This window comes from Lactuca virosa, chromosome 3 (genome assembly GCF_052849685.1).
Source record: "Lactuca virosa cultivar CGN04683 chromosome 3, Lactuca_virosa_CGN04683_v6, whole genome shotgun sequence".
Classification (NCBI taxonomy): Eukaryota; Viridiplantae; Streptophyta; class Magnoliopsida; order Asterales; family Asteraceae; genus Lactuca; species Lactuca virosa.
Window position 1 is genome coordinate 274,391,281 of NC_136428.1, and position 72,089 is coordinate 274,463,369.

A 72,089-nucleotide genomic window follows, 5' to 3' on the forward strand; every position below is an offset into this window, starting at 1 on the left:
TCCAAAATGTGTGTTTTTGTAGGTTACTCATCTTCCCAAAGTGCATATCATCTCTTAGACCCACTACCAAACCGCATCTACACTTCCCGAAATGTTCAATTCATTGAACACATATTCCCATATGAATCCATAATTCACTCTACAACACCCACTCCTCCTGATCCCAAAACTTGGACACCTTTACTTATCATGAACATCTCACCCACACAAACAAAAACACCCTCCCAAGCACCCAGTCAAGCAACAACCTTTCCATCTATACAAAACTAATGATGCCACAACTTCTTCCTCTATCCCTAATATCGAACATGTTGCTCCACCACCTCCTCCTACTCGTAAAACACGAACACATAGAAAACCAAACCCCAAATATCACAATCCTGGCTACATCCTATACCACACCACTACTCATCCTAAAACCGAGTTTGACGCTCTCATGAAAAACAAAACCTGGAGTCTTGTTCCACCAAATTCTGCACCAAATGTTCTTGGGTGTAAATGGGCATTTCGTAGAAAACATAACCCTGATGGCACCATTGAAAAGCACAAAGCTCGACTTGTTGCTAAAGGCTTTCATCAACCACCCGATCTTGACTATGTTGAAACCTTTAGCCCTGTAATAAAACCTGCTACAAACAAAGTTCTTCTATCACTTGCCACATCCAACAATTGGCATCTTCATCAATTGGACATAAATAATGCTCTCCTTCAAGCCACTCTTACATAATCGGTCTACATGATCCAACCTCCCGGTTTTGCCGACCCATCTCTTCCCAAATCATATTTGCAAACTAAACAAAGCGATCTATGTTCTTCGCCAAGCATCCCGAGCTTGGTATACTGAACTAAAGTCTTATCTTCTTTCAATATTCTTCAAACCCTCTATCTCAGACACATCTCTCTATCACCACATCTTCATCCTCACCTATTTGTCTACTCGTGTACGTCGATGATATAATCATCACAGGTCCCAACACAAACATCATAAACACATTCATCTCCTCTCTAGCCACTCGATTCTCTCTGAAAGACCTTGGTAACCTATCTTACTTCCTCAGATTCGATGTCATTCCAAACAAAAATGGTCTTTTCCTACCTCAAACTAAATACATTCAAGATCTTTTTATTGGATAAGGTGTTTAAGTCCATAACTATTTCTGGTATGTACTTGACCCGACCCGGCATGGTCCATTTGGGTTGCATGGCATCATGCATTTGCATAGACTAAAGAGAAATAACACTTGTGGTTTATTAATATATTATAAGTTCTAATATATAATAGTATTATTTAAATTGTTATTGATCAAGAATGAATCTAGGATTAATTAAGTGATCAAAAAGAGACTAATTAAATATATGGGTTGATTATGTAAATCATCCATAACTTGTATAGTGGGCTAAAAGTCTCCATGGATAATCAAGTTGGGTTAAACCCATTGGATTAGGTGTCTAAGCCCATAATGTTGCTGCTGGATTCCCTTATTAGTAGTATTATATAAATCATCCATAACTGAGACTGTACAGGTGATCTTGTTTGCTAGCAGAAGTACCTGAAACCAAAACTGAAAACTGTAAGCACGAAGCTTAGTGAGCTCCCCCAAACTAGCACATACCATACAAGAAACACATAATAGCATATACTGGGCCTTGCCCATTGCATCGAGCCCCGCCCGACATCGGACGAATCCAGCATCGGGCCCCACTCGGCATCAAACCGAAGTCCGGTATGCATATATCATAACAACAAACACATAACACATAAACATATCACATATAACATATAAAGCTTCCTCGAGCTTGCCCCGACATCGGACCAAAGTCCGGAACACCTAGCACATGACATATAAACTGAATCTTCATCGGGTTTGCCCCGACATCGGACCGAATTCCGGAACGTACAAACAAGTACATGCAAGAATCACGAAGACATCAAGCATACAACATTCCTCGGGCTTACCCTGGCATCATATCGATGTCCGGAACGTATAAGCTGCATCGAGCTATCCCCGACATCGGACCTAAGTCCGGCATACGCTAACATACATCAACGGGCTGGCATTTGTGCCTTCGACCCGTTCTTACTGGAGGAAAACTGACCTCTCAAACTGGATGCTGAACTCGTGCGTGAGGAATCTCTGCTGGCTGCTCCCACGACTCCCCGTCTAACTCTATACAATAATACTTACTCAGAAAACTGAAAATCCATCTAAGGGTAAAATGACCATTTTACCCCTGGTCAAAGTCAATGCTCTAGTCAAAGTCAACATTCTGAGTTGACCAACTCGCCGAGTCAACCTTTCAACTCGTCAAACTCTTTTAACTCAGAAATCCTGAAATCGCGACTCAACTCGCCGATTCGTCCTCCGACTCGTCGAGTCCTATCAAGCTGCTCATAGTCGTGACTTGGCGAATCAACTTGTGGAGTCCCTCTACAGACTCGTCGAGTTCTACCACAAACGGGAACGGGACAACATCACCCGAATCGTCGAGTTCCTTTCTGGACTCGATGAGTCCCTCTGTCTATTTGGTCATCCTAATAGTTTAAGCCCTTGTTCTCTAGATCCAAAGTCCGTACTTCGCTTGTTCACTGGAAATGACCTTTCAAAGGGTAAAGTTTCCAACTTTACCCGTTGATAGCCCTTCTTGAAGGGTTTAGCTAAAACCCTAATTCCTTTAGGACATAGATCTTATAAAAAAAAGCCTTAGTGTACCAAACAAAAGAATGAAAACCTAGATCTAGGGCCTAGATATCAGTTAACCACATAAAGTCTCGAGCTTGCTTCCATGCATGGACTTTTAGGGCTAAAAAGGCCATATAAGTGCTTAAAAGCTTGCATGGGGCTTCCATGGTCATAAAGTTTTCACCTTTATGCCATGGAACCCCTCCTAGATCCCAGATCTGAAATATATGTCACTTGGGACGTCCAAATCCCAAAGGCCAAGGTTCTTGAACCAAAACCCTCATAAAAAGGAAGTAAATAGATCTAAGAAAAGAATGATCAAGTTAGGGACTTGATTACTAGAAAATGTAGCAATTGGAGTGTAGCTTCTAGATCCACTCCTTCCCAATTGAGCCCTCTATCTTCTTCTTCTTTCACAAGCTTCAAAAATGCCCAAAGATCACTCAAAATGGATCATGCACTCAAGGAAAGCTCTAGGGTTTCGTGGATTAGGTTTTAGGATAAGGAGGTTGTAAATGAGGCCAAGGGGTGGGGATTAAGATGCTTAAATAAGGTGCAAAACCCCGAAATTAGGGTTTCACCCTGGCCGAGCTACTCATCGATTCGAGGATCTCGACTCGCCGAGTAGATAGCTCAAATCTCGCGCATACTCTTCCCTCTACTCGACGAGTTAGGGCCAACAACTCGTCGAGTCCTTCATTCAAAATAAATAAATAAATGAGTTCAATGCGTACCAGGAACCAGGCGTTACAGTAACTAAGATTGGAAAATTTTGAAAACATTTAGTTACTTTATAATTATCATTATAGTTATTAACGAGGAATTAGTTGTCCTATCCTACCCGTTTGGTTAACGACCCTCCACTGGTCAAGAGTACGGTGGGTAAGAGTGGATACCTAATGGCGGTAATTTATAGGCCGCTTCCTTAAACACCCCTTATAGACCAACTTCGTGAATGACGCCTAATAACGGTAAGACTGACTCATCTTATACATATATATATAAGTATTAAGCTTTTAATATTATAATAGTATAAGGGTTGTATTTCATACTTTTAAAACACTAGGGTTTAGAATTTAATATTTCCAATTTAAAAATTTTTAATCAAATTTTAAATTCCAAAACTTGAAGGCAAGTTATGAAACTTTTCAAAACAATCCAGATCAAATTTAAATAATTAAAATAATCATATAATTTTATCTTTATCAAAAATTTTACCAAATCCAATTTTATTTGGTAAGATAATTCAAATCAAATTTTACAAATAACTAAATTATCACATAATCTTGTAATTATCTTAAAATTTGAAAATTATCCTTCAATTGGATAAGGATATTCATTACCATATATAAAAATCGAATTTTATCAGTAAAAATAGTTTATGGTAATTATTCAAATCTAATTTAGGCTTAAATTCCAAAAATTGTGCAGTCAGACGAGTCAACTCGTCGAGTTAGGTTATAGACTCGTCGAGTTGCCTCAACTCGTCGAGTCAGGTTACAGACTCGTCGAGTTGCCTCAAATCGTCGAGTCCTATTATGGACTCATCGAGTTCATTTGTCAGATCCCATATTTCGACTTCTTTTAGCTTTGAACAATTAACCATGACATCAAATATAACAGAAAAACACCCTAATCTCTGATACCACTGATGGGTTTTGAGCACTACGACATTCTATGGTGTACATGCAACCTTAATGCTTTGGATCTAGGTTTTTCTCAAGTTATACATGCAATATTAATCATCCAAAGCAGGAACCCTAACTACCATACAATATTTCAAAATTTATAACTAATACAAGGTTAGATGAATACATTTTCTTGTAGCTTGCTTAATCTTGATCTTCAAGAGCTTAGTGCCTCAAATGTTGCACCTTAAATGGATCACAAACACCAAGTAGGAATGGAGGATTATGTGAGAGAGGTTAGAGGCTCCTAAAATCAGCTAGGGTATTCTTTGAATGCATATGGGCCGATTTCTAGTGCTTTAGGGGTCCTTTTATAGTTGACCTCCTTAGGGTTATCTACTTGGAAACCCTAATTACCTTGCTTAGGCCTTAAGCAACTTATGGATCCTTCCTTAAGGCCCTCATATGGACGAAATCTATGTGGGCTATACATAGAAATCATGCACCCCTTGTACAAGGAGCCACAAGCCCAACTTGCAACTATTAGATAATTGCAATATCAGTCCCCTTAATTTAATTAGTCTCTTTTAAATACCAAATTAATTCCAAATTAATTTCTGATCAACACTAATTAAATTAATATGATTTCTCAATTAACATATTATTCTAATAATACATTAATAAATCACGATTAACCTCATTCTCCATAATGCATCCTATCAAATTGCTATGGTGAAGGCAACCCAAAAGGACCATGCTACTATCGGGTCAAGTACATACCAATTATAGTTATGAGCTTAGACACCTAATTCAACAGAAACGCACATTTGAGTAAAATTTATAAAGAAAAATTTGTAGAGGACACACATTTATGATAAATGCCCTCCGTGCTTGTAATTGTTATTTTGTTGGACACTAATTTTATGGCACACACAAATGCGCGTCGTCTATCCTTCAAGTGTTTGAAAGTGGACATAACTTTTAGCACACGCAAAAAATGTGTATCATAAATCAGTGTGCCTCATTATTCGTATGTTATTAAGTGTTGTTCTCCAGTAGTAAATGCGATGGAGACAAGATGAGAATTGGGTACTTTATGAAGCATATTAAAGGAAGAATAACACACTACATCATCATGAGTCGTGCAAAACATCGATTCCAACCATCATACGCAAAGTGCTTGCACATAAATCGAATATAATCTAATCGGTAAACAGATTAAAAAAGGTGGACCCCACATACCACAGTACGTAGTGCAACCTTACAAAACTAATACACAAAAGATAGTTCCATTGTTAAAAATGAATTACTTTTTGTATAAAACTTAGAGAAACTCAAATGAAGTATGTCCTCATACTACTCGTTTATACTCATAAGGTAGTTAAAAACTAACATGATCGATATGAAACATTGTAACAACTCGATATTTTAAATCAATGTAATATTATAAATCAATCATTGTAGCTTATTTTAATGAAAACAACGTCAAAAATATATTACTCAATAATCTTTATTGGGATAAATAATGTAGTAGATATTGCAACAAGGTTTTCAGAAATATAAAGAACGCTAAAATCTGAGTTATAACGAAGAAGTTATGACGAATCAAAGATCCGCGTTATAAACCGGTAAAACACTGTTAAGTGTGAAAAGTGAAATTTCAATAAAATGCTTTTTAGCCTTAACAATCTAAATTAAAGTCGTAGAATACATTAAACCATGGATTTCCATAAAAAGAACATTAAAATCTGACTTCGTATGAGGAAGTTAGGATTTTTCTAACATTCGACTTAGCAGTATACAGACCAAAAGTCTGTTTGAAGATCGAGCGATTTTTATACAACACTACCTAAATGAGAATCAAAGATCTCATTAGCAGTAACATAACGATAAAAATACAGACGAAATCGGAGGTCAGATGAAGAAGTTATGAATTTTTTAACGGGCTTTTCCTGTCCCGGCCTGTTAAAAATAAAACATTAAAAATAAAGTCAAAATTAGCCGACGGAGTCTAAACGAAAGTTGTAGAGCACGGTCTCACCTACGCGTGGATATAATGAACGTAAAAAACAGAGATTGTATGCGAAAGTTACGATTTTTTGAAGCTTGAATATTTAATCTCGGTGGAGTATGCCCAGCGTATGTAAATAAATTACGCCCAACGTAATTCGCATGTACACGATCCGGGATCAGCCACGAAGCCTACTCCAACGCATTCACGACACGTGTATGTAGCTCCGACGCGTCCGAGACAATCCAGTCTTACGCCCCGCATACGAGGTTACGCCCAGCGAAGAGGCTCGCGAGGCACTACGCCCCGCGTAGCTTGCGAGTACGCCCAGCGTACGAGGAGGCCTCAGTCTCCTATAAATTGGAACTGAAGCCTTCGGGTTTTGGTGCTAAATTCCAACATCTCTCCAATACTTTCTCACTTTTAAGCCCCTCGAGATTACCCCGACGCCCCGACAACGTATCCAAACTCCGACGCAAGCCCGAAGCCCCGAAATTCTCGAAAAGCTAACCTCTCTCCAATCGAAGTGCTGCCCACGTAAAGCCTAGTCTTTCATCAAATCATCACTTTTACCAAGTGAGTTCATACCCCCCGTATTTTCATAATTTTTACAGTTTTACGGGGGGGGGGGGGGGATACAAGTCTAACACAAAGATTTTGTGTTATAATCATATGGTTTCAAAGAATATTTCAAAATGTTAAAATGTTTTACAAACTTATATTTTTCCCCAAAAATCATATATATATATATATATATATATATATATATATATATATATATATATATATATATATATAAGATTTAAAGAGCTTAGGACTGATAACTCGCTTTATTTCGTTTTCCTTGTTTGGATGTGGATTTAGGGTATCGGTTATTTGTCCGAATGTCGTTTAAATTTTAGTTATATATAATTGTATATGTATATAAATATAAAGGTTATTTTATTCAGTTTCAATACTCTTTGTAACTTGCTGAGCAAGGGGTTGCATTCATGGATAGTTAGTATCAATTCAAAACATACATATAAAGTATAATAAGTATCATTTATGATACAAGAACAATAATGCACGAGTCAAGTATACATGAATACATTGTTTTACAATAACCAAGGATGAATGCCGTTTAAATTTTAGTTATATATAATTATATATGTATATAAATATAAAGGTTATTTTATTCAGTTTCAATACTCTTTGTAACTTGCTGAGCAAGGGGTTGCATTCATGGACAGTTGGTATCAATTCAGAACATACATATAAATTATAATAGGTATCATTTATTATACAAGAACAATAATGCACGAGTCAAGTATACATGAATACATTGTTTTACAATAACCAGGGATGAATTCAAAACTACACAAATATGAACAAATTTCAATACATTTCAAGTATACTAAACAAGGAAAACAACATAAATCATTTATTTCAAAATGATTGGGTTTTCATTACTATTATACACGTAACGTCTATATGCTTTTTATGAGTCAATGTATTCAGGTTGTTTAATTCAGTTAAAAAACATAGTTAAAGTCCTGATATTATAACCAGAATCTCCAGTCGGGGATCGAAACAAGTTGTGTAGTGATCTATATGGGATTGACAACCCCACACTCGGGCTACTAGCTACAGTCGGGTATACACGCCTATGAGTGACAATTGTTATCAATAGTTTTAAACGCCTTCAATGCGTTTGTGTTGGGCCATCATCGTCTTAGTATGGTTATAATAACTCATCAAAAAGATATTAAACAATACGGTTCATGTATAATAACTAAACTTGGGTACTTTTTTTAAGATACCAGTTTTACAAGGATACATATTCACAGTAGTACATTACAGTTTACAATAACAGCTGGTGGAGCCAGGCACACTCAGTTTTACAGATTTTACAAAGGAATACAAATAGAAAATATTAGTTTACAAACATAATGGTTTTATGGGATTAAAATTACTTTTCATATATAGCAGAAAATATAGGATTTTCTGGAATGGTTTTACATATTCAAAGAACAGAAAACAAGCTTTCAAACATAAATACTTATGCACTCACTCAACTTTATGTTGATACTCGCTTTTCAAATTACTTGTATTCTCAGGGAATCAGTAGACAGGTACTCCCCGAGCTTTTGAGAAGACGGAGCTGTTTTGAGTCATGTCTTCTATCTTTTGTATTAACTATTTTGGTGTCAATATATAGTGATTGAACACATGTAAATATTTATACTTTTTAAATACAATGTTTGTTAGTACTTTGATTACTATGATGCATGTGTTGTGATAATACAAATGAAGTCATTCACCCCTGGTCGTTTCCGCCGTCTGGTTTGGGGGTGTGACAGATTGTTATCATAGCATTGTTTATAGTGAACTCAGTATATCAATTCAATAAAATATATACAAACTATAAGTACATTGGGGTTAAGAGCTCTGACTACAAGTATACTTTTAAAATTGAAGTATGTTTACAAGAAAGTATACTAACACTTATACATACAAGAACAGTGTCACGGTGATAACAACTAAAAAGTATTTGGATGTTGGACACTACAGTTAAACCTCGGCAGTTATGTAATCATATCTGGGATTAATATAGCATGATCAACTATATTGGTTTGAGATACGACCAACATGTGGTTGGGAGTGATAGTAGTGTTGTAGCAAGTCTAAAACTTACCAACAACTTATACAGAAGAACTCTAGAACAAACATAAAGTTAAAATACTATATGAGTATTTTAGGAACTATATACTACGAACCTATTATCTGTTAACTTTAAGTTTCCCTCGTATAAACTTTTATTTGCTTATTACCTGTACTAATTATATTAGATATTTCTTATTCTCGCTTAGATATGAATTGGCTGGATTTCATATCCCCGGAGACCCGTACTTTCCGAACCAAGGTAATGGAGGATGGATAGAAGAGGATCCGGAAGAAATCATAGAATAGGAAGAAGAGGAGGAAGAAGAAGAGGAACGGATGGAAGAGGATGAAGATGAAGATTCAGAGGGTACCGACACAGAACCCGCACTGTACAATCCCCAACAAACCATCCCACCTCCCATAGTAAGGCAAGGATATCAAGGGCCAACGCCCGTTTGCGCAGATCACATATATCACTGGATTCGATAGCAGGGCCAGCGCCCACCTTATTGAATGTGCCGAGACTTTTACAACCTCAGTGATGGAGGTTCAGCCGACAGGGCTCTCCCTGTCATTGTACATCATATAGCTTGCCAATCCGATCAGGCGAGGGTTTCAATAAATCGAATCCTAGAAGTCAATGCGGCGGCACAAATCAATGTTGCAGATATTCGTCGTTTAGACGGAGTTCATGATGACACCCAAGCCCACACCGAAGCACTGCAAATCCAATTAAATGCATCCCTAACTGAAATAAGAGAGTTACGGGAGAATCAATCTACCGTGGAAAGGCGACATATGGGAGCCGAACACCAGGGAGCGGAGTCTAGTACTCGACGCAGTGCACATCGCAAGTAGTGTCGCACTACTTCCAATTTTGTTATAAAATTAGGATTTTGGCTAAATGTATTATGTTTAATAACTTTGTGTATGTTAGACCTTTATGAAGGTCCAATTTTCCAATCAACGGCATGTATCCAATATATATATATATATATATATATATATATATATATATATATATATATATATATATATATATATATATATATATATGGAAGTATTTGAATTACGTTTTAAGTCATCGTGTATTAACCGAAATTCATAAGTATATTGTATGATAACTTGAATACAAGATCCATATTGAACCAAGTATTTTAGTTTTGAGATATCAAAATTCATATTCATTCTTGATATCTTACAATTGTTTCATCTTTTAATTCATATAGTAAAAGATGCCTCCTCGGAGAAACCCAAGGCGTAACAATATTAATGAAGCGCCAACACCACCTCCGCCACCACCACCTCAATTTGACGCTGCCATGTTTCACGCGGCAGTCACCGCAGTTGTCGTAGCTGCTATGTCCCATATAAACACCACTATTGCAAGTGGGTCAGGGAGTAGAGCACACCCCTCCAATCAGGATGAGAGTCACGGGCACCATCGGGAGTGTACCTACAAAGACTTTACTAACGCCAAACCTAGGACCTTCAACGGGACTGGAGGAGTTATGGTGCTAAAGCAATGGATTGAAAAGACAGAGGCAGTTTTCGAAATCTGCTATTTCCCGAAAAGTAGCAAGGTTAAATTTGATGCTTGTACCTTTGTTGATAGAGCCCTATCATGGTGGAACGGCCATGTTAAGGCCCTGAAACTAGTGGTAGCTAACTCGATAAGTTGGGAGAACTTGAAGACAATGTTGATGTGGGAATACTGTCCACGAGGTGAAATTCAAAAGCTCGAGCAAGAGCTCTGGGGTCTTACGATGGTTGGTTCAGACATAACAACCTACACTAATAGGTTCAACGACTTAGCGATCCTATGTCCGGAAATGGTTGCTCTGGAGAGCAAAAATATTGAAAGGTATATATGCGGGCTGTCACCTTAGATTCAAAGTAGTGTTATTGCCTCTAGGCCTGTTACCTTTGACAGTGCCAAAGAGCTAGCACAGTCCCTCATTGACCATGGAGCCGGTCAAAAATCTGTGGTTGCTGCTTCAGAACAACCCAAGGAAAATAACAACAATAACAACAACAACAACAAGAAGAAAAAATGGAATAAGAGGAAGGGCCAATCTTCTCAGGAGCCCTCGAAAAAGCAACAGATAGTGGCAGTCCATGCTGCTACTGTACCTGCTGCTGTTCCTGTTAACCCTGCACCAACTAAAACTTGTGCTGGTAATCTTCCTAAATGGAACAAGTGTAATTTCCACCACAACGGAAATTGCTGAGAAATGTAGTGTCAGAACTGCAACAAGAAAGGGCATACTGCTCGATTTTGCAACAAGAAAGGTCAAGCATGTTATGGATGTGGGGAAGTTGGACATTTCAAGAGAAATTGTCCAAAAGCTGGAAATGCCGGTGGAGTCGGAAGGATACTGGAAATTGGTCACGAAGATGCCGTGGCAGACCCTACGGTGGTCACGGGTACGTTTCTTCTCAACAATACTTATGCATGCATCTTAATTGATTGTGGTGTTGAGAGAAGCTTCGTGAGCCATAAATTCGAGCACCTACTAAAACAAAACGCCCAACCACTAAATGCAACCTTCACAATAGAAATGGCCAATGGGAAAACTGAACACACTAACAACATATACATAGGATGTACCCTTACCCTGAATAACTTTTCTTTCCCGATAGACCTTATACCGGTCTCTATCAAAAGTTTCGATATCATTATCAGTATGGACCGGTTATGTTCTAACCATGCTTACATCCTATGTTACGAGCGAGGTCCTTATCATCTATGCCAAATAACGAGGTCCTTATCATCTATGGCGAAAAACCCGGAACAAACCTTCAGATCATTTCTTGTATCAAGGCCCAAAATATCTTCGTAAACAGTATTGTGCTTTCTTAGCTCATGTGGTAGACAAAAAGAAAGAAGTAGAAGACATCGCGAGCATTCTCGAGGTCTGCAATTTTCCCGATATATTTCCCGACGATCTCCCTGGAATGCTACCCGAACGTCAAGTCGAATTTAGAATCGACTTAATCCCTGGGGCTACCCCTGTGGCAAAATCCCCATATCGTCTTAGCCCATTCCATATATATATATATATATATATATATATATATATATATATATATATATATATATATATATATATATATATATATATATATATATATATATATATATATATATAAGAGTCCATATTTAATTAGCCTCTTTTGATCACTAAATTAATTCTTTATCAATATTAATTAAATAATATTATTTCATATTAATATATTAGAAATTATAATATATAAATATAAATCATAAATAACCTCTTCTCACAAAAAGTCTACCCAAATGTTCTGATGCCATGCAACCCAAATGGACCATGCCAAATTGGGTCAAGTACATACCAATTATAGTTATGGACTTTGACACTAATCCAATAGTCTCCCACTTGTATAAGTCTAAAACTATTATTGCGTATGACTTCAAAACCTGACTAGCAATCGTAGCTCTTAAAAGCCGATGTCGAACTCTGAACAAATCAATGACGTGTCCATTAGATAAGGGATCATGTATTCCTCCATTCTAGATATCATATGGACTGAGACATGGATTATAATCATTCTCTCTGTCCATTTGTTGTTTCCTGATTTCCGATTTATGACGACCGACTAATTGAACAAATCAAATCAGTCGAGGCTTGGCCAAGCACTTAGGGTTGTCATCATTAAATCATCGAGGGGCCCATACATATCGCTTTTATCCCTTCAAGGTTAAAAGGAATGTATAACGTTCGACTCATATTCTTGTTCTACTACTTGTTGAATCATACACAAAGGCACGTTTTATAACATCGAGTTACCAATGCATTTTCATACAATCAATGTATAACCAACTCATAGTCAACAATTCATATCTCTAGGTTTGAATAATATAAGATATTATAGTCTCATGATTAACTCGTGATAAAATCCATGAAGTGATTCAAATGAGCGTGGGTTGAATCCAATACTCGAATCCCTATTCTAGGAGTACTCATGAACACTGTAGCCTCTTTGTCCCAGACACACTATAGACCCATTCATGACAGTCTTGCCTCATTACCTACTTCCAAAGTATGATTGACTGTGGATGGTTTGAATAATGTGATATACCATAACATAATTATTCTGGAAGCCAAAACATGCAAAGTGAAACACATGAATAATCCAAATCTTATATGGCCCCAAGCACCTTTGAGAATAAATAAAACACATTTTATTTAAACACCATATTGATTACTCATTATTCATTGTACAAGGTTTCGAATAATCAACTCTATACTTGAATCAAAACAATAGTCATGCCATGTTCCAAGCATGCACGCTATGTTTTTTTCAAATAATAGTTATGCCATACTCCAAGTATACACACTATGTTTGTCTATGATCCTTACTTTGTGAAATAGATCACTTGAACATAATTCCAATGATTCTCATTTCACAATCCCAAAACCTTATCCTAAATGTAAGAATTCCAAATTCCTACCATTTACCGGAATCTGTTAGATTCTAAACTTATTGTTGGATTAATGTCTAAGTCCATAACTATAATTGGTAAGACTTGACCCGACCCGGCATGGTCCATTTGGGTTGCATGGCATCATGCATTTGGATAGACTATAATGAGAGAAATAACACTTAAGGTTGGTTAATATATTATAAGTTCTAATATATTAATAAGGTTATTTAATTAGTATTGATCAAGAATTAATTTGGAATTAATTATGTGATCCAAGATTCCTTATGTTGGACTAAGTCCATGGGGTGACCCATGGATACTCCATGGAGGTTAAAATCCATGGAGCATAAGGAATGGGTAAAGTTATGAGTTACATGGTGTAACCCTAATAGCCACCATATAAAAGAATCCTATGGCTCAAGAAATCGTGCACTAATGTGTGAGTGTGAGGGCTAGACGATTTTAAGGAGTGTTCAAGTTTCTCTCAAGTTATTCCAAGTGTATTTGGTGTTGTGTGAACCATTTGAGGTGTCACACTTGGGGCACTAGGAACTCAAGCTTCATGAAGACATTCTACATCAAAGAGGTATGTATTCTATCTTGTTATATTTATTATTTTGTATGCTAGATTAGGATAATACCTTGGATGTTCATAATTGTATGTATAATAGAGAAAACATAGATCCAAGGTATTTAGGGTTGCATGTACACTTAGGAGTGTTAGAATGCTCATAACCCAACAGTGGTATCAGAGCCTAGGCTTGTTTTCTTGTTATACTTGCAAAAGTAGCTGAAAAATCGAGTTGGATGCATATATTCAATTGCTTTGGCTGGAATTGGACTAGGAACATTACCCTAAGATGTTTTTGGACTTATAAACTTGTTTTTGATGTGGTAATGTTCATGCTAATCCAATTTCTAAGATAATTATCATAATTTCAAGATTTGTATTAGTTTGTATGTTCATGCTAATTTCTTGAAGATTGATGATTTGAATTATCTTGTTCTTATGAGGTTCTTAGATTAATAGAAAAGTTGTGTGAAATAGTTGTTTTCAATCCATTTTAATCTAAGAGTTAATTCCAAAGTGTGTTTTTGTAACTTGTCCTCAAGTTATATGAAAAGTCACATTTAAGAATCATAAAACTCATAAAAGTTGGCAAAGGTTACAAAATGAAGAGTCTAGTTCTAATTAAATGGTTTTATGACTCCATAACTTGTCCTCAAGTTATGGAGGTTCAAGAGTCTCTTCATTAAATTAAAAAAAAAGTGTAACCTTAATTAGTTCCATAAGTTACAATAAAAAAAAAGTTATTTTTTTTTATTAATTAGTTTAAAGTCTTCCATAACTTGTCCTCAAGATATGGAACCTGGAGAGTTCTTTTTTTTTTTTTTTTTTTTTTAATTAAAACTACTTTAAACTCATAAGTTATGGAATTAATTAGTTTTGAATAGTTTCAAAACTTGCCCTCAAGTTTTGGAATTTGAAAACTTTTCACTTATGAATACTTTAATTCCAAGTTAGCCCTTAGAATTTTAAAAGTTAAAATTCAACCCTTATACTTTATAATATTATAAGTTAATAATATTTATATATATGTATAAGAGTAAAGTCAGTCTTACCGTTAGTAGGCCTCATTCACAAAGCCGGTCTATAAGGGGGGTATAAGGTTACTGCCTATAAAATGGCAGTTTAATGGGTGTCTACTCTTACCCACCGCTTCCTTGACTGGTGGAGGGTCGTTAGCCGAACGGGTAGGACAAGGACTATAATTCTCCTTTCATTAAAAGTATTAATGATAAATACTAAGTAACTAAACTCTTATTAATACCCAATCTTAGTTACTTAGGAAAATGTGAATTTGCTGCTAACCCATGAAATTACACTTTGCACTTTGCTTAAGTCGTTAGTGGAGCGTGTGTGGTTAACCGGCACACTAACCTGGACTTAACAAGGTAGGCAAAGGGTAACTTAATATTTATCATAGTATCGGTGGAGCGTGTGTGGTTAACCGGCACACTGATTAAGGGGTAAATATTAAGGGTACCAAGTATATTTGCATGGTTATTCACACCTTGTTTTGTGATCCTCGGCATCCCAGTCACATAACATGAAGGGCACACTCGAGATTGAAACATGCCTTTGAACAGTTCAATGAATCTCAAAGATCTAGGATTTTCAAATCCAATTAAAACCTAATAAATTATTTCGTTTTTCATGGTCGAAATTGGTGAATCGTCATTCACCTACCTTCAAATATTTTATAGCTTGGATTACGGCATCCCTCTTCTAAGTTATAAAATAGTTTGTTGGGTCCTAGCCTTAATATTTCATATTGGGTGTCATATTAAGGACTTTAAATCAACTATCTTGAATATCTCCCAAAAAGATGTCTGGTCTAGACATTTATGATCTTCCCAAATCTCTTGAAACAAGCTTTCCTAAATGAAGATGATGTCCCATGGATATCATACTTCTTTCACCTCCTCCAATTATTCTCCCTAAACCACAAGTTCCTAAAAAGTTTAAGGTCACTCAAGCCCTATTGGCAAGGCAAGGTCTAGGTGTGATCACATCTTGGAGATGTAGTCACATATTGACAAGCCGGGAGAGTTGGGTGTCAAAGTCTTGAGAAAGTTGGTAGCTCAACTACTTTCTAAGTCACATAGTGAGTTCTTTTGGGAATCCTATGAAACAGACTAAGACAAGACCCTTAATGATCTTATCTATTTGCTAAGATCAACTTCCTAAAACGCTATGGACATTGACAATGATGACATTGGATATCCAGTAAAGCTCTCTCTTCCGAATGGAAAGGGATCGGCCATAGTCAACTCAGTTGACCCAATGGTAAAGAGAGAGGCGAAGTCTGAGATAGTCCCATTATCAAGGGTCCATAGGTAACTATTGCCAAAGGAAGGGGCATTGGTTACGAAGGTGCCAAATTTACCTAAGGATGTTAAAGTCAATAAGTTTGGCTCTACTTCAGGTAAAGTCCATTGTCTAACTCTATTAAGTATATGCTGATTCTGATTGCGAAGGTGGATTTCGATCGCATCAGAATTTTGAGCAGTTGCTTAAGAAGTTATGATATATTGCTAAGGAATAGATAACAACAATTTTCCATGTGGATTGTAAGAATAAGTTTTTCCGCAAAGTTTTAAAATAAAAGAAAATTGTTTAATTTTATTTATTTGAAGTATCCTTACAATGGCATTTGTGGAAAATTGTTGCTTATATGATTCCACTGACAGCAATATTGGAAAATGGATTTGATTCTTTCATTTGTGGTAGTGTCTAAATTTACCAAATCAGGAAAGTTCCTCATCACCCAAGTTTCAATTGGACCGAAACTTGGAATCATGCAAGTTGAATAGTATGATGAATGAGAACTTTCAAGCATTGGAAAATCAAGACTAATTACTTGTTCACATGGATGTGTGAGTCAAGTGAAAGACTAAAGGGATCGAGTACACATTCTTGTGCACTGGTCATGTCCACCACAAAGCTCGTTAAGACTATTTGATTTACTAAAGTTTAGTAAATATGGTTATACTTACAAGTTTAAGTATAATTCTGAAACATTGGAAAAGTCTCAATGTATGGCAGAACGAATGGGAAGAATCAAATTAGGCAGAAAGATAAAAGTTTCTCAAATCTGAAAAGATGGGAGAGTACTTTAGTATCATGTTTGTGATCATCTTAATGATTTAGAAATCATATCACAATTAGTCCTCTAAAGGTCATCTTAGTGCATTCTTATGACTAAGAAGAGGAGTCATGAACTGTTGAAATGGTTAGATCAGGAAGATGAGTCATACTTCGTTTCAAAACAGTTCTTAGAGTCATACTCCAAGATTGTAACTTGAGTGACATATCTTAAAGAAAGGTTTAAAACACTTGTCAAATGTAATAGTAAAAGTGTCCTACTCTTGTACATTTGAAATTGGTAAGTTGTGATGTTTTGGATAAAACAAAGACCAACTAAGGCCAATTGTGTGAAGTGTTTGTCTTGATAAAGAATCCGCACTATCTCTTGAATATTTGGCAAGATAGTCTTATATGTCAAGAGGATAGTGGGAGTCTTAAAGATCCTAAAAAGAATTTCAAGAACTAATCAAGAATAAAACCTGAGGTTCTTCACTAGCACACAACTTGAGGTTTATAACCTATCGTGTTGACATATTCTATGCCCATTCCAGTTAAAGTTGGCTTTGCATAGGAGTTCTGAAAGTTCTCAATTGGTTGCATAACAACTTGGAAGCAATGGCAGGCCCTGTACTGCCAGGTGGCAAGAAGTTAAGATTGCATAAGTTCAGTCCATATGAGTTTGGATTTGTCATTATCCTTGTCTTGTGACTATGGTTTTGACGATTCACATGGATAAGAACACATACACCATAAAATCTAAGGGTCATAAGGTTTCTCTCTGATTCATGAAAATGATGGTGAGGAAACACTTCCACCAAGTAGATTTGAAGCAGATGGCAAAAGGTCTAAACAATTGAGACTATGATTACGGCATCCCTTTTCATAGTTCTGAAATTGTTTAGACACACATGCATGCTATCTAAGGAAAGGTGTATGATTTTGATAAAGTTTTATCAAAGCATCTCGTATCAGAAATCTGAACTTTGGTAAGAAAGTCAATAAAGTATTGATTTCTAGAAGTCCAGCTGATTTCTGAGTACATGTCAAAGCTAGTGGGAGCATAAGTGTTATGCTAATAATCATCATGTTAGTGGGAGCATGATAATTATTGTTAGTGTTGCAAGTTAGCAATGTTAATTATAGAAAACAAAAGTTTCAATTCGTGAGGCTGCATGGATTGAAAAAGTTGTTTTGCTATAATTAAGGGAGAGGATATACTTCATTTCAGTTCTAAAGGCTTAGATTGAGACCTTAATCATCTTTAGTCAAGAATATATATATGAATTTCATGTTGGATTGGTTCAACTTAAGAAAATTCTATATATTGCGTTCTCAAAATTCGATTATGATTACGGCATCCCTCTTCATAGTCAAATTTTGAAAACATGGCAAATAAAAATATTGTAGCAAAAGACTGGTCTAGAATCATGTCTTTATGTGAGACATCATGAATCGTGTACCATTTGCTTTGGGTACAGGATCGATTGCATGTGCTATAATATTTGTCATTTCTAAATTTTTCCAAATGCCCAGAGGCATTAAGAAGGGAAAAGGTCTAGAATTGGATATGACTAAAATGATTAAGCAATTGTCGAGGACAATCTGAGGTTTACCAAAGATTGGTTGCTCAGGGACAGTTGGAAGTATAGTGCTAATTTTAGAAGGACCATATTGACATATTCTGAAAAGAGGCATCTCTTATTCAGAAGTGATAGTCAAAATGAGAATATGGAGTTGTCTCCATAGGTGGAAGTTATCTGTGTAAGATTAGAAAACTTAATGCAAGAAGCATGTCCAAAGCAATGTACTTTGAATATGAGACTTAGTTTCCATGGAGTTGATCTCCATTGGAATACCTTATAATGACTGTTGACAAGTCTTTGTGACTTTGTACATATTCATTACAGGAGGGTCAGTGCATATAAGTTTAAAATCTAAACAGATTTCGATAAATGATAGGAATTTGAAATTCTCACATTTTTCGATACGGATTTGGGAGTGTGAAATTAGAATCATTGAAATTATGTTCAATTGGTTTATTTCACAAAGTAAGGATCATAGACAAACATAAAGTGCATACTTGGTGTATGTCAAAGCTATTGTTTAAGAAAAACATAGTGTACATGCTTGGAGCATGGGACAACTAGTGTTTTTAATTCAAGTATAAAGTTGATAAAACCGAAACAATGAATAATGAGTAATCAGTATGGTGATAAATAAAAGTGTTTATTTATATTCATACGGTTTGATACCATATTTGATTAATTTATTCTTGTGTTTCACTTTGCATGTTTTGACTTCCAGAATAACTAAGTCGCTCTTCCTGAATGATTAAGTTATTCAAACCATCCACAGTCGGTCATATGTTGGAAGTAGATATGAATCAAGACTGTCATGGGTTGCTTTGTAGAGGTCCAAGTTGGTGGACAAAGTGGTGCTACAACACTCATGAGTGCTCATAAGTTCTGAGTATTAGATTCAACCCGCGCTCATTTGAATCACTTCATGGATTTTATCACGAGTGATCATGAGACGATAATATCTTATATTCTTCAAACCTAGATATATGAGTTGTTACTATGAGTTGGTTATACATTGATTGCACGAAAAACGCATTGGTAACTCAATGTTATAAAACGTGCCTTTGTGTATGATTCAACAAGTAGTAGAACAAGCCCTATGAGTCGAAGTTTATCCATTCCTTTTACCTTCGGGATAAAAGCGATATCTGTGGGCCCCTCGATGATTTAAAGATGATACATGTGAGTGCTTGGCCAAGCCAGGACTGATTTGATTTGTTCAATCAGTCAGTCATCATGAATCGGAAATCGGGAAACAACAAATGGACAGAGAGAATGATTGATAATCCATGTCTCAGTCCATATGATATCTATAATGGAGGAATATATGATCCCTTATCTAATGGACAAGTCATTGACAAAGGTCAGAGTTCATCGACAAGGTCAGAGTTCGACAGAAGCTTTTGAGAGCTACGATTGCTGATCGGTTCCTGAAGTCATACGCAATAATAGTTTTAGACTTATCCAAGTGGGAGACTGTTGGATTAATGTCTAAGTCCATAACTATAATTGGTAAGACTTGACCCGACCCGGCATGGTCCATTTGGGTTGCATGGCATCATGCATTTGGATAGACTATAATGAGAGAAATAACACTTAAGGTTGGTTAATATATTATAAGTTCTAATATATTAATAAGGTTATTTAATTAGTATTGATCAAGAATTAATTTGGAATTAATTAAGTGATCAAAAGGAGACTAATTAAATATATGGGTTGATTGTGTAAATCATTCATTCTTATATATGTGGGCTTGTGATCCAAGATTCCTTATGTTGGACTAAGTCCATGGGGTGACCCATGGATACTCCATGGAGGTTAAAATCCATGGAGCATAAGGAATGGGTAAAGTTATGAGTTACATGGTGTAACCCTAATAGCCACCATATAAAAGAATCCCATGGCTCAAGAAATCGTGCACTAATGTGTGAGTGTGAGGGCTAGACGATTTTAAGGAGTGTTCAAGTTTCTCTCAAGTTATTCCAAGTGTATTTGGTGTTGTGTGAACCATTTGAGGTGTCACACTTGGGGCACTAGGCACTCAAGCTTCATGAAGACATTCTACATCAAAGAGGTATGTATTCTATCTTGTTATATTTATTATTTTGTATGCTAGATTAGGATAATACCTTGGATGTTCATAATTGTATGTATAATAGAGAAAACATAGATCCAAGGTATTTAGGGTTGCATGTACACTTAGGAGTGTTAGAATGCTCATAACCCAACACTTATATGCATCGATCCTCTTGTAATGACTATGCACAAAAGTCATAAAGACTCGGCAATAGACATTACAAAGTATTCCAATGGAGACCAATTCCATGGATATGAAGTCTCAAATTCAAAGTACATTGCTTTGATCATCCTTATTGCATTAAGTTTTCTAATCTTACACTGATTTAAAGAATAACTTCCACCTATGGAAACATTTCCATATTCCCATTTTGACTATCACTTCTGAACAAGAGTTGCCTCCTTTCAGAATATGTCAATATGGTCCTTACAAAATTTAACACTATACTTCCAACTGTCCCTGAGTAACCAATATTTGGTAAACCTTAGATTGTCCTCGACAATTTCTTAGTCATTTTAGTCATATCCAATTCTACACTTTTCCCCTCTTAATGCCCTGAGCATTTGGAAAATTTAGAAAGGAAGAATATTATAGCACATGCAATCAATCCTCTATCCGAAGCATATGGGACACGATTTATGATGTCTCACATAAAGACATGATACGAGACCAGTCTTTTGCTATAATATTTCTATTTTTATTTGCCATGCTCTCATAATTCAGATTATGAAAAGGGATGCCGTAATCATAATCGAATTTTAGAACGCAAATAATGTTCCCATATATAGAATTTCCTTATGTTGAACCATTCCAACATAACATTCATATATATACTTGACTAAACTTGATTAAAATCTCACTATCTAAGATGTTAGATTTGAAATGAAGTATAATTTCCTCTCCCTTAATTATAGCAAAACAACTTTTCAATCCCTGCAGCTTCACGAATTGAAACTTTTGTTTTCTATAATTAACATTGCTAACTTGCAGTACTAAACATAATAATCATGCTCCCACTAACATGATAATTATCAGCATAACACTTATGTTCCCACTAGGTTTGACATGTATCCAGAAATCAGCTGTACTTCTAGAAATCAATACTTTATTGACCTTCTTACCAAAGTTCATATTTCTTATACGAGATGCTTTGAAAATACTTTATCAAAATCATACACCTTTCCTTAGATAGCTCACATGTGTGTCTAAACAATTTTAGAACTATGAAAAGGGATGCCGTAATCATAGTCTCAATTGTTTAGACCTTTTCCATTTCTCACAACTCCATGTTAGTGTGCCGGTTAAACACAGATGCTCCACTAACGACTTTGAGAATGCAAATATCACAATTGCTATCTATTTAAAATCTACTTAGTGAAAGCATTTCCTCAGCATCATATTCATGAATCGAAGAGAAACCTTACGACACTTAGATTTTATGGTGTATGAGTTCCTATCCATGTGAATTTGTCAAAAACATAATCACAAGACAAGGTTAGTGACAAATCCAAACTCATATGGACTGAACTTGTGCAATCTTAAATGCTTGCCACCTGGCAGCATAAGGGCCTGCCTTACTTCCAAGTTGTTATACAACCAATTGAGAACTCTCAGAACTCCTATGCAAACTCAACTTTAACTGGAATGGGCACAGAAATAAGAATATGTCAACATGATGGGTTATAAACCTTAAGTCGTGTGCTAGTGATAAACTACAAGTTTTATTCTTGATTAGTTCTTGAAACTCTTTCAGGATCTTTTAGACTCCCACTGTCCTCTTGACATATAACACTCTCTTGCCAATAACCACTCCTTGACAAATAAATATTCAAGGGATATTGCAGACTCTGATAAAGACAAACACAATTGGCCTTAGTTGGTCTCTGTTTTATCCAAAACATCACAACTTACCAATTTCAAATGTACAAGAGTAGAACACATTTTACTCTTACATTTGACAAGTGTTATAAACCTTCTTTAAGATATATCACTCAAGTTACAATCTTGGAGTATGACTCTAAGAATTGTTTTGGAACGAAGTATGACTCATCTTCTTGATTTAACCACTTCAACAATTCATGACTCCTCTTCTTAGCCATAAGAATGCACTAAGATGTCCTTAGAGGATCAATTGTGGTATGGTATCTTAATCATTAAAATGATCATAAAACCTAATACTAAAGTACTCTCCCATCTTTTCAGATTTGAGAAACTTTTATCTTTCTGCCTAATTTGATTCTTCTCATTTGTTCTGCCATACATTGAAACTTTTCTAATGTTTCAGAATTACACTTAAGCTTGTAAGTATAACCATATTTACTAAACTTTAGTAAATCATGACGAATAGTGTTATCAATCTTCTGTGGTGGACTTTGACCAGCGCACACTCAAGTGTACCCGATCCTTTAATCCTTCACTTGACTCACATATACATGTGATCAAGGAATTAGTCTTAATTTCCCAAAGATGAAAATTCTCATTCATCATACAATATAACTTGCATGATTCCAAGTTTCTATCCAACTGAAACTTGGGTGATGAGAATCTTTCCTTATTTGGTAAATTATGACACTAGCACAAACGAAAGAATCAAATCCATTTCTCCAATATTGTTGTTAATGGAATCATATAAACAACAATTTTCACACATTCCATTGTCAGGATACTTAAAATAAATAAAATCAAAAAAAAAAATTCTTTTATTTTAATATTGCGGAAAACTTATCCTTACAATGCAAATACATATGAAAATTATGTTATTATGCATTCCTAAGCAATCTGTCATAACTCTTAAGCAACAACTCAAAATTCTGATCACCGAACCATGCAATCGAAATCCATCTTCGCGATTAGAATCAACATATACTTCCTTTAAGCTTCCTCTCTTTTCTTTGATTCTTAAAACATCAACATGTGACCTTGTCACATCATGTAATAAGACTCTCCAAATTGGAACTTAATAGAGTTAGATAGTGGACTTTACCTAAAGTAGAGTCAAACTTTTTGACTTTACCATCCTTATGATCTTTCAGGTAAATTTGGCAGCTTCGCAACCAATCCCCCTTCCTTTAGCAATAGAAACATATGGACTCTTTGGGAATGGTACACAGGACTATCTCAGACTTAGCCTTTATCTTTACCATTTGGTCAACCGGGTTGACTATGGTCGATCCCTTTCCATTGGGAAGAGAGACCCTTTCTTGATTTCCAGTGTCACCATTGTCAATGTGCATGGAAGTTTGGGAAGTTGATCTTTCAACCAAATTTGCTTTACCAGTGCTTCAAATCATTGCTGATTCAGCAGTACCTAGCAAATAGGCAAGATCATTAAGGGTCATGTCATCGTCTGTCACATTGTAGTCCTAAAGGAACTCACTATATGACTTAGAAAGTGATTGAAGAACCTAGTCAACAATCAATTTCCTCAAAGCTTTGACACCCAACTCTCCTGGCTTGTCAATATGTGACTTTATCTCCAATATGTGAGCACACATAGACTTTGCTTGCAAATTGGACTTGAGTGACCATGAACTTTTCAAGAACTTATGGGTTAGGGAGAATAATTGGAGGAGGTGAAAGAAGAGAAGTATAATTTCCATGAACCAACCATGAGATATCATCTTCATTAGGAAAGCTTGTTCCAAGGGATTTGGGAAGATCATAGTTGTTTGAAACAGACATTTACTATGGGAGATATTCAAGTTAGTTGATTTAAATCCTTAATAGAACACCCAATATGAAATATTAAGGCCAGGACCCAACACAATATTTTATAACTTGGAAGAGGAATGCTGTAATCCAAGCTAGAAAATATTTGAAGGTAGGCGAATGACGATTCACCAATTTCTACCATGAAAAACAAAATAATTTATTACGTTTTAATTGGATTTGAAACTCCTAGATCTTTTGAGATTCATTGAACTTTTCAATGGCATGTTTCAATCTCGATTGTGCCCTCTCAAATTTTGTGACTGCGATGCCGAGGATCACAAAACAAGGTGTGAATAACCATGCAAATTTACTTGGTAACCTTAATATTATCACCTAGTCAATGTGCTGGTTAACCACACGCGCTCCACCGATCTATGATAAACATTAAGTCACCCTTTGTCATCCTTACTAGTCCAACTTAGTATGCCGGTTAACTACACACGCTCCACCAACGACTTGGTAAGGTACAAAGTGTGAATTTCATGGGTTAGCACCAAATTCACATTTTCCTAAGTAACTAAGATTGGGGAGTTATAAGTGTTTAGTTACATAGTATTTATCATTAATACTTTTAATGAAGGGAGAATTATAGTCCTTGTGCTACCCGTTCGGCTAACGACCCTCCACCAGTCAAGGAACGGTGGGTGAGAGTGGATACCCATTAAACTGCCATTTTATAGGCAGTAACCTTATACCCCCCTTATAGACCGGCTTCGTGAATGAGGCCTACTAACGGTAAGACTGACTTTGTTGTTATACATATATATATATATATATATATATATATATATATATATATATATAACTATTAACTATTAATTAAACTATTCATGAGGGAAACTTTACAAATTCCAAAACTTGAGGGAAAGTTTTTAACTATTCAAAAACTTTTGGATTTTCATAACTTATGAGTTTTAATTAAGGTTTTAAAAACTTTTAATGAAGAGACTCTTGAACATCCATACCTTGAGGACAAGTTATGGAGTCCATAAAACTATTTATGAGGAAAAACTCTTCAATTATGTAACCTATGGCTTTTTAATGGATCTTTAAAAGAAATGACTTTTGGTAATCCATAACTTGAGGACAAATTATGGACTCCATTAAAAAACACATTTAGATCAAGAATTAACTAACAACAATTTGCAAATAATTCCTAATATCTACTAAAACTCAGAAGTGTATGAACAATCATATAAACAATTTCAAGAATCATATAAACACAAATAAAACTTGAAATTTTAATAATAACTTTGAAATTGGTTCACCATAATCATTACCACATCAAAAAACAGGTTTTATAAGTCCAAAAAAGTTTAAGGTAATGATTCTAGACCAATTCCAGCCTCAAAACTCAAAGATATGTTGTCAGGGGGTCCAACTCGTCGAGTGCATGAACCAACTCGACGAGTTGGATGAATTTAGGCATGGAATCGTCGAGTCCCTTAATGGACTCGGCGAGTCAGCTGTCCAGACAGCATACAAACTTCGATTTTCAGCAATTTGCATCAATTATAAATGAAAACAAGTCTAGGCTCTGATACCACTGTTGGGTTTTAAGCATTCTAACACTCCTAAGGTGTACATGCAACCCTAAATACCTTGGATCTATGTTTTCTCTATTATACATGCAAATATCAGTTTTCCAATGTATTATCCTAACTAGCATATTATGAAGTACAAGCAATATAAAGTCTAGTAGAATGACATACCTCTTTGTTGTAGCTTGATTCCATGGAGCTTAAGAGCCTAGTGCCCCAAGTGTGACACCTGCAATGGTTCACACAACATCACCAATATTTTGGAATAACTTGAGAGAAAAGGTTCTTATGCTCAAATTAGCTAGCCCTCTTGTGTACACACACTTGTGCCCATTTTGTGAACCAATGACGCCTTTATATATTATGGAGGATTAGGGTTACATCCATGTAAACCCTAATACCCATGACCCTATCATTTACATAGGAACCATGGGTTAAAAGCTCCATGGACTATCCATGGACTTCCATACACTCTTAGCCCATCCTAAATAAGCCTTAGCCCATTCCATATATTTATAAGAGTCCATGTTTAATTAGCCTCTTTTTATCACTAAATTAATTCCAAATTAATTTTTGATCAATACTAATTAAATAATATGATTTCATATTAATATATTAGAACTTATAATATATAAATATAAATCATAAATAACCTCTTCTCACAAAAAGTCTACCCAAATGTTCTGATGCCATGCAACCCAAATGGACCATGCCAAATCGGGTCAAGTACATACCAATTATAGTTATGGACTTAGACACTAATCCAACAGATTTCTTGGGTCACGTGGTCAGTTCGGAAGGAATACACGTGGACCCTTCCAAAATAAAGGCAATTGAGAACTGGTCGGCACCCAAAAAACCTACAGAAATCTGACATATCTTAGGTCTTGTTGGCTACTATCACAGATTTATCCAGAATTTCTCCCGAGTTGCTAAACCACTTACCACCCTGACACAAAAGGGTGTAACTTTTAGCTGGGGAGAGAGACAAGAACCAGCGTTCCAAGCACTAAAGCAAGCCTTATGCAGTGCACCCATCTTGTCTCTACCATATGGGACAAATGACTTTGTAGTGTGCTGTGATGCTTCCAACCAAGGGCTTGGATGTGTTCTTATGCAACGAGGAAAGGTTATATCCTACGCCTCGAGACAACTAAAGACACATGTGGTCAACTACACAACGCACGACCTTGAACTGGGAGTAGTGATATTCGCTCTGAAGATCTGGAGACATTACTTATATGACAAGAAGTGCACTGTATTCATAGACCATAAGAGTCTTCAGCATATATTCGACTAAAAGGAGCTGAACATGAGACAACGACGATGGGTGGAGCTACTGAATGATTACGAATGTGAGATTCGTTATCACCCTGGTAACGCTAATGTAGTTGCCGATGCCCTTAGCAGAAAAGAATACTCAAGACACCGAGTAAAGTCGTTCACCGTGACGATCCATTCGCATCTGTCCACGCAAATCAAAGAGGCTCAACTCGAGGCCTTGAAACCCGAAAAAGTGACAGGTGAAACCTTGAGAGGAATGGATAAGAACTTCGAAATCAGAGGTGATGGAGTCTATTGTTTCATGAACCGGATCTAGAAACCAAAGTCCGATGGTTACAGAGACGTAGTTATGAATGAAGCACACAAAACCCGATACTCCATTCATCCGGGTTCAGACAAGATGTATCCGGACCTTAAGAAACTATACTGGTGGCCTAACATGAAGGCCGAGATAGCTACCTTTGTGGGCAAGTGTCTTACTTGTGCCAAAGTCAAGGTAGAGTACCAGAAACCTTCAGGTCTGCTTCAACAGTCGGAAATCCCTGAATAGAAGTGGGAGCCGATTACTATGGATTTCATAACTAAGTTACCCAAGACATCGGGTAGTTATGATACTATTTGGGTAATCGTAGACAGATTGACCAAATCCGCACACTTATTGCCAATAAAGGAAACAGACAAGATGGAGAAGCTAAGAAGGATCTACATCAGAGAAATAGTTAGACCGCATGGTGTGCTGATATCTATTATCTCTGACCGAGATAGTAGATTCACCTCTCGTTTCTGGCAGTCTCTACAGAACTCTTTGGGAACTAGGCTAGACATGAGTACAGGCTACCACCCACAAACTAACGGACAAAGTGAGAGGACGATTCAAGCTCTAGAAGATATGTTACGAGCATGCGTGGTTGACTTTGGGAAGGGATGGGATACTCATTTACCCCTTGTCGAGTTCTCATACAACAAAAGTTATCACACTAGCATAAAGGCTGCTCCGTTTGAAGCCCTCTATGGCCGCAAGTGCAGATCACCTCTGTGCTGGGCTGAGGTGGGTGATACGCATCTAGCTAGAGGCCAAGTTTCAGACAGTACTCTCACTGGTCCGGAAATCATTCGTGAAACCACGGAGAAAATGGTATAAATCCGAGAGCGACTTAAAGCTTCCAGAGATAGACACAAAAGCTACGCCGACAAAAGAAGAAAACCATTGGATTTCCAGGTTGGTGACCGCGTCTTACTGAAGGTCTCCCCCTGGAAGGGTATGATACGCTTTGGAAAGCATGGAAAAATGAATCCAAGGTACATAGGACCATTCGAGATTCTTTCCAGAATCGGTCATGTAGCTTACAAACTTCGACTACCTCAAGAACTAAGTAACATACATCCTAACTTCCACGTCTCTAACTTCAAAAAGTGTCTATCCGATGAGACTCTTGTGATCCCACTCGAGAAAATATAGTTAAACGAGAGCCTCAACTTTGCGGAAGAACCCGTAGAAATTCTAGATATGGAAGTTAAGAGAACCAAACAAAGTTGTATCCCGATAGTAAAGGTTCGCTGGAATGGAAAACGGGGACCTTAATTCACTTAGGATCGAGAGGATCAAATGCAACAAAAGTATCCACATCTGTTTCCCTAGTCTTTCTGTAATACTTTAGTCCTAATTTCGGGACGAAATTCTCTTTAACGGGGGGATAATGTAACAACTCGATATTCCAAATCAATGTAATATTCTAAATCAAGCATTGTAGCTTATTTTAATGAAAACAACGTCAAAAATACATTACTCAATAATCTTAATTGGGATAAATAATGTAGTAGATATTGCAACAAGGTTTTCAGAAATATAAAGAACGCTAAAATCCGAGTTATAACGAAGAAGTTATGTCCAATCAAAGATCTGCGTTATAAACCGGTAAAACACTGTTAAGTGTGAAAAGTGAAATTTCAATAAAATGCTTTTTAGCCTTAACAATCTAAATGAAAGTCGTAACAATCTAAATTTCAATAAAATGCTTTTTAGCCTTAACAATCTAAACCGATAATACGTTAAGCCGTGAATTTCCATAAAAAGAACATTCAAATCTGACTTCGTTTGAGGAAGTTAGGATTTTTCTAACATTCGACTTAGCAGTATACAGACCAAAAGTCTGTTTGAAGGTAGAGCGATTTTTAGACAACAAAACCTAAACGAGAATCGAAGATCTCGTTAATAGTAACATAACGATAAAAAGACAGACAAAATCGGACGTCGGATGAAGAAGTTATGAATTTTTAACGGGTTTTTCCTGTCCCGGCCTGTTAAAAATACAACATTAAAAATAAAATCAAAATTAGCCGACGGAGTCTAAACGAAAGTTGTAGAGCACGGCCTCACCTACGCGTGGATATAAAGAACATCAAAAATGGAGATCGTATGTGAAAGTTACGATTTTATGAAGTTTGAATATTTAATCTCGGTGGAGTACGCCCAGCGTACGTAAATAAATTACGCCCAACGTACGTAAATAAAGCCCAGCGTAATTCGCACGTACTCGATCCGGGATCAGCCATGAAGCCTACTCCAATGCATGCACGACACGTGTACATAGCTCCGACGCGTCCAAGACAATCCACTCGTACGCCCCACGTACGAGGTTACGCCCAACGAAGAGGCTCGCGAGGCACTAGAACCCGCGTAACTTGCGAGTACGCCCAACATACGAGGAGGCCTCAACCTCCTATAAATAGGAACCGAAGCCTTCGAGTTTTGATGCTAAATTCCAACCTCTCTCCTATACTTTCTCACTTTAAAGCCCCTCAAGATTACCCCGACGCCCCGGTAACATATCCAAACTCCGACTCAAGCCCGAAGCCCCAAAATTCTCGAAAAGCTAACCTCTCTCCAATCGAAGTATTGTCCGCATAAAGCCTAGTCTTTCATCAAATCATCACTTTTACCAAGTGAGTTCATACCCCGTATTTTCATAATTTTTACAGCTGGGGAATACAAGTGTAACACAAAGATTTTGTGTTATAATCACATGGTTTCAAAGAATATTTCAAAATGTTAAAATGTTTTACAAACTTATATTTTTCCCCAAAAATCATCTTTATATATATATATATATATATATATATATATATATATATATATATATATATATATATATATATATATATATATATATATATATATATTTGGATTAGTGTCTAAGTCCATAACTATATTTGGTATGTAGTTGACCCGACTTGGCATGGTCCATTTGGGTTGCATGGCATCGGGACAATTGGATAGACAAGATGAGAAAAAATAAGGATACTAGTGATTTATATTAATATATTATAAGTTCTAATATATTAATATATAATCATATTATTTAATTAGTATTGATCAAGGATTAATTTATAATTAATTAAGTGATCAAAAGGAACTAATTAAATATGGACTCTTAGATATATATATATATATATATATATATATATATATATATATATATATATATATATATTTATATGTAGTGGGCTAAGCTCATTTAGGTTGGGCTAAGCTTTCATGGATAGTCCATGACGCTTTAACCCATGGATCCTATGGAAATGAAAGGTCATGGGTATTAGGGTTTAACCCTAATCCTCCACACTATATAAAGAGTCCAATGGTGCATAAAATGGTGGCTAAGAAAAAATGACTAGTTCATAGTTGTGAGGGCATAATCGATTTTATGAGATGTAAACCAAGTATCCTTTATTCCTTAGTTATTCCAAATGTTCATGGTGTTGTGTGAACCATTAGAGGTGTCACACTTGGGGCACTCGGCTCTTAAGCATCAAGGAATCAAGCTACATAAAAAGGTATGTCTTCTGACTTGTTTTATTACCCAAGTATCAAAGATTGTATGCTAGATAGGGTAATACCTTGGAATAATCTTATTTGCATGTATAATAGAGAAAACATAGATCCAAGGTATTTAGGGTTGCATGTACACTTAGGAGTGTTAGAATGCTCAAAACCCAACAGTGGTATCAGAGCCAAGGCTTGTTTTCAATTATACTTGATGCAAAGTTCTAATAAATGCTGAAAAAGTCGATTTTCGGGCTGTCTGGGCACTGGACTCGCCGTGTCCACTGATGAACTCGCTGAGTCCATGAGGAAAATCATCCTACTCGTCGAGTAGGTTCATACACTCGACGAGTAGGAGCCCCTGACAGAATATTTTCGACTTTTAAGGCTGGAATTGGACTAGAATCATTACCCTAAGCTGTTTTTGAACCTATAAACCTATTTTTGATGTGGTAATGTCATTCTAATCCAATTTCAAAGATAATTGTCAATAGATTCATGTTTTGTATTAGTTTAATGGTTAGTCTAATTACATGAAAAAGTTTGATTGAATTATCGTGTTCTTATGAGTTGCTTAGATTAATAGAAAAGTTATGTGAAATTGTTGTTTTCAATCCATTTTAATCTAAGAGTTGATTCTAAAATGTGTTTTTTGTAACTTGTCCTCAAGTTACATGAAAAGTCACATTTAAGAATCATAAAACTCATAAATATTTCCATAGGTTATGAATAAAGAAAAGTCACATTCTTTAATGGTTTAAAGTCTTCCATAACTTGTCCTCAAGTTATGGAACTTGAAGAGTTTGTTGAATTAAAACTACTTTAAACACATAAGTTATGGAATTGAAAAGTTTTTGAATAGTTCAAAACTTGCCCTCAAGTTTTGGAATTTGAAAAGTTTTCTTTCATGAATACTTTATATCCAAATTAAGCCCTTAGGATTTTAAAAGTTAAAATTCAACCCTTATACTTTATAATATTATAAGTTAATATATATATATATATATATATATATATATATATATATATATATATGTATATATATATATATATATATATATATATATATATATATATATATATATATATATATATATATATATATATATATATATATATATATATATGTATAAGAGCAAGTCAGTCTTACCGTTAGTAGGCCTCATTCATGAAGCCGGTCTATAAGGGGGGTATAAGGTTATTGCCTATAAAATGGCAGTTTAATGGGTGTCGACTCTCACCCACCGCTTCCTTGACTGGTGGAGGGTCGTTAGCCGAATGGGTGTCCACATCCCCCAAGATCACCCACCTCTTCTCTTGGTTTATGGTACCCTGCCAAATCAGGGTTCTTTGTCCAAGCATTCTCAGATGCTGATCTTGGGGCATGTGGACTAGACCGAAAGAGTACCACTGGAGGATGCCAATTTCTGGACGGCAAACTTGTTAGCTGGAAATCCAAGAAACAAACTTGTGTGTCTCTCTCCACTGCCGAAGCAGAATATATAGCCGCTGCATCATGCACATCTCAGGTCATTTGGATACAAAGTCAACTTCGAGACTACGGCCTGAACATGAAGAAAATCCCACTATATTGTGACTCAGAAAGTGCAATTAGGATTTGTCATAACCAGTGCAACACTTAAAGACGAAACACATAGCACTGAGGTATCACTTTATCAAGGATCATGTGGAAGATGGTAACGTTGAAATTCATTTCGTAAGGACCACTGATCAATTGGCTGACATCTTCACCAAGGCCTTGGCAGAAGCAAGTTTTAATAAAATCCTGCAAGGCTTAGGAATGATGGAAGCTGAATCTGTACCGAAATCTCGTTTGTCTCAATAAAAGCTGAATCTGTAGCGAACGCTCGGTCTATTTCGGGTTCGGTTCTTCCGGGAACCGAAATGAACCGAACGCTTGGCCTATTTCGGGTTCGGTCTCATCGGGCTCGGTTTGCTCCTCATCTCCAAAAGATGGTTTCAGTTGTACAGTATGTATCTCATTCGGTTTTTCTTTTAATTTTCATAAAATTCAAAATATTTTTCTTTCTGTTTTAATTCTTTTTCAGAAAACCTTATAAAATTCAAAAATATTTTTTCTTTTCTGTTTTATTATTATTTTTTTTCAGAAGCTTCAAAACTCAAAAATATTTTCTTTCATTTTATTGTAATTTTCTTTACTCTTAATATAATTTGTATACAAGGACCATTATTAATGATGAAGCTGGGGCAGGTATAATTCTTTATCTATGTACTAGCTAAGTGTCCCTAGCAGCATGCTGCTGCATGTTGACCCAAGCCTCAAAAGATTTTGAGTGAAGCCTTAATGACTTGATATATACCAATCATGTCTTCCCAATCAGGTTGTCAAATTCACTCTAATCATGAGGTACCTTACTCTTCTTAAATGGAGTTAAGAGTTTTTCTGCTTAGTCTATCTTTTATAGCAGAGGTACATTCGGCTCCTTTACCACCTCTTATTCATTCTCCATCATACTTCATCTCATAAACGTAACCCTTGAGACTCTCAGCATTTCCACTGAGGTTTACGGTTACACAACTTCTGTGTTAATGATCTTAGTTTCGTGCCACTACGTGCTAAGTGAAACCCAAAAATTCAAAACCTTTAAAACATTGACGGTGAACAATTATATGTTCTAGCTTTCACCTTTAAATTAACGAAACCCCTTTTGTGGAAGTACCTTAAAATCTCCTATTATTATGAGAGATCCTTATGAAAATGTCTTGCACCATGACTTTTCTTCCCTAAGGATCCAATTTTTTTTTTGAGATTTCTAATTAACGATTATCAACAAGTCACTGAATATGTTCCAAACCCACTTGTTTAACAGGCCACATCGGTCTCACAAGTACTTCGTTCTATTTTCGGTCTTACATCAACGATTGGAAACCAGAATTGAAGCGAAAGCCACCCTTAATAGCCTTATATATAAAAGATGCCTTTCGATGCTTCTCAACAAGTACTTGATCGTTATTCAACAGGAATCCAAACAAGCACTTTGAAGTCTCTCTTGACTTTGAAGGAAGAGATTCGTGCCCGAGATCCACTACTTTATGTCTTAAATGACATCACAAATTCCCACAAAGAGTTTGATTTATTTCTTTATCTTTGACACTACCTTGCACGAAAATCTTGAATTTTCCAAAAATCTTGTTTGGTTATTTAACGATGTAATGTAGTTATTTCCAAACGAAGGGATGGGTCAATATTAAGCCTTTGGTAATTATGGTTATAAAGATCTGATTGAAGGTTCAAGCGGTGACTCGGTAGGAAGTGTAATCGATTGGTGATTTGGAAAGAGGATAAGTTTGGAAGGCGCGAGAATTTGAATCGTTACCTAATCATGCGTCATCAGCTGCGTTATTGGAATTGCCAGTTGTCAAATCACGCCTTTTTAGGCGTCGTTTCCCAAATTAATGGAATCATTGCTTGGAATTTTTCTCTCTCTTCAAAATCGTATATAAAGGATTGATTTCTGTGGCATTCTTCTCTACCACACTTCATCTCTCTCAAGCAAAAGAAGGCGATTTAATTTCCACTGTTCATCTTCTTCTTCATCAAGCATCAACAATGGCAGAATCTTCCTCTGTTCAAGAAACCACTGGACGCTCTACTCTTCTCGCAATCAAGGCAAACCAGAACTTGTTGATCGATCTTACACCGTTTCTCTACGATACTTACATGTATCAAGTGGTGGAATGCCTAAAATATTCCCCACTAGTCAAGGCTCTCTCAACGGTGGAAGTCGTACCAACGGCATGCCTCTAAAAAACTTTATTCCACTACTACGTACCACAAAGGTGCAGAGAAGATTTACTTTGACATTCTCAACCAAAAAGCTTCAATCTCCAAGAGCCAATTTTGCTCGTTACTAGGGCTCACTTATGACGAATCCATGGTGCACCCTGATTCCATCTCCACAGGTTAGCTTTTCTCTATGTTCTACAACATGGGGTACATTGAAACCCTAACTACTGTGACCAAGTTCAAGAAATCATGCCTTCCTCCTCAATGGAATGGCCTCTTCACCCTTCTTTTCAAAGGGCTTTCTAAACGAAGTGCAGGATCTGATGGTGCTAGCAAGTCTTTCATAACTCTGCTTTATGGATTATATAATGGTGTCAACCTTGATTATGGTTTGGTTCTATGGCTTCAACTTGTCCAAAGTTTGCCATCTGCTTCTCGCCACACAGAAATTTCTTGTGCTAGGTTTTGGACCATTATCACTCAATGGATTATGGAGCGTTATCATGTTCCTATCATGGCAGACTCACTTCTCTCCTCCATTACTACATTTCATACCACTAACATCATTGTCACTCATCCGTCGAAGTTTCACTTCGTTGGCTCAATTCCTGAGGCAATGTATGTCTGTGTGTCCCCTGCGAGCAAGATTATTCAGGAGTACAAGAAGCTCCCCTGTTCTGGTCCAAGGGAACTTTCTCCTAAAATGATAAAATCTATTGAGGAAGCAGACAAACCTGCTAAGCGGGGCAAGAAGCAAGAAGCGAAAAAGGGGGATAAAGGAGGTCAAGTCTCAAAGGTTCAGACTCCAAGGAAGCGAAAGTCTGAGAAGGCAGCACCTTCCCAGCCCAAGCAGAAGAAGACCAAGAAACCTGCTCGGAAGCTTATTCTTCAATCATCAAGTGACTCAGACTCTGAGTACGTGCCTACTGGTCATAAACACCCCATTCCCAACGAATCTAAGAGCGAAAGCTCAGATGATGAAGGTTCGGCTCATGGTGGTACCCCACCTCGTTCGCCTACACCAGAGGTACATGTTCGCTCCAAAGCACCTTCTCCTCCACTTGTTTCCCTTCCTATTTCCTTACCTCCCATTTTCCCTATCATCACATCACAACCTTCCTCTACCATTCCCATTCCTACACCTATTTTCTCTGAAGCTACAACTACAACCACCACTGGAGTTCAAACCGACGTATCTGATACGGGGGTTCGTTCTTCAGCACCCGAAACCCCTGTTACCACCAAACCTCTATCACCTACCCAATCAACAGAAACCAATACCGTTCTTGGCGGTGAGGACTTGGAGTTTGATTCTACTTACTTCAGTCCTTATCGTGTCCAAAGCGATGATGATGAAGACGCTCCTCTCACCAAGCGACATCTCAAGGTTGTGACTGATAAGATTGATCGGTTAGTTTCTTCGTCCTCTGCTGGTGCTTATTCAGAAGGTGCCCTCAAAGCTTTGTTCTCTTCCGTAGTCAAAGTACATGCTACTTCCATCTCCGATGCTGCAAAGGATATTGATGCCTCTACCTCCCAATGCCAGAAGGCTTTGCTTGCTGTTGAAGCCTCAATAAAAGACTGCAAGGATGTGACCGCAAAAGTCGAAAAACTAATATCAGAGGCTCAACTCTTTTTGGATTCTTTACAAGCAGCTGCTCAGAAAAATGCACAAACAGTGAACGCATCTGTTGACACTCTCACACATTCACTGGAGGCAGAGAAGACACAACTTGAAGTGGCTCGAAAAGCTATTGAAGCTGCTAACGAATAGCTTCATACTAAAGTTGATGATCGCTTAACTCAGCTTGAGGCCGAGCTTGCAGTCAAAAACAAAATAATGGCTGAGCTGGACAAGCGAACTTCCCAGCTCAAAATTCAGAACTTAAAGCTCCGAACCGCAACCAAAGAGCTTGAAGATTTAAAGTCTGAACGAGAGGTGATTCGAAGCTCAGTGGGTGATGTCCATTCAATCTTATTGCATCTCCTGGACGCCCATGACTCCATTTTGACTATCTCCATTCGACGCCACTTAGCTGAGAAGCTACGACCTGTTTTGGATATCTTAAGTAGGATTGAGGCTATTCTGGAGGCTAGTGTTCTTCCGAAACAAGGGGGAGAAAAGGTTCCACAAGGCAAGGCTAGCAAGGCTCAACCTCAACCCCCTCTAGAACCAAAAGCTGCTGCTGGACCGAAGGATAATATAGCTTTGGTCAGTTAGATGGAAAAGAAAAAGAAGAATATTGGAGAAGACGATGAAGATGAAGATGATGATATTGAAGACATCATGAAAGGGAATCCTTCTAAACCTCATCATAAAATCAAGCCTTCTGATCAAGAGATTAGGAGAAGATGAATCTTTTGGAGAAAGAGTTGAAAGAAAAAGAACTCTTAGAGAAAAAGAAGTCCATGTTTCCGGAATGGACCATTGAATCGCTCCAGAGGGAAGTCATTGGTGAACCGAGTACTCACTGGCTTCAACCTGTTATCTCGTTCAGTCTTGAGAACTCGAAGGATGCTCAATTCGATATGCCAATCACCTGAAAGGCATTTATCTTCCATTGCTTTGACTCAGCGGCTGTCGTTCCCTCTCCAGACCCGAAGGTAGATCGGGATTTATTGGAGTTTTATCTGGAGTTTGCTCAGCCACAATACTTGACATGGAGCACAAAGAAGATTACAACGGTCAAGGTATTGAAGCCCTCTTTGGCTGGGAAATTTGTTAATGTTAAATTCAAAGTAACCCAAGGCTCAGATAGCTCGGTCCATACTATTTCCCTGGTTGATCTACCGAGGTTGAACCCGCACGACTGGATACTCCTCAACAATATTTTATTGTCCAATCCTCAGGAGTATCAGCCGATCATTGATCACATCAAGCGAATGCTTGTTTGTTACATTCACGAAGTAGAAAAGATGGATCAAGAAATCGCATCTGCCATTCACAAGCGTACTACGATAAAACCGATTGGAAGAACTGGCAATGTGAATGCGATGATCAAGGGCAAAATCGATCCTAAGTTTCATACAGTGATGTTCATTAGGGGCGAAGGTCAAAAGTGCCTGTTCACTCTTATTGACAAGCACATGTTCTCTACTGCTTTCTTGGAGCACATTTTGGAGATCATACATAGGTGTAATCAGAACAGTGAAGCTGACAAGAAGTTGTTCACCGATATGCTTCGTTGGTACATTCAGTTTCGGCAGACACTTCTTGTGATCATCCCTCGGCTGTTCAAGGTTGTGAAGCAGGTCAAGGTCCATCAACCGAAGTATTCTCTCGCCTCTTTTGACGCAAAGGGGGAGATTGTTGGGTCTAATAGCGTTGCGTCTTTGGGCTCAGTCCTTAGCCCAGTTTTGTTATCCGGTTTGGGCCTGTCCAACCGTGTTTGTTTTATTACGGCTTAGAATTTAAGGTGCATGCATGCATCCTTTATTGGGAGCGCTTTAATTATTATTCTGATCATTGTACTGCAAACCCTAGCTCGCCTCTACAGTGAAAGTTCTTAATCGAGCTCTGCTGAGGCGTGACTACATTTGAATCATTAAGCATTACTTGATTCTATATCGTGTTGATTGTGTTTGTTTGGTTTTATTGTTTAACCTATTGAAGATCTAATCGTTCTAAGAGTTTTTCAACTCATCAATAGTTATCAGACACCAAAATATGTAATCAAAATAAAGACGAGTCTTGAGTATGCTTCGTCTTCTCAAAACCCGGTCATCGGTACCTGTCTAATGTCGACCTGAGAATACAAGTTATTTTGAAACCGTAGATCAGCATTTAAGCTGGTGAGTTCATAAGTATTTTAGTGTCAATGTTTGCATAAGTTTGATAGAAATGTTTATGAATGTTTGATGTAAATGATTATATACTTCCTAGAAAATCCTATATTTTCTACTAATTGGAAAGTAGTCTTCTACCAAGACCTGATTGTTTTGTATGTTTGTTTCTCTTAAAAATGATGTAATGTAGTCTTCTACCAAGACCCGACTATTTTGTATGTTTGTTTCTCTTAAAATGGTGTATTGTAGTCTTCTACCAAGACCCGACTGTTTTGTATGTTTTCCCTAGTTTATAACTATCTTTACTAGAAAATAGTTTGCATTACCCCTTTATGTGAGAATATCACCATACGAATGTAATGGGAAAAAATGAAAGTGTATAGTAATGTTGTATAAAATACCTACTGAAGCACTAATTACCTTAAAACCAATTTGTTAATTAAGGTTTAGATGTGATATGGTAGCAACCATGCTAAATCGACAAGTAGTTAACACGACGACTTGCTGTCGCCGAAAGTAAATGTGACATTTGTCACCCCTTGGCATGTATGCCGGACTGTAGCTAACAGTTGGGATGCGGGATTGTCAGTCCCGTATAGATCTATACACAATGCCCGCTTTCTCTCCAGGAGACTCTGGTTACCAAACTCGAGCTAACAAGTATATTGCTAAGCCGTGAAGTAGACTCACATTAAAGTTATCTTGTTCTTGTAAAGGATGTATGTTTCTTTATTTCTGTACTTGTTATTGTATGTTCCTTTCTGTTCTTGTTATTGTATGTTCCTTTCTGTTCTTGTTATTGTACGATCCTTTCTGTTCTTGTTATTGTATGATTGAACCGACTCATGTATGAACTGACTCTTGTAAGTATTGAATTATGTAAGAGTCAATGTTCTAGAAATAGTAAGTAGTAATTCTTTAAACTATACCTATTATAGTTTACTAGTAAGCTTTGTACTTGAAATATTAATGGTGTATGAACACCTTTGCTACCCAAAGGTATTGAATTGATTGATAGAACTTTTATATCTACATACATATACATGATATATAACTAAGATTTAATCGACCTTCGGACAAACAACCGATACCCTAAGTCCACATCCAAACAAGGAAAAGGAAATAAAGCGAGTTGTCAGTCCTAAACCCTTTAAACATTATTTATATAACTATATCTATGTAGACATGATTTTGACAATATATATAAGTTTAAAAAGGAGTTTTGTGAAACATGTAATGAGTTTAACTATTTGAATAAATATTGATGACTTGATGTCGTTTTATAAAGTGATTTGAAACAGTTTATTTGATAACACAGTTTAAAGTATAAGAAATCCCTTGATTGATAGTTATAAATCACATATGATTGATTATATAGATATAATGTTTTCTACTTGCATTCCCCCCCCCCCCTGTAAAAGCATTTAAAATCATTAAAAGATAAGTTTAGGGCTATGAACTCACATGTAGTGAGTTATTCGGATGAAAGGTTGATATAGGATGTTAGGTATGCCAAATGATATTCCGAGCACAAACGGACCCTATTAAGCATATAATGACACATATATCTATATAATTAGTGTATATAACAACTAATCATGAAGGGAAACAACTTAAGGGACTAAGGGACACTTGAAACTAAGTGTTACAATCACATGTGATTGTATGAAAGGTGTGTCCGGCCCATGGGTTCACGGCCAATGAGTGTACGGCCGTACACTCATGGAAGAACATGCAAAAGAGGTAATTGATCTATGGGGAAACTAGTGTGCCTAATGTATAACAAGAAGATGAACAAAGCACCCAATTTGGAAGTCTTGAGGGGTTTACGGCCATCAAGATCCTATGAAGGGTTCACGGCCGTGAACCCTTGAAGATCCTTGAATAAGGCCATGAATAGACAGTTCTAAGGGTGGAAATCATGGTCTAGTTGTGAAATGAAGTAATCTACAAGAAAAGGGTTGGATTTCTTATGATTTGGGACCCTTTTAGGGTGTGTACGGCCAATGAACCTATGAAGGGTTCACGGCCGTACACCCTTCAAGATCATGAAGTTCATGTTGAAACATGAAGAATCAAGGCTTGGATCTAGTGGTCTTTCAAGTATAACAAGTTTAAGGATGAAACACTTATGTTTTTTAGGCTTTAAAGTGTTCACGGTTGAAGGTAGTTGAGAGAGAATGGGGTGATCACGGTTGGGAGGAGGAGAAGTGAAGAGAAAATGGTCACTCTTATATATATATATAGGAGGTGGTGTACGGACGTGAACCCTGTATACGGCCGTACACACCTTGTGAGTGGTTTTCCGGACCGAATTAATCCTCCCGATCTCAAGCTAACTCATCCTAGCACCCATTCATATATTACACTAGGCTTAGATACTCCCACACAGACCCTTAACAAGGCTAAATGATAGTAGATACAAGTCTGAATCTTGATTGAATTGAATGGCTTTACGAGATAGAAATGTCGGGTTGTCACATCATCCCCCTGTTAAAGGGAATTTCGTCATGAAATTAGAGTTTAAGCAAGAATAGATAACTATGTGAAAAGTTGAGGATATTTCAATTTCATTTGACCCTCGCGCTCCCAAGTGAATTTAGGTCCTCGCTTGGCATTTCAGTGAACCTTCACTATCGCGATACGGCTTTGCTTCGTTTGTTTCTCTTAAAATTGGTGTATTGTAGTCTTCTACCAAGACCTGACTGTTTTGTATGTTTTCCCTAGTTTATAACTATCTTTACTAGAAAATAGTTTGCATTATTTTATGTGAGAATATCACCATATGAATGTAATGGGAAAAAATGAAAGTGTACAGTAATGTTGTATAAAATACCTACTGAAGCACTAATTACCTTAAAACCAGTTTGTTAATTAAGGTTTAGATGTGATGTGGTAGCAACCATGCTAAATCTACAAGTAGTTAACACGACGACCTGCTGGCACCGAAAGTAAATGTGACATTTGTCACCCCTTGGCATGTATGACGGACTGTAGCTAACAGTTGGGATGCGGGATTGTCAGTCCCGTATAGATCTATACACAATGCCTGCTCTCCCTCCAGGAGACTCTGCTTACCAAACTCGACCTAACAAGTATATTGCTAAGCCGTGAAGTAGACTCACATTAAAGTTATCTTGTTCTTGTAAAGGATGTATGTTCCTTTCTATACTTGTTATTGTATGTTCCTTTCTGTTCTTGTTATTGTATGTTCCTTTCTGTTCTTGTTATTGTACGATCCTTTCTGTTCTGGTTATTGTATGATTGAACCGACTCATGTATGAACTGACTCTTGTAAGTATTGAATTATGTAAGTTTCAATGTTCTAGAAATAGTAAGTAGTAATTCTTTAAACTATACCTATTATAGTTTACTAGTAAGCTTTGTACATGAATGATTAATCGTGTATGAACACCTTTGCTACCCAAAGGTATTGAATTGATTGATAGAACTTTTATATCTATATACATATACATGATATATAACTAAGATTTAAACGACCTTAGGAGAAACAACCGATACCCTAAGTCCACATCTAAAAAAGGAAAAGAAATAAAGCGAGTTGTCAGTCCTAAACCCTTTGAACATTATTTATATAACTATATCTATGTAGACATGATTTTGACAATATATATAAGTTTAAAAAGGAGTTTTGTAAAACATGTAAAGAGTTTAACTATTTGAATAAATATTGATGACTTGATGTCGTTTTATAAAGTGATTTTAAACAGTTTGTTTGATAACACAGTTTAAAGTGTAAGAAATCCTTTGATTGATAGTTATAAACCACATATGATTGATTATATAACTATAATGTTTTCTAGTTGCATTCCCCCTCCCCCCCCCCAAAAAAAAAGCATTTAAAATCATTAAAAGATAAGTTTAGGGGTATGAACTCACCTATAGTGAGTTATTCGGATGGAAGGTTGATATAGGATGTTAGGTATGCCAGATGATATTCCGAGCACAAATGGATCCTATTAACCATATAATGACACATATATCTATATAATTAGTGTATATAACAACTAATCATGAAGGGAAACAACTTAAGGGACTAAGGGACACTTGAAACTAAGTGTTATAATCACATGTGATTGTATGAAAGGTGTGTCCGGCCCATGGGTTCACGGCCAATGAGTGTACGGCTGTACACTCATGGAAGAACATGCAAAAGAGGTAATTGATCTATGGGGAAACTAGTTTGCCTAATGTACAACAAAAAGATTAATAATGCACCCAATTTGGAAGTCTTGAGGGGTTTACGGCCATCAAGATCCTGTGAAGATCCTTGAATAAGGCCATGAATAGATAGTTGAATAAGGCCATGAATAGATAGTTGAATAAGGCCATGAATAGATAGTTCTAAGGGTGGAAATCATGGTCTAGTTGTGAAATGAAGTAATCAACAAGAAAAGGGTTGGATTTCTTATCATTTGGGACCCTTTTAGGGTGTGTACGACCAATGAACCTATGAAGGGTTCACGGCCGTACACCCTTCAAGATCATGAAGTTCATGTTGAAACATGAAGAATCAAGGCTTGGATCTAGTGGTCTTTCAAGTATAACAAGTTTAAGGATGAAACACTTACATTTTTTAGGCTTTAAAGTGTTCACGGTTGAAGGTAGTTGAGAGAGAATGGGGTGATCATGGTTGGGAGGAGGAGAAGTGAAGAGAAAATGGTCACTCTTATATATATAGGAGGTGGTGTACGGCCGTGAACCCTGTGTACCGCCGTACACACCTTGTGAGTGGTTTTCCGGACCGAATTAATCCTCCCGATCTCAAGCTAACTCATCCTAGCACCCATTCATACATTACACTAGGCTTAGAAACTCTCACACACACCCTTAACAAGGATAAAAGATAGTAGAAACAAGTCTGAATCTTGATTGAATTGAATGGCTTTACGAGATAGAAATTTTGGGTTGTCACAATATGCATGTAGATAGAAGAGTTGACAAGTCGGTGCTAGAGCTCAGAACTTTATGTGGATGCATCATATGTATGATGGTATATGTGGTATACTGGGGAATTCACTAAGATTTTTGCTTACAATTTTGGATGAAATGCTTTGCAGATTGTTTGTGAGAAGAGCTCAACAAGACTATACACACATATTGGTTTCTATTATTTCCGTACTTCAACTATTTTAGTGTAACGATTTTCAACAAAAGAATGGAACTTATTGTTTTGAATTAAAGGTTTTAATTTGGTAATCTATTTTTAAAATGAAAAATATCTTTGTAATTTTCGAGATGTTACAAGCTAGTATCAGAGCCTTAGTTTGACAGATTCGGGCAAACCATATGGTGTTTCTGAACTCAAAATGAGGAATTGTCAAATCTTTTACAAGAAATTTTTTAATAAAATGGATTTTTATAAGAAAAGGATGTGATGAGTACAGTCATCCAAAACTCAAGAAGTAAGTGATTACCAATGTACCCATATGGTTATGTATTTGTGTTTTGTGTTAGGGTGCAAAGTTCTCCTTGGATGTGGCTTACCCTCTTGTATGTGTAAATGTGTTGAGTCTTTCCTATAAAGAGGAAGTGAGTGATTCACTTGATCTTTACAATTCCGCACATCCAAGGAGAACTTTGCACCCTAACATAATTAGGGTCTGTACAATTGGTATCCAAGGAGAACTTTGCAACCACTTGTACTCTTACTATTCTAATGGAGCTTAAATGATTTTATTTACTCCTAGTGTTCTTGATTCTTGCATGATTCACTTGATCTTTACAATTCTGCACATGTCATCATAATTAGGGTCTGTACAATTGGTATCAGAGCGGGTGTTCTTGAAGCTCTAAAGAATTAATCCATGATGACTAAATGATTTGAGTGAATCTTCATTTATTGTGAGTTCGTCATCTTTGAGAGAGTTTTTGTTCTAGAAATCGAATTTATTCCTTGATTTGATCCAAAATTAGAGTTTCTCTCTCTAGAGTACTTATTTGTATCACACTCTCTCTCTCTCTAGAGATTTCATTCATATTAAATTTCTCTCTCTACAAAATCCAAGTTCTTGTAATCATGGTGTATTTGACTTATGATTCTTTGGTTGCATGTTCGAAAAAAGAACCAAGATCATCAATGATTGATTCGTGTGTTGCAAACGGAAAAAGAATCATCAAGAAGGTGTCTCAAGTTCTCATATGGATTCCGAAAAATTCATGTTGAGATTAACGATGAACGATTAAGGTTTTTCTCAAAACTCGAATTTAATCAATTTTTTATTAAATCGTGTGTTTCGCTTTTTTTATTGATTAATTGTTTTGATTTTTTTGGATCTATTTCGTTTCAAACCCCATTGATGATCCAATAAATATTTTTGTTGATCAAGCCCAATAATGTTTTCTAATCATCTGATCAATTTTAATTCATTAAAAAGCCCAAACAAATCTTCGATCAAATAATAATCATTGGTTTCAGTCAATATGGCCCAAATGTTGTTGCTTACTGCTCATCGATCAATTGAGCCCAATTCCACTTTAAGTGTAGTGCCCGTGCATCTCAGAATCGAGCTCAGAAAACAGATGAGTGTAGTGCCCGTGCACATCAGACTCGAGCTCCCAATTCCACTTTGAGCCTTTCCGATGTTGCCACTGAACTTTGAAAAGGTTCCCTACTTTATTTCTCAAGGTATTCACTCACCTATCTAAAATCGCCACTGGGATCTCGATGTAATTCAGGAGATCATCGACCTGAATGTCCTCCAAAGGAACCACAACTGTCTCATCAGTTATACACTTCCTTAATTGGGAAACATGGAAGGTATCATGAATCTACGTCAACTCCTCATGTAACTCCAATAAGTAAGCCACCTTCCTACCTATGCCAACACTCTGAAAGGGCCAATAAACCTGGGGCCCAACTTGCCCCTCTTCCTGAATTAAAGAACGCCTTTCCAACGCCTTTCCTGAATTCGATCTGCATGACTCTTTGGCAACTCTGAGCCGTCAGCAATCTCTGTCTAACTTAATAGATAAGCTTGGTCATCTTGAGAACTATCTAAGTGCTCCCCATGACCCTCTGACTGACTTCGCCCCAAAATATAGGAGTCTGACACCTCCTTCCATACCAAATCTCAAAAGGAGGAATACCAATGCTAGCATGATGGCTGTTGTTGTAAGAAAAATCAGATAAAGGAAGATAGGAGTCCCAGTTCCTACCAAAGTCAATGATGCAGGCCTGAAACATATCCTCGAGCATCTGAATAGTTCGCTCGCTCTTCCTGACGGTCTGCGGATGGTAGGCGGTACTGAAATGCAACCTGGTGCCCAACTCTTCGTGAAACCTCTTCTAAAATCTGGAAGTAAAGTGAACATACCGACCTGACACAATAGAAGTCGGCATCCCATGCCAAGCCACCATTCTCAAACATAAATCTCAGCTAGCTTCTCTGCAGAAGAGCCCTCACTTAAGGCTAGGAAATGAGCGCTCTTCGTTAAACGATCAACTATCAGCCAGATAATATCAAATCCCCTTGAAGTCTTTGATTATTTTGTGATGAAATCCATAGTGATCTGCTCCCACTTCGACAGTGGAACCTCCAAAGGCTACAGTTTGCTGTGAGGGCGCTGGTGCTCGATGTTGACCTTCCGGCAGGTCAAGCATCACTCTACAAACCAGACCACATCCCTCTTCATACAAATCCACCAATAACTATGCTTCAAGTCAAGGTACATCTTGGTAACCCCCAAATGAATAGAGAATCTTGACTTGTGGGCCTCCCCCATCAATACCCGTCGAGCCCCACTAGTATATGGTACCCAAACAAGCATGTGAAGATTCAAAAACTCCATGCTGTCGATATCAAAGGCTGAAATCTTACCGATCACCTGTTAACTTTTCTGATTTTTTTCCTTTATGGCCTCCAACTGCGCTTCTTTTATCGTTTCCAAAACTGGGGTCATCACAGTCATCCTCTTACACACATCCTAAATCAGGGTACAGACCGCCCTCCGGTTCAAGGCATCGGCCACCACATTGACCTTGCATGAGTGATACAAAATCTCATAATCATAATCTTTCACCACATACATCCGCTTCCTCTGCCTCATGTTCAGGTTAGGATGATTCATAAGATATATCAGGCTCCTACGGTCCGTGTAGATGGTACATCAAACTCTATAAAGGTATTGGCGCCAACTATTGAGAGCGAAGACTAACTCCCCCAATTCCAAATCATGGGTTGGATACTTCGCTTCATGAGGCTTGAACTTCCTCGAAGTTTATGCAATCAGATGCCCCCTCTGCATCGACATAACACCCAACCCTGAAACGGATGCATCACAGTAGACCACAAAATCCTCAACTCCCTCAGGTATGGCATGTACTGGTGCCTCACAAAGTCTCTGCCGAAGAATCTCGAATGACGCCTGCTACTCAGGTCCCCAACTGAATACAACATCCTTCCTCATCAACTTCGTGAGAGGAACTACAATCTTGGAGAAGTCTCGAATGAATCTCTGATAATATCCCGCCAAAATGAGGAAGCTCTAAATCTTAGATATAGACTTTAGCACTTCCTACCTCATCACCGCCTAGACAAGGTGTCCTAGAAACTAAACCTCGCGCAACCAGAAATCACACTTGGAGAACTTGGCATAAAGCCTCTCCATCCTCAAAACTCTGAGAATCTCGCACAAATGGTCCTCATGATGCTCTCTGGTCTTCGAATATACCAAAATGTCATCAATGAAGATGATCACCGATCGATCCAACATGGGCCTACACACCCGGTTCATGAGATCCATGAACGCCGCCGGTGCATTGGTGAGTCTAAAAGGCATCACCACAAACTGGTAATGCTCGTAACGAGTTTGAAAGACCGTCTTCTGAATACCCTCCTCTTGCACCCTCATCTGATGGTAGGTAGACGTCATATCGATCTTGGAAAACTAAGATGCCCCCTACAACTGCTCGAAGAGATCATCAATCGTTGCCAACGGATAACGTTTCTTCTGATGGATTTTGGGCATTACAACATTCCTATGTGCACATGCAACCCTAATTTCTTTGGATCTATGTTTTTCTCAAGTAATACATGCAAATTAATTTTCCAAAGCAAAAAACCTAATTCTAAGATATAAAATCAAAATCCAAACATATTAGGGTTTTGATCATACCTTTCTTGTTTGCTAGTAGTAACAAGTAATCCTTACTTCAATTCCTTGACCTTTGAAAGCTTGAGTGCTACAAGTGTTGCACCTTTAATGAAGTCACAAACACCACTAGCAAAGATGAATGAGGGAGAGGTGATGGAGGCTTCTTGATTTTGGCTAGGGCTTCTCTAAGAATGCACAGGCCGATTTCAAGGTGTTAAGGGGTCCTTATATACTTGTGGCTGCTAGGGTTTTTAGGTGGAAACCTTAATTCTATGTTTAAGCCTTAAGTAATCCATGGACACCTTCTAGAAGGCCCCTTGGATGAAATCTTCTATGAGCTTGTCATAGATTTCGTCCACTCCTTCTTTTTGGAGTCCACCAGCCCAACTTGCAACTATCAATGATCTGCAATATCAGTCCCTTTATTTTTAATCAGTCTCTTTTGATCACTAAATTAATTCCAAATTAATTTCTGATCAATACTATTTAAATAATATGATTTCTCAATTAATATATTATTCTTATAGTATATTAATAAACCATTAAATAACCTCTTAATCCAAAACTCATCCTATCCAATTGCTATGGTGAAGGCAAACCAAAAGGACCATGCTACTATCAGATCAAGTACATCCCAATTATAGTTATGGGCTTAGACACCCAATCCAACAGTCTCCCACTTGCATAAGTCTAATAACTATAACTGCCAATGCAACTTCAGAATCTGACTTAGCAATCATAGATCTCAAAAGCCGTTGTCGAACTCTGACCTAGTCAATGACGCGTCCTTTAGATATGGGATCGTATAATCCTCTGTTCTACAAGATATCCTGTGGACAAATACATGGAACATGATCATTCTCAGTGTCCAACAGTTTGTTTCCTGATTTCTAATTTTTTTGACAAGGAACTTAATTGAACACATCAATTCAGTCCTGACTGTTCCCGAAACATAAGTCAACACAAAATCATCGAGGGGCCCAAGATATCGCTTTTACCCTCTTAGCATAAAAGGAACAGATAAACTTTGACTTATATGCTTGTACTATTTACTCGTCAAATCATACACAACAACACGTTTTATAACATCAAGTTACTGATGCGTTTACGCATTATCAATGCACAACAAACTTGTAAACAACTCATATATCTCGGTTTAAAGGTTATACGATATTATCGTCTCACAATTACTCGTGATAAATTCCATGAAGTGATTCACATGAGCGTAGGAATAATCCAATACTCAAATCTTATTTCAGAAGTACTTATGAACGTTGCAGCAAACTTTTGCTATGTCTAAGCACTTAGACAATCTATAAAGCAATTCATGACAGTCTTGCCTCATTACTTACTCCCAAAGTATGATCGACTGTTGATAATTTGAACAATCTAATTATTCTGGAAGTAAAAACATGCAAAAGTTAAACAATAGTAAACAATCGACACAAGATCGTAAACTTTACTCATAAATAAATCTCCATTACTTTTTCATGAAATGTTAATTACATTTATCTATTCCAAGTTTATAAACATCTATCTAATCACTAAAACTAATATCGTCCTTCAGACCAATGCTCCTCACATGCCGAACGTGCTTAATCCTACTAAGTCCCTTTGTGAGGGGATCTGTGGGATTCTCTTCTAACGATACCCTCTTAACCACGAGGAGTCCTTCTTTTACCTGATGTCTGATGAAGTGGTATTTTTTGTCGATATGTCTGGATCTGCCATGATCCCTTGGTTCCTTGGTTAAGGCAACCGCTCCTTCGTTATCACAGAAAATTTCCATGGGCTCCTTTATGGCTGGTATAACTCCAAGGTCTCCAATGAAGTTCTTTAACCATATCTTCTCCTTCGACGCTTTGCTCGCTGCTATGTACTCTGATTCGCACGTTGAATCAGCCACGGTCTCCTTCTTGGAACTTTTCAATGTAAATTCTCCTCCATTTAGGGTAAACACCCAGCTCGACTGAGAGCGAAAGTTATATTTGTCGGTCTAAAAGATGACATCACTATACCATGTCGCTCTCAATTCATCACTCCCACCAAGTATAAGAACCCAGTCCTTAGTCCTTCGTAGGTAATTAGGAATGTTCTTAACTTCTGTCCAATGAGCTCTAACAGGGTTCCCTTGATATCGAGTAACCATACTTAATGCAAAAGCCACATCAGGGCGAGTACATGTCATAGCGTACATGATCGAACCAACGGCGGAAGCATATGGTATTCGACTCATTTCTGCTATCTCGGCATCGGTACTCGGACTCTGAGTCTTACTTAGCTTGGTATTGCTTTGGATTAGCACTTCCCCTTTCTTGGAATTCTCCATGCTAAAAAGTTTCAGCTCCTTGTCCAAGTAAGTACTTTTACTATGTCATATTAGTCTTCTACTCCTATTTCTCAAAATTCTTATCCCCAGAATATAAGCAGCTTCCCTGAGATCCTTCATAGTGAAACACTTCCCAAGCCAAGACTTAACCTCCTGCAGGGTTGGAACATCATTTCCTATGAGCAGTATGTCATCGACATTCAACAATAGAAAGCTAGCTATACTCCCACTAGCTTTGGCATACACGCTGGACTCATCCTCACTCCTAGAGAAATTAAACTCTTTGACTTTCTCATCAAAGCAAAGATTCCATCTTCGAGACACTTGCTTTAATCCATAGATGGATTTCTCAAGCTTGCACACTCTATTAGGATATTTAGCATCCACAAAATCCTCTGGCTGACACATGTAAACATCTTCAGCCAGCTTCCTATTAAGGAAGGCGGTCTTGACATCCATCTGCCAAATTTCATAATCATGAAATGCAGAGATTGCTAATATAACCCTAATAGACTTGATCTTGGCTATTGGAGAGAATGTCTCATCATAGTCAACCCCCTGGTTTGAGTAAAGCCCTTCGCAACCAGCCGTGCCTTGAACGTATGCACCTTACCATTAATGTCGGTCTTCTTCTTGAAGATCCATTTGCACCTAATTCTCTTCCAAACTGGTACATTGTCAACCAAGTTCCAAACTTGATTGTCATACATAGACTGGATCTCGCTGTCCATTGCCTCTTTCCATTTTGTAGACTCGGGGCCCGCCATGGCCTCCTTGTAGTTAGTAGGCTCATCCAAATTTACTAGTGTACTATCACTGATAAACATATCACCTTTCGTAGTAATATGAAAACCATAAAACTCAGGTGTTGTTCTAACTCGAGAGGAACGTCTTAGAGGTAATGACTCGTCAATCGGTTCAACATGAATCTTTTCCTCAAGTTGAGTGCTAGTGTTAGACGTTCCTTCATCTCTTGACTCTTGAAACTCTTCAAGGTCAATTTGCCTCCCACTGTCCTCTTGGCATATGAGTTCCCTTTCACGGAAAACCCCTCTCCTTGCTACGAAGACCACATTGTCACTAGGTCTGTAGAAAAGATATCCAAAAGATTTATGTGGGTAGCCGATGAAAATACACCGCTCACTTTGAGGTTCAAGCTTCTCGTGAGTCTCTCGTCTTACGAAAGCTTCACAACCCCAAGCCTTGATATTTGCCAATTAGGGACCCTTCCATGTCCACATTTAATGAGGTGTTTTGGCAACTGTAATGCCCTTGTTTCTAGGCTAGGCATTAATATTGACATGATAGTCTAGGTTAACCTTTGTGACTCATTTTGGAGAAATGAAAAGGAATTATGTGAATATTATGTGTTTTATGCTTAATTATTAGGGTTTAATTAACTAAGACTAAAAATGAACGTCGAAAATAAATACTAGATAAAGCCGATATTTATTAAGAAAGTTGTAGTGGTCGTGACAAGGATTACAGATATATAAAGAATGCCGAAATCCGAGTTATAACGAAGAAGTTATGACCTGTCGGAGTTTCGCGACAAACCGGCACGGTGCCGAATGTCGTAAAAAGTGGGTTTTTAATAAACTAATTTTTAGCCTTAGTGATATAAACGAAACTCGTAGTGTTCGTTAAACCGAGAGTAGGTATAAAAAGAACGCCCAAATTTGACTTCGTATGAGGAAGTTATGATTTTTCGAAGTTTCAGCTTAGCAGTAGACAGCTAAAAACTCGAATTTTAGATCGAGTGATTTTTAGCCGACACAACCTAAACGAGAATGGAAGGTCTCGTAAATAGTAGCACAACGGTAAAAAGACAGACGAAAACGGACGTCGGATGAAGAAGTTATGAATTTTTAACGGATTTCCTGTCCCGGTCTGTTAAAAATAATAATATAAAAATTAAAATCAAAATTAGCCGATGAAGTCTAAACAAAAGTTGTAGAGCTTAATTTTACCTACGCGTGCATATAAAGAACGTCAAAAACGGAGCTCGTATGCGAAAGTTATGGATTTTAGAAGTTTTGGCGCGAAAATCGAGAAAAAATGTCAAAACTGGGAAAATTCGCATATGTGGACTTCGGCCATGTCACCTCGCTCAAATTGTGCCACGTGTCCGAATCGATGATGTTTCCGATGCGCTGGAAGCTTGCATGTGCGCCCCGTGTCACTTCTGATCCATCCGAGCCTCTCATGAGCCACGAGCCCCCCACCTCGGACCCGGACTTCGGTCCAATCAGAGCCCTCCAGCGACGTCCTCGCATGCGCAACCCACGTGCGAGCAGGTGCTGCCTCCTTCGGAGTTGCTGCCGCGTGGCTTCTCTCCTGACCGTCCGATCAGCAGCTCGCACACTATAAATAGGAGGGTGCGAACCCTCCCGGCTAGAATTTAAGAATTGGCAATTTTGGCCCCATTTTCAATATTTTGGCTATTTTCACGTCCCCCGAAGCCCCGGTATCGATTATAACCCCCGGAATACGCCCTGAAGTGCCCGATGAGTCGGAAAATTTATCTTTTCGGTTTTGAAGCCCGACCCTTCGCAGAGCCCAGTTTCTCAATAAAACTCCCGATTTTATTAGAAAAGAACGTTTTAGGAAACGAATTGTTGCCCGATTATCATCAAATCATGTGAGTATGTAGTTACTTTCACCTTACACATAGATATGAAGTATTTTATATAAAATACGTGCTATGTGTATATATGTTGTTTGTTTATTCGAGATGGGTGTTGAATGAATGTTTTATACATGTTTAAAATGATTTAAAATGTATATATATTTTATCTTCAAATATGTTGGGTAAAACATGGGTAGATAAAGTATGAGGGATAAAAGTACAGTATAGATGTACGTTAGTAGCTATGAATTTAGTATAGTATATATATGTACGTTGGTTGCTATGGATTTAGTACGTTGGCAGCAATGGACTTAGTGCCTGTTGTGTAAACCTTGGCGACGATGTGACTTCGTGCCTTAGTGCCTATTTGACATAAATTGTTGAGGCAAAGCAATGTTGTCACCCCGATGTTTGTTTTATTTGACATAAATTGCTGAAGAAAGCAGTGTTGTCACCACATTGGTTGTTTTATTTGACATAAATTGCTGAGGAAAGCAATGTTGTCACCATATTGATTGTTTTATGTCAGGTTGTCTTATTTCACATAAATTGCTGAAGAAAGCAATGTTTTCACCTTATTGGTTGTCCTGTTTGACATAAATTGTTAAGGAAAGCAATGTTGTCACCCCATTGGTTGTCTTATTTGACATAAATTGCTAAGAAAAGCAATGTTGTCACCCCGATGGTTGCCTTATTTGACATAAATTGTTGAGGAACCTCCGAAGCAATGTTGTCACCTCTAATGAAAATCCTTAGGCTAGGTCCCTTGTGATAGTTGTTTTAGGGACGTAAGGTGAGGATAACGGGAATGGGTAATTAGGGTTGTTTTGGTTGATGAAATTAATAAATTATTTGTTGATTGATAAACTTAAAGAGTTTATTATTTATTGTAGGTTAAAAACCCTATATGCTCACCAGGCTTCCAAGCCTGACCCACTCAGTTTTTTATATTACAGGTAGTGGACCCCGAGCATAGTCGGATGATGATGATGAGTGATTTTTAGATTATAGGCCAGTAGTCATAAATAACTGTTGTAAGGCTTATAATGCCTTGTTTATGCTTTTGATCTGTATCGGAACATGACATCCCGAGGTTTTGATATAAAAGGAAATTATATATTTCTTAAAGAAAGATTTTGACAAACTTTTATCATGTTTTGTTTTGGGGACCAATTCCGCAACATCTCTTAAAAAGATTTCTCTGATTTTATTTTAAAAAGCATAAAATAAATCGGTCTTTTCTGGCCGAGAAATTAGGGATGTCACAGTTGGTATCAGAGCATTAGTTTAAGCGAACTAAGAAATTGTAGGATTTCTAGACATAAACTTAGAATGCTAAGTGATGATTGTGAGATGAGTGTCTACCATATTTTAGACACGAGCACTAGTTTATTTTAGGAAAGATGCCTAAAATGCTTTTATTTGCTAAATGTTATATGTTTGTCATATATGATATTAATTGTTCGGATCTATGGTCTGTTGCCGACCGGATCTGGAAACCTTATGTGTGTAGGATTCTAAGCGTATGATTACGAAATTAGAACTAACATATAATGTTTCGGAGTCATAAGGAGAATTTAAATACCTATCGTGGATAAAGGTTTAAATTCATCTAATTTGGCGTATAGATTATAATGGCAAGAACCCGAACTGGAGCTGGAAATGTAAATAGAAATCAGCAACCTCAACCCCAAGTGGTGGAACATGTGCCTATAGTACGAGCTGCACCAGAACCCATCACCATGTCTGGAGTACGAACTATGATTCAGACCATGTTGGCTGAACAAAGGGAGGAATTGAGGCAAATGTTTCTGAACAACAGGGATGAACCTTCAGTTCCTGTTGAACAACGTGAATTAAATGACGATCGATCTGAAGAAGGGAACAACAGTAGATCGGTTGGTCATAGTGAACCGCTTGTGGTTGGGAGAAATAACCACGAGGATAGAGTGGAGAGAAATGGGTGCAAGTATAAGGACTTTATGACTTGCAAGCCATCGACCTTCACTGGAAAAAAATATCCCGTCGGAGTAATGGACTGGATCTCGGAAATGGAGTTGGCTTTCATGACTTGTGGTTGTCAAGGCAAGTTACAGACCACATTTGCAGTACGGTATTTCAGGGGTAGTGCTGCTCGTTGGTGGAACACTATGGGGAAAACCCTAAGCCCTAATGAGCCACTACAACTGACTTGGGCAGAGTTCTTGGTGCACTTTAAGCGCAAGTACTGCTCGGCCCAAAACGTACTTGAGTTAGAAAACCAATTTCTAACATTGAAGAAGGGGAGTATGACCGTTGACGAATATACAAATAACTTCACAGACAAAATGGAGTCTGCTTTGCATATTAGCCCAGATGAGCTGGCGAAAATTGACAGGTACGCAAAGGGACTTCCATGGGAGTATGCGGTGCCAGTACGTCAGGCACTTACTTTGGAGGCAGCTATCTGGGCTGCCAAGTCTGTTGAAGATATGATTAAGGGGAGAGCCGCCAGCAAGGTTGAAGTTGGCGAGAAAAGAAAGTTTGAAAGGACTTCAGGGTCCAACGAGAAAAGAAAATTCTCGAAGTATGGAGGAGGAGAAGGCGAAGCAAAATGGTGTGAGAAGTGCAAAAACAAGCACTTCGGGAAATGTAGCGAAGAGGTGACCTGCTACAAGTGTGGAAAGATTGGGCATTATGCCAACGAGTGTCCGTCCAACAAGAGGATGTGCTATCGATGTAACGAGGAAGGGCACGTTTCGAAAGACTACCCAAAGAAGAAAGAGGCAGCAATGCCCAATGTTCCACCAAAACCAAAACCAAAGGCATTCCAAATGATCCTTAATGAAGCAGATGGAAATACAAGGGATCAGGAGTAAGGACCTTATATTCCCAAAGCTAAGATATAAAGTAGCAATGCAGTTAGTAACTTGTGGTGTAGCCTATTAGAGGCGTAGCATAAGGTAAACTCGAACCTTTGTGTAACTATTTTAAGAAATAATATATATAAACCCTGGTTTTGTCATCTGATGAATTGAATGACTATGTGAAATTCTTGTATGGTGACTTGGAGAACTGCAAGACAATACTTGGGACGAGTAGAAGTAGGTGTGAATGGTAGTAGAGGCCTATACTACCGGAAGCACATGACTCGTACTTGAATCAAGGAAAGTCACAAGGTTACCAAGAAGCTAGAAATTGATTCCGTTATTGTTCGAGTACTTCATTACCTTCGTTTCGGTAATGACTAAGAAAATGATTGTTATTCCCACCCTAGAGGTCATATCAAATTGAGTCCGACTACGATGAGTTTGTTACGTGGTTCAGAGAACCAAGTTTGACGTAGTAGTTGACTTAAGCCGAATTGAAGTAAAGGATGTTAGCAGCTCAAGATCGTCGAAAGAGCTATGCTGAAAAGAAAAGACAACCGATATCATTCAAAGTTGGAGATTCGGTTTTACTTAAAGTCTCGCCATGGAAGGGACTTATAAGATTTGGTAGAAGGGGAAAGTTGAGTCCAAGATTTATTGGACCATTTAAAGTTCTTCAGAGGATCGGGAATCAAGATTACAAGCTAGAATTACCGGTAGAACTGGAGGGTATTCATAACACCTTTTATGTGTGTTATTTGAGGAAGTTCACCGGAGATGTGCCCGACATAATTCCCATTTCTGAATTAAGTTTGGATGAAAACAAGAGGTTAATTGAAGAACCTGAGGCAATCGTTGACCGTAAGACTAAGAAGTTGTGACGCCAGATGGTCGATTTAGTGCTTGTGCGTTGGAAACATACGAATGGGCCAAATCTCACCTGGGGAAAAACGGAGAGTGACATGATGAGTCGCTACCTGTATTTGTTTGCTGACTTGTGATTCCGGGGACGGAATCATTCTACGGGGGAGAGAATTGTAATGTTTGTGTTTCTAGGCTAGGCATTAATATTGACATGATAGTATAGGTTAACCTTGTTGACTAATTTTGGAGAAATGAAAAGGAATTATGTGAATATTATGTGTTTTATGTGTTTTATGCTTAATTATTAGGGTTTAATTAATCAAGACTAAAAATGAACGTCGAAAATAAATATTAGATAAAGCCGATATTTATTAAGAAAGTTGTAGTGGTCGTGACAAGGATTACAGATATATAAAGAATGCTGAAATCCGAGTTATAACGAAGAAGTTATGACCTGTCGAAGTTTCGCGACAAAACGGCACGGTGCCGAATGTCGTAAAAAGTGGGTTTTTAATAAACTACTATTTAGGCTTAGTGATCTAAACGAAACTCATAGTGTTCGATAAACCGAGAGTAGGTATAAAAAGAACGCCCAAATCTGACTTCTTATGAGGAAGTTATGATTTTTCGAAGTTTCAGCTTAGCAGTAGACAGCTAAAAACTCGAATTTTAGATCGAGTGATTTTTAGCCGACACGACCTAAACGAGAATCGAAGGTCTCGTAAATAGTAGCACAATGGTAAAAAGACAAACGAAAACGGACGTCGGATGAAGAAGTTATGAATTTTTAACGGATTTCCTGTCCCGGTCTGTTAAAAATAATAATAAAAAAAATTAAATTCAAAATTAGCCGACGAAGTCTAAACGAAAGCTGTATAGCGTAATTTTACTTACGCGTGCATATAAAGAACGTCAAAAACGGAGCTCGTATTCGAAAGTTATGGATTTTAGAAGTTTTGGCGCGAAAATCGAGAAAAAATCTCAAAACCGGGAAAATTCGCATACGTGGACTTCGGACACGTCACCTCACTCAAATTGTGCCACGTGTCCGAATCGATGATGTTTCCGATGCGTTGAAAGCTTGCATGCGCGCCCCGTGTCGCTTCTGATCCATCTGAGCCTTGCATGAGCCACGAGCCCCCCCACCTCGGACCCGGACTTCAGTCCAATCAGAGCCCTCCTGCGAGGCCCTCGCATGCGCAACCCACGTGCGAGCAGGTGCTGCCTCATTCGGATCTGCTGCCGTGTGGCTTCTCTCCTGGTCGTCCGATCAGCAGCTCGCACACTATAAATAGGAGGGTGTGAACCCTCCCGGCTAGAATTTAAGAATTGGCAATTTTAGCCTCTTTTTCAATATTTTGGCTATTTTCACGTCCCCTGAAGCCCCGATATCGATTATAACCCCCGGAATATGCCCCAAAGTGCCCGAAGACCCGGAAAATTTATCTTTTCGGTTATGAAGCCCGACCCTTCGCAGAGCCCGGTTTCTCAATAAAACTCCCGGTTTTATTAGAAACGACCGTTTTAGGAAACGAATTGCTGCCCGATTATCATCAAATCATGTGAGTGTGTAGTTACTTTCACCTTACACATAGATATGAAGTATTTTATATAAAATATGTGCTATGTGTATATATGTTGTTTGTTTATTCGAGATGGGTGTTGAATGAATGTTTTATACATGTTGAAAATGATTTAAATGTATACATATTTTATCTTCAAATATGTTGGGTAAAATATGGGTAGATAAAGTATGAGGGATAAAAGTACAGTATAGATGTATGTTAGTAGCTATGAATTTAGTACAGTATAGATGTACGTTGGTAGCTATGGATTTAGTACGTTGGCAACTATGGACTTAGTGCCTGTTGTGTAAACCTTAGCGACGATGTGACATCGTGCCTTAGTGCCTATTTGAAATAAATTGCTGAGGGAAAGCAATGTTGTCACCCCGATGTTTGTTTTATTTGACATAAATTGCTGAAGAAAGCAGTGTTGTCACCACATTGGTTTTTTTATTTGACATAAATTGCTGAGGAAAGCAATGTTGTCACCATATTGATTGTTTTATGTCAGGTTGTCTTATTTGACATAAATTGCTGAAGAAAGCAATGTTTTCACCTTATTGGTTGTCTTGTTTGAGATAAATTGTTGAGGAAAGCAATGTTGTCACCCCGTTGGTTGTCTTATTTGACATAAATTGCTAAGAAAAGCAGTGTTGTCACCCCGATGGTTGCCTTATTTGACATAAATTGCTGAGGAACCTCCGAAGCAAAGTTGTCACCCCTAATGAAAATCTTTAGGCTAGGTCCCTTGTGATAGTTGTTTTAGGGACGTAAGGTGAGGATAACGGGAATGGGTAATTAGGGTTGTTTTGGTTGATGAAATTAATAAATAATTTGTTTATTGATAAACTTAAAGAGTTTATTATTTATTGTGGGTTGAAAACCCTATATGCTCACCAGGCTTCCAAGCCTGACCCACTCAACTTTTTATATTACAGGTAGTGGACCCCGAGCATAGTCGGATGATGATGATGAGTGATTTTTGGATTATAGGCCAGTAGTCATAAATAATTGTTGTATGGCTTATAATGTCTTGTTTATGCTTTTGATCTGTATCGGAACATGACATCCCGAGGTTTTGATATAAAAGGAAATTATATATTTCTTAAAGAAAGATTTTGACAAACTTTTATCATGTTTTGTTTTGGGGACCAATTCCGCAACATCTCTTAAAAAGATTTCTCTGATTTTATTTCAAAAAAGCATAAAATAAATCGGTCTTTTCTGGCCGAGAAATTAGGGGATGTCACAGCAACCTTCTTAGTTGGGACTAGATTAAGGATGTGGGCGGAAGTCTAAAAGGTATACCCCCATAATGAGATAGGTAACGAAGCTCGCTCATCATGGAACGAGCCATGTACAACAACGTTCGATTACGCCTCTTAGCCACAGCATTGAGCTGCGGTGATTTGGGCGGCGTCAATTGTGAAACAATTCCACATTCTTTAAGATAGTCGTGGAACTCGATACTAAGATACTTACCACCCCTATCGGATCTGAGCATCTTTATCTTCCTGCCCAATTGATTCTCCACTTCTTGTTTAAACTCTTTGAACTTTTAAAAGGTTTCCGACTTGTGCTTGATTAAGTTGATATATCCATATCTGCTATAAACGTCGGTAAAAGTCACATAAAAGTGGTTAGCATCCCTTGTGGTGGATCTGAAGGGCCCACACACATCTGTGTGTATGAGATCCAACAATCCCTCACCTCTTTCACAAGTACCAGTGAAAGGTGATTTAGTCATCTTTCCAAGTAAACAAGATTCGCACGTGTCATCTGACTTTAGGTCAAATGACTCCAAGACTCCATCCTTTTGGATTTGGGCTATGCATTTCTTGTTGACATGTCCAATACGACAATGCCACAATAGAACCAACTTCATTATTAAATGAAAATCTAAAACCATGTCTGTACAAACCATGAAAAGAAATAATATTCCTCATTATCTCTGATGAGTAACAACAATTATTCAATTCTAATCCTAACCCACTACTAAGCACTAAATAATAAATCATGATCTTGGTGACAGGCGACGATTTCCTATTCCCTATTATCAGGTTCATCTTCCCATGCTCCACATCCGTACTTCTTCTTAGCCCCTGCAAATCAGAACAAATGTGAAAACCACATCCTGTATCAAGCACCTAAGAACTAGCATGTGATGAGTTATTAGATAGAATAGTATAAATACCTGCTAAGGTGGGCTTTATCTTCCCATCTTTCATGTCCTGCAAGTATTTCGGACAACTTCGTTTCCAATGCCCCTTCTTGTTACAGTAGAAGCACGTTGCTTCTTTAGGATCGGATGAGGGAGTGGCAGAACCGGCTTTACCTTTGGATCCATTTGAAGAAGATCCATCATGGGACTTTCCCTCGTGGTTCTTGGAGGGAGCTTTCCTCTTTTTCCCTTTTCCATATCCTATAGTAAGGATCGGGGCAACAGCAGTAGGAGTGGACTCGACAGCTTTGCCTTTAAGTCCATTTTCAACAGTTCTCAAAAAACCTTGAAGTTTGCTCAAAGTGACTTCCTCCTTGTTCATATGATAAGTCGTCTTGAACTGATCATAACAAGTAGGTAAAGAGTGTAGGCTAATATCAATGGCTAGCTCTTCATCAAAGTTGACATTCAACTTGAGCAAACGATCCACATATCTTTGCATTCTTTGCAAGTGGCTCGTGATGGACTCTCCATCCTTCATCTTGGTTGTTATCAGCGAGGCGACAATCTCGTACCTTTCTTGTCACACACTTTGATGGTAGTTTTCCATCAAGTCTTGGCACATCTCGTAAGGCCAGTAGTCCTCGTAGAACCGCTGCAGCTCAGGAGTGGCTACCATAATACACGACACCTTTGTCGCATCCTTTTCGTGAGCCCTATACTTAGCCATTCCTTTAGCAGTAGCTTTGGTTTCGTTTATCTCTTTGAGTTCTTTGTCGAGGACGTATTATTTCTCCTCGTATCGCAAGGCCATTCGAATGTTACGAACCTAATCATTGAAATTGGACCCATCGAAGGTGACCCTAGCACAAATGTTCAAAAGAGAAAAAGGAGCTTGAGGATTTGTTGTTGAGGTTGAGCCAGAAGCGTTGTTTGGTCCAAGTATCTGAAATAGAAAAATAACAAAGTTTTGATTAGATAAAGAATCCTTAATATAACACCCAAATGAAATATTAAGGCTAGGACCCAACACATTAATTCACAATTGGGAAGAGGGATGCCGTAATCCAATTACAAATTATTTGAAGGTAGGTAAATGACGATTTACCAAGTCCACCACGAAAAATGAAACGAACAATTAGGTTTAATGAAATGAAATTCCTAGTTTCTTTTGAGATTCATTGAACTTTTCAATGGCATGTTTAATCTCGATTATGCGCTTCAAGTTTGTGACTGGGATACCGAGGATCACAAACAAGGTGCGAATAACCAAGCAAATTACCTTGGCACTCTCGATGTCATTTACCACCTAATCAATGTGTCGGTTAACCACACACGCTCCATTGATCTATCGTAATTCTCGAGCTACCCTTTTCCATCCTTGTTAGTCTAAGGTAGTGTGCCGGTTAACCACACACGCTCCACTAACGACTTGGCAAGGTGCAACGTGCAATTTCATGAACTAGCATCATTTTCACATTTTTCCTAAAATAACTAAGATCGGGAATTTATAAAACATTTAGTAACTTTATAGTTTTCATTATACTTATTAATGAGGAGTTAATGTCCTATCCTACCCGCTCGGCTAACGACCCTCCTCCAATCAAGGAAACGGTGGGTGAGAGTGGACACCCATTCAACCACCATTTTATAGGCAGTTTCCTTATACCCCCTTATAGATCGGCTTTGTGAATGAGGCCTACTAACGGTAAGACTGACTCATCTTTTATATATATATATATATATATATATATATATATATATATATATATATATATATATATATATATATATATATATATATATATTAATCTTTTAATATTATAATAGTATAAGGGTTGTATTTTAAACATTCAAAATACTAAGGTTTTAGAATTTAATATTTCAAAATTAAACTTTTAATTAAATTTTTATATTCCAAAACTTGAGGGCAAATTTTGAAACTTTTCAAAACTTCTAGATCAAATTTTAAATAGCTAAATTAATCATATAGTTTTGAACATTATCTTAAAATTTGACCATTATTTTTTAATTAGGTGAGGATATTCATTACCATATCAGAAAATTCGATTTAAAACAGTTAACACAATTTAAGGTTATGATCCTTCTCTAATTTAGGCATGAAATCCGAAAAATATGCCAACAGACGAACCAACTCGTCGAGTAAGGGCATGGACTCGTCGAGTTGGTCCAACTCGTCGAGTTCGTGCTTTGAACTCGTCGAGTTCAACAGAAAGTGAGCAAAAAATGATTTGATTCAGCTTTGAACAAATTACAATTGCATCAAATATAACAGAAAAACACTCTATGCTCTGATACCACTGATGAGTTTTGAGCATTACAACATTCCTATGTGCACATGCAACCCTAATTGCTTTCAATCTAGGATTTTCTCTAGTTATACATGCAAATTAATTTTCCAAAGCAAGCACCCTAATTCTAAGATATAAAATCGAAATCCAAATATATTAGGGTTTTGATCATACCTTTCTTGTTAGCTAGTAGTAACAAGTAATCCTCACTTCGATTCCTTGACCTTTGAAAGCTTGAGTGCTCCAAGTGTTGCACCTCTAATGAAGTCACAAACACCACTAGCAAATATGAATGAGGGAGAGGTGATGGTGGCTTCTTGAGTTTGGCTAGGGCTTCTCTAAGAATGCACAAGCCGATTTCAAGGTGTTAAGGGGTCCTTATATAATTGTGGTTGCTAGGGTTTTTAGGTGGAAACCCTAATTCTCTGCTTAAGCCTTAAGCAATCCATGGACACCTTCTAGAAGGCCCCTTGGACGAAATCTTCTATGGGTTTCCCATAGATTTCGTCCACTCCTTCTTTTAGGTGTCCACCAGCCCAACTTGCAACTATCAGTGATCTGCAATATCAGTCCCCTTATTTTTAATCAGTCTCTTTTGATCACAAAATTAATTCCAAATTAATTTTTGATCAATACTAATTAAATAATATGATTTCTCAATTAATATATTATTCTTATATTAATAAACCATTAAATAACCTCTTACTCCAAAACTCATCATGTTCATTTGTTATGGTGAAGGCAACCTAAAAGGACCATGCTACTATCAGATCAACTCCGAGTAATCAATACACATCTATTATGAACCATACTTCTTTTTGACAAAAAAGATCGGTGCTCCCCATGGAGAACTGCTCGGTCGAATAAACTTCTTTCCTAACAACTCTTGAAGCTGGGAGGATAACTCATGCATCTCACGAGGTGCTAGACAATATAATGCCTTAGCAATTGGCACCGCACTAGGTATCAGATCGATCCGGAACTCCACTTGCCTCTTAGGAGGCACACCAAGTAATTCCTATGGGAAGACATCAGGGAACTCACGCACAACAAGAAAATCCGAAATAGAAACCGATCTCTTCTCATCAACTCGGGTATCCACAACATATTCCAGATAACCCATACACCCATATTGTAAACTCTGCATCACCCTAGCGGCTGAATAGAAAGTTGATCCTTACCTAGTACCCTCACCGTAAATGGTCAGCACTCCCCCACTAGGATCTCGAACTGTGACCATTTTCCACACATAGTCAATCAGGGCCCCAAATTGGCTCAACCAATCCATACCCACGACAACACAGACATCTCCCATTGCAATAGGGATAAGGTCTATCGTATATCCAACACCAAAAATCTATAGCACACAACCCCGGTAGATGTCAGTAGTGGAGATCGGATGCTCATTAGGTATAGAGACTCGAAATGGCCTACTCAAGGTCTCATGTGCAATACTATAACCACAACAAAAAGATTATGAAACAAAAGATCAACTCGAACCCGAGTCAAACAGCACAAGTGCAGGTACATAATTCACAAGGAGAGTAGCTAACATGAACAATATCATAAGCAACATAAATAAATTAGCATAAATAAATAAAGAACACATACCATCCATGAAGTCTGGAGTAACTATGGCCTCCTCGACTGTTAAGTGAAATGATCTACCTCGAGCCCTCGAAGCCACGACCTTCCCCTGCCGGCCATTAGTAATACACAGGGTCGCGGGGACCAGATTCTGAATCGTCCTGGATGCAAGCTGTGGACACTCAACCTTCAAATGACCCGTCTGGTTGCAATTAAAGCAAACCCCAAACCCCTTCGGGAAATCCTTAGCCATATGCCCCTCCTTGCCACACATGTAGCAGAAAGTCCCCGACCGATAAGGTCCCTCATGACCCTTACCACACTTGCTTCAAATGCGGCCTTTCTGGCCTCCAGCTCTCGAGTCATCAGGCTTTGGCTACTTAGTCGCCGACTATAACTGTATTGGTCTCCTCTCTCTCATATGAATCTCCCTCTCCTCTCTCACATGGGTCTCCAGCTTGATCTCTCTCCTCCTGGAATTGGTTTGCAGCTCAGCCAATGTCCGATACGAGGGGTTTGCCATGAACTCACAGATATCTCTCTTCAAAATACTCAGTTACCAACTCACACATGCCTGCTCAGTCGACACATGCTCAGGGAAAAACTGGGCCCTCTCAAGAAACATCCTGGTGATCTTAGTCACCGTCTCTGTCTTCTGCTCGAGAGTCAGGAACTGTTGGGCCAACCTCTCTCCCTCAACCTCTAGTACGAACTCAGCTCTGAACATCTTAGTAAATCTCTCACAGGTCACTACAGAACGCTCTGCAAGAGTATAATTAGTTGTCAAAATACTTCGCTCCTAAGCGAAACATATTCAATGCAAAACGAACCCTCAGATTCTCCGGACAGGAGAAAGTGTAAAAACAACCCTCAACATCAGAAATCCATCTCATCGCAACAATATGATCCTGGGTCCCATCAAACTCAGGTGGCTTCGTGTTGTTGAATTCCTGGTACGACAATGAATCATACCCCTGCGGTCTCGCAGTAGAAACTCCTGCGATGGATGCGACAACAGCAACCTCAGTGACGACGGCATAGCGCTCGTCGAAATTCTTAATCAGTGTGGTCTTAATAGACCTAAACATCTCTAGTATATCCCCTTTGAAGACTGCAGCCACCTCGGCGGAAACAATCCTACGGATCTCTTCATCACTAGCACTCGGGCTCTCGGGGTCGTTGGAGCCTGAACCTCGGGTAACCACCATACTGAAACACACAAGAAAACCATCAGAATCAGGCTAAACTGCATACACAAACATCCACATACCCCTGCAAGATCCTTATTTCCTTAAGTTTCCTTCTTGAGTTGCGTACGAATCTGATGCTTTCAATATTATTGGCCCAATACTACCTTCCACACCAACTCGTATCTGTCTCAAGTCGTTCTCTCAAGACACTAAGTAACAAGGACTCTATTTCTCAAGATCAGCTATACACTCGCCCTGCTGGTTCCTTAGAATCAGTACTAAGCATCTAGGTACTCATTTTAGACTGCTTCCCAGCACTGCTCCGCCTCACAAGATCTCAGCTATCCTCGCCATTTTCTTTGCACATGCCAATCTTACACAATACCAGACTCGATAGACATTCGAATAAATGTTTCTTCCTCAAATCCACAACCAAACAAGGAACAGGAAGAAAGGCTATATTAGGCATTCTAAGGCCATAAAATCCTAACTATGTACAATTATGCAGCATACACCAAGAAAATAGCAATGACATATTCAATCTCATAAGAGAAAACTCCTCACAAATCAGGAAAACCGATCACACCTTTCCTATAAGATCCTTAGCCTATCACCAGCATGCAGTTCTATCAGTTCATAAGATATCAACTCTACACTACTCATAATATAATTTGAGATATTTTGGGAAATTACCACTCGAGCTCTGGCTGATTTTACACACTGCTTCACCTGGTTTTTCTCTTATAAAAAATTTCATTTCTTTTAAATTTTTTTATGAAAATCTATAGACCCTTAGTTTGAGTTCGAAATCACCCTAGAGTTCATCCAAATCCCTCAAACCAGGGCTTTAATACAAAATTGTAACACCTCAAATTTCGAACCAAAATTTTCATTTTTAATTGACCCAAAATATTGTTCTTAAAACCAACCCATCAGAAAATCACAAGTATCAAGTACAAATCATTACTACAAATATCAGAGGGTCCCAAAATATCCAAAGTAATAAATTCTCCAAGCGAATGAGTAAAATCAAGCCTTCGCTTTCCCGCGATCCTCAGAAGAACCTGAGACACATATCATCAACAAATATAAGCACAAATCTTAGTGAGTTCCGCAAAATACCACACACAGCACAACATAAATAAACAACTATGGATTATCAGCAACCCTGGAGACCACCCGAAGTCTTAACAGTCAAACAACAAGCCTTGTTGGTTATCATCAACCCTGGAGACTACCCGAAGTCTCGACACATATAATCAGCACATACACAAAAATAGTGATGGGTTTTCTGCATTCTAACACTCCTGTGGTGTACATGCAACCCTAGAAACCTTGGATCTATGTTTGACTAAGATACATGCAAATAATTATTTTTCCAAGGTTCTTATCCTAACTAGCATGGCATGGAGTACTTGAATCAAATAAAACTAGTAGAATTACTTACCTTGTAGTAGTAGTTGATTGCTTGGAGTTTGAGAGCCTAGCACCAATAATGTGGATGCCTCAAATGGAAGTCACAAATCACCACAAACTTGGAACTTTGAGAGAATAGTAATCACCTTCTTGAAATCGGCCCTCTTAGTTTTCAGACATCAACTCATGTGATTTCAAGAACCAAAGCCTCCTTTATATAATGTGGTGGATTAGGGTTACATTCATGTAAACCCTAATACCCATGTCTTTTCATTTCCATGAGATCCATGGGTTAAAGCTCCATGGAGTATCCATGGACTTTCCATGCAAGCCTAGCCCATTCCAAATAAGCATTAGCCCACACTATATAAATACAAGAGCCCATATTTAATTAGTCATACTTTTGATCTCTAAATTAATTCTAGATTAATTATAGATCAATACTAATTAAATAATATGATTTTATATTAATATATTAGGACTTATAATATATTAATAAATCATAACTTATACTATTCTCAAACGATTATCCATAAATTGTTCGGGTGAAGTGCAACCCAAATGGACCATGCCGGGTCGGGTCAAGTACATACCAAATATAGTTATGGACTTAGACACTATATCCAACAGTCTCCCACTTGGATAAGTCTATTAACTATAGTTGCAAATATGACTTCAGGAACCGATCAGCAATCATAGCTCTTTAAACTCTGTTGAACTATGAAGCACCATTTTAGATAAGTGATCATATAATCCTATGTTCTAGATATCAGCCGGACAAATACATGGAACATGGTCTTGCTTATTGTCCAGCATTTGTTTCCCGATTTCCAATTTGTTTGACATAGAACTTAACTGAACACATCAATTTAGTTCTGACCGGGCCCGGTACATAGGTCAAAACAAAATCATCGAGGGGCCCAGATATCGCTTCTAATCCTAGAAGGAATAGATAAACTTCGACTCATATGTTTGCTCTACTACTTGTTGAATTACACACAAAAGCACGGTTTATAACATCGAGTTACCAATGCGTTTTCTTGCAATCAATGCATAACCAACTCATAGGCAACAAATCATATCTCTAGGTTTGAAGACTTATATGATATTACCCTCTCACGATCACTCGAGATAAATTCCATGAAGTGATACAAGTGAGCGTGGGTTGAATCCAATACTCAAAACATATGAGCACTCATGAGTGTTGTAGCCCCGCTTTATCTAACATCTTAGACCTCTACAAGCCAACCCTTGACAGTCTTGATTCATATCTACTTCCAACATATGACCGACTGTGGAGAGTTTGAATAATATGATATAAACCATAACATAATTATTCTGGAAGTCAAAACATGCAAAAATAAATAATAGTAAACGATTGACAAGAGATAGCAACACTTTACTTATAAATAACAGCTTTTATTTATCATCAAATGCCAATTACATTTTACAAATTTCAAGATTATCTAACTACTAAAACTAATATCATCCTTCAGCCCTATGCTCCGAGCATGCTGGAGATGCTTAGCCCGAGTCAGTCCCTTCGTGAGGGGATCTGCTGGGTTCTCATCCGATGATACCCTCTTTGCCACGAGGATTCCTTCTTCTATTCGATGTCTGATGAAGTGATATTTTCTGTCAATGTGTCTGGATCTCTCATGATCTCTTGGTTCCATGGCTAAGGCAACCGCACTATTGATGTCACAGAAAATCTCCATTAGCTCCTTTATAGCTGGTACAACTCCAAGATCTCCGATGAAGTTCTTTAGCCATATAGCCTCCTTTGCTGCCTCGCTTGCTGCTATATACTCTGATTCACAAGTGGAATCAGCCACTGTCTCCTGCTTGGAACTTTTCCAAGTAATTGCCCCTCCGTTTAGAGTAAAGACCCAGCCCGACTGAGAGCGAAAATTATCCCTGTCAGTCTGAAAGCTAGCATCACTGTACCCTACAACTCTCAAGTCCTCACTGCCAGCGAGGGTAAGGACCCAGTCCTTAGTCCTCCGTAGGTACTTGAGGATATTCTTTACCGCAGTCCAGTGTGCCTTGCCAGGGTTCCCCTGATACCTGCTAACCATGCTCAAAGCAAAGGCTACATCAGGTCGAGTACACGTCATAGCATATATGATCGATCCTACAGCTGAAGCATAAGGTATTCGACTCATTTCTGCTATCTCAGTCTTAGTACTAGGGCTTTGTGTCTTACTCAATCTGGCGTTACTCTGGATGGGTAACTCTCCTTTCTTGGAGTTATGCATGTTGAACCTTTTCAACACTTTGTCCACATAGGTGCTTTGACTAAGTCCAATTAGTCTTTTACTCCTGTTTCTCAAAATCCTTATCCCTAGGATATATGCAGCTTCTCCAAGGTCCTTCATAGCGAAACACTTCCCAAGCCAGGACTTTACTTCCTGCAGGGTTGGGATGTCATTTCCTATGAGTACTATGTCATCAACATACAGTACCAAAAAGCTGACTATACTCCCACTAGCCTTGATATAGACACAAGATTCATCTTCACTCCTTGAAAAGCCAAATTCTTTGACTTTCTAATCAAAGCAAAGATTCCATCTGTGAGGTGCCTGTTTTAATCCATAAATGGATTTCTCGAGCTTACACACTCTACTGGGGTAGTCTGTACTGACAAAACCCTCTGGCTGAACCATGTAAACATCTTGAACCAACTTTCCATTAAGGAAAGCAGTTTTGACATCCATTTGCCATATTTCATAATCATGAAATGCAGCAATGGCTAACAGAACCCTAATAGACTTAATCTTGGCCACTGGTGAAAAGGTCTCATCATAATCAACTCCCGGAGTTTGAGAATAACCCTTTGCAACCAGTCGTGCCTTATAAGTGTGTACATTACCATCCATGTCGGTCTTCTTCTTGAAGATCCATTTGCACCCAACTATCTTACGATCAGGTACATTGTCAACCAAGTTCCAAACTTGATTGTCATACATGGACTGTATCTCGCTATCCATAGCCTCTTTCCATTTATCAGCCTCAGGGCCTGCCATGGCTTCCGTGTAGCTGTTAGGCTCATCCAGATTTACCAATGTGTTATCACTGATAAGTGTCTCACCTTCTGCAGTAATATGAAAACCATAATAATACTCTGGTGCATTCCTAACTCTGGTGGAACGCCTCAGAGGTATAGTTTCTTCAGTCAGCTCAACAGGAGTTTCCTCCTCAGGTTGAGGGCTAGGGTTTGAGGTTCCTTCACCACTTGACTCTTGAATTTCCTCAAGGTCAATTTGCCTCCCACTGTCTCCTTGGCTCATGAATTCTCTCTCTCGAAAGAATCCTCTTCTTGCTACAAAGACCACATTATCACTGGGTCTGTAGAAGATGTAACCAAAGGATTTCTGTGGGTAGCCGATGAAAATACACCTTTCGCTTCGGGGTTCGAGCTTATCGTGAGTCTCGTGTCTCACGAAAGCCTCGTAACCCTAAATCTTGATGTGGTCTAGATTGGGAACTTTTCCAGTCCACACCTCGTGAGGTGTTTTGGCAACCTTCTTTGTAGGGACTAGATTAAGGATATGGGCGGCAGTCTCTAAGGCATACCCCCAAAATCAGATTGGTAGCGAAGCTCGACTCATCATGGAACGAACCATGTCCAACAAGGTCCGATTGCGCCTCTCAGCTACACCATTCAACTATGGTGTCCTAGGAGGTGTCAATTGTGAGACAATCCCACATTCCTTAAGATAGTCAAGGAACTCAGTACTAAGATACTCACCACCACGATCGGATCGAAGCATCTTAATGTTCCTGCCCAACTGATTCTCCACTTCTTGCTTAAACTCTTTGAATTTCTCAAAGGTTTCTGACTTATGCTTGATTAGGTAGACATATCCATATCTACTAAAATCATCAGTAAAAGTCACATAGAACCGATTAGCATCTCTTGTGGCGGTTCTGAAGGGTCCACACACATCTGTGTGTATGAGGTCCAACAAACCTTCACCCCTAGCACAAGTGCCAGTAAAAGGTGACTTTGTCATTTTACCAAGCAAACAAGATTCACAACTATCATCTGACTTTTGGTCAAATGACTCCAAGACTCCATCCTTTTGGAGTTGGCCTATGCGTTTCTTGCTTACATGTCCAAGACGACAATGCCATAAGGATGCTTTATCTAAGCTAGTGGAAGAGTTAATACACAATACATTATTTCCTAGATTATCTACAACAGATACAGTTTCATACACGCCATCACAAGGTAATGCTTTAAAATAAAGAACATTATTAAAGAAAGCATAAATACTACCATTATTATTATCAAAATAACAGGTAAAACCTTGTTTATACAATGCATGAAAGGAAATAACATTTCTTGCCATTTCTGGCGAATAATAACATTTATTCAAATCTAATGTAAACCCACTATTTAGAACTAAGGAATAAACTCCTATCTTGGTGACAGGTGAAGCTTTCCTGTTTCCCATGATCAAGTTTATCTTTCCCTGCTCCACATTCTCACTTCTTTTTAGTCCCTGCAAATCACAACATATGTGAATACCACAACCTGTATCAAGGACCCAAGACTTAGAATGAGGTGAGTTTTTAGACAATATAGTGTATATACCTGCATGGTTGGGTTTTACTTTCCCATCCTTCAAATCCTGCTGGTACTTTGGGCAGTTTCGCTTCCAGTGCGACTTTTCATGGCAATAGAAGCATTCAGCCTCATTAGGATTAGCAGAAGGAGTGACAAAACCTTTCTTGGTTTTGCTTGAAGAGGAGCCTTCAAGGGTCTTACCCTTGGTATCCTTAGAAGGGTTCTTTCTCTTCTTCCCTTGTGACTGGGATGCCGAGGATCACAAAACAAGGTGTGAAGTAACCATGCAAATTACTTGGTACCCTTAATGTATTACCCCTCAATCGATGTGCCGGTTAACCACACACGCTCCATCGATACTATGATAAACATTAAGTCACCCTTTACCTACCTTGTTAAGTTCAAGTTAGTGTGCCGGTTAACCACACACGCTCCACTAACGACTTAAACAAAGTGTAAAGTGTAATTTCATGGATTAGCACCTTATTCACATTTTCCTAAAATAACTAAGATTGGGAATTCAATAAAGTTTAGTTACTTTAGTATTATCATTATACTTTTAATGAGAATTTATAAGTCCTTGTCCTACCCGTTCGGCTAACGACCCTCCACCGATCAAGGAAGCGGTGGGTGAGAGTGGACACCCACTAAGTTGCCATTTTATAGGCAACAACCTTATACCCCCCTTATAGACCGGCTTCGTGAATGAGGCGTACTAGCGGTAAGACGACTTGATCTTATACATATATAAATATTATTAAACTTATAATATTATCAAGTATAAGGGTTGAATTTTAACATTTAAAATTCTAGGGGTTGGAACTAAAGTTTTTAATATGACTTTACATGTTCCAAAACTTG